Source organism: Telopea speciosissima, chromosome 1 (genome assembly GCF_018873765.1).
Source record: "Telopea speciosissima isolate NSW1024214 ecotype Mountain lineage chromosome 1, Tspe_v1, whole genome shotgun sequence".
Classification (NCBI taxonomy): domain Eukaryota; kingdom Viridiplantae; phylum Streptophyta; class Magnoliopsida; order Proteales; family Proteaceae; genus Telopea; species Telopea speciosissima.
The window spans coordinates 38,882,192-38,943,151 of NC_057916.1; the positions used below are offsets into that span (position 1 = coordinate 38,882,192).

General features: G+C 39.2%; 5 protein-coding genes across 6 annotated transcripts; 4 read left to right on the top strand and 1 right to left on the bottom strand.

The window, feature by feature from the left end:
• The first annotated feature begins 10,822 nt into the window (after nucleotides 1–10,822).
• LOC122649187 (scopoletin 8-hydroxylase-like) lies at nucleotides 10,823–11,506 on the top strand. Its single transcript, XM_043842567.1, has 2 exons — nucleotides 10,823–11,166; nucleotides 11,254–11,506. Exons 1-2 carry the CDS (start codon nucleotides 10,823–10,825, stop codon nucleotides 11,504–11,506), a joined length of 597 nt encoding a protein of 198 aa, XP_043698502.1.
• A 493-nt stretch (nucleotides 11,507–11,999) lies between these two features.
• On the bottom strand, nucleotides 12,000–14,194 carry LOC122649196 (aquaporin PIP1-1-like; the record flags this gene model as incomplete). Its single annotated transcript, XM_043842578.1, has 3 exons — nucleotides 14,110–14,194; nucleotides 12,746–13,135; nucleotides 12,000–12,286 (listed from the first exon to the last, which is right to left on the bottom strand). Coding segments are annotated over exons 1-3 (762 nt in total), but the record flags the coding sequence as incomplete, so codon positions are not given.
• LOC122661646 (cation/calcium exchanger 5) lies at nucleotides 14,182–40,664 on the top strand. The gene is made up of 2 exons (XM_043857115.1): nucleotides 14,182–15,187; nucleotides 39,896–40,664. The coding sequence occupies exons 1-2, from the start codon at nucleotides 14,273–14,275 to the stop codon at nucleotides 40,658–40,660; spliced, it is 1,680 nt and encodes a 559-aa protein (XP_043713050.1). The 5' UTR covers nucleotides 14,182–14,272; the 3' UTR covers nucleotides 40,661–40,664.
• Nucleotides 40,665–43,758: 3,094 nt separating this feature from the next.
• Nucleotides 43,759–47,893, top strand: LOC122649204 (putative disease resistance RPP13-like protein 1). Its single transcript, XM_043842589.1, has 2 exons — nucleotides 43,759–46,893; nucleotides 47,690–47,893. The coding sequence occupies exons 1-2, from the start codon at nucleotides 43,759–43,761 to the stop codon at nucleotides 47,891–47,893; spliced, it is 3,339 nt and encodes a 1,112-aa protein (XP_043698524.1).
• Nucleotides 47,894–57,794: 9,901 nt separating this feature from the next.
• On the top strand, nucleotides 57,795–59,194 carry LOC122661652 (stem-specific protein TSJT1-like). Of its 2 annotated transcripts, XM_043857136.1 has the most exons (6): nucleotides 57,795–58,026; nucleotides 58,225–58,465; nucleotides 58,592–58,712; nucleotides 58,799–58,908; nucleotides 59,000–59,036; nucleotides 59,099–59,194. In XM_043857136.1, exons 1-5 carry the CDS (start codon nucleotides 57,824–57,826, stop codon nucleotides 59,033–59,035), a joined length of 711 nt encoding a protein of 236 aa, XP_043713071.1. In that variant the 5' UTR covers nucleotides 57,795–57,823; the 3' UTR covers nucleotide 59,036; nucleotides 59,099–59,194. The 2 variants fall into 2 exon arrangements, with proteins under 2 accessions (XP_043713071.1, XP_043713063.1); XM_043857128.1 differs by having other exon boundaries at nucleotides 59,000–59,194.
• Nucleotides 59,195–60,960: the final 1,766 nt, after the last annotated feature.

The window sequence follows — 60,960 nt, forward strand, 5'->3', positions numbered from 1 at the left end:
AATATTTGCTTCACTTATAGGGAGAGTAATAGAGCAGCAGATTTCTTGGCAACTTTGGCATGCTCAAGGACTGAAAACTCTGTGTTTCGCTCAGGGGATGTTATTCCACAGGAACTCCAGAGGATCATGAGAGAGGATAGAACGGGTCTCCCTGTGTTGCGTATGTAGGGCTTTGCTGATTATTGTTTATTGTGGGAGGGGTTATAGTTTAATTGAGAATAGAGTGTTGAGAGAGTGTTCTCCTTTGGGCAGGGGTAAGGCGGGCTATGTCCCCCCCTTTTTTGTATTTCTTTTTATTGGTTTATCCTTAATAAAATCTTAGGGGCTGGCCCGGGTCCCATGTGAAGTTCGGGTTAAAAAAAAAAAAAAAAAAAAAGTAATCCATCACCTTTTAATTTTTTTCGAAATATCCACTTGGTTTTCAAAGTTTTGAATCCTAATGGTAAATCCATCAATTTTTAAGTGTTATTCGTCAAGATTGAATCTAGTTCACTCTGGATTACCTCTTTTCAAAAGACGGTATCTAGTGATGTAATAGCCTCTTTGTATGTAAGAGGGTCCTTGTCTACTAGATAAACAAGCTACTCATCATCTGTATATTTAGGTCTTTTGGGTCACTTACTCATCCTAGGTCGACTTTCGTCATCATTACTCAATTCTTGATTGGTAATCCTTTTATTTGACTCCATTTTTCAAGTAGTCAATTGACTATCCTTACTTGTAGGTAAGTTGGACTTAAAGGAAAATAAATTTTCAAAAAACTCAACGTCTCTTGATTCTATGATGCTATTTGGTTCAATAACATCATCCATGATTTTAATCACCATGAACCGGTATGCTGTACTATTTGTAGCATATCCCAAAAATACACAATCACATATTTTTTGTCCCAATTTTCTTTTCTTAGAATCCGATAACAACACCTTAGCCAAACAACCTCAAACCCGTAGATGTTTAAGACTTGGTTTTCTACTAAACCATTTCTCAAATGGAACCATACCAGTCTTATTATGTGGGATTCTATTTGATAGATAACATGCCGATAGCATGGTTTCCCCCTACATATCAAGTGGTACACCTGAACTCAATAGCAAAGAGTTTATCATGTCTTTAAGAGACCTATTTTTGCTTTCGGCAGCAACCCAATTGATTCTGGTTGATATAGAGCAGTTATTTCAAGGATAATTCCATTTTCTCACAAAATTTATCAAGGTTAAAATACTCAGTCCCTCTATCGGTTCTAAGTCTTTTAACCTTCTTGCTAAGTTGATTTTCAACTTCCATTTTGTAAGATATAAATGCCTTTTCGACCTCATCCTTTGATTTGAATAAATACACCATGGTATATCTAAAGTGGTCATCGATGAAGGTTATGGCATAATTGTTCCTCCCCTAGACTTATAAGACTTATAGTCACATAAGTCACTATGAATTAATTCCAAGAGATCATTCTTCCTATCCATAGTCTTATGAGATTTTTTGGTTAACTTTGCCTCTACATAAGTTATACACTTGTTCACGGGGGGTTCCACCTTATCGATGATCATGCCTAACTTGCATAATTTGGTGATATATTTCATACTACTATGACCCAACCTATCATGCCACAAATAAAAAAAGTTAGAAGAGACAACCATGTAAACGGAAGAAATACTAGTTTTCTCAATTACAATATTTTTAACGCTTAGTACAAACAACCCCTCACTAAAGTATCCATTCCCCATAAAAACATTGTTTCTAGTGATAATTGTCTTATCACTTTCGAAAGCTAATTTCATTCCTACTTTATTAAGCAAAGGAACTGAAATTAAATTACGCCTAATATCCGGCATATGGAGAACATTGGTGAGAACTATAGTCTTCTCCGAAGTGAGCTTTAAAGTCACTTTTTCTTTTTTCATAATAGGGGCACTTTGAAAATTTTTCATAAATACCTTTTCATCATCTATACTCATGAAATAGGAGGAGAACATCTTCAAATTACCACAAATATGTCTTGTAGCACCGGTATTCAATACCCAATCCTTTGGTTTTTCAACCAAATTTACTTTCGTGACTATAGCTATAAAGACGTTGTCTTCAACTAGGTTCACCTTTTCAGAATTTTTCTTTTTGAATTGACAATCTTTCTTGAAGTGCCTTAGTTTATCACACACAAAACAAGTAAGTTTCTTCTTCTTCTTGAAAGAAGGCTCATCATTGTCTTGACGATTCTTTCTTTTCTTATTTTGTTTGTTGTTTTCTACCAAGTTCCCTTTTAGGCGTCTTTCCCCAAGATCTTTTTCACCCTTGTCCTTGTGCCGGTTCTTCTCTTCAATTTTAATCCTTACAATCAATTGATCTAGAGTCAACTCCGTCTTCTTGTGTTTCATAGACGCCTTAAAGGCATCCCAAGAATATGAAAGCTTTTCAATCAAGGCACTGGTCATAAATTCTTCTGATAGAACCATCTTTTCATTTGTTAGCTTTTCAATCAAAATTTGAAATTGACCAATTTGGTTTGAGATGGTGTCACTATCTTTCATAGTAAAGTTTAGGAAGTTAGCCACCAAGTACTTCCTTGAACCAGCATCTTCAAAAGAGTATTTTTTTACTATGGCATTCCAAATCAAACACGCATATTCCAATGAACTATACACATGGCATAAATCATTTGATAATGCGTTCAAGATCCGATTCTTGCACTAGTAATCTGCTTGAATCCAAACCACCATTTTGCCCTCTTTTTTAGGATCATTGCTTTTTTCTGGCATGGGTTCAGTCAAGGCAAACACCACCCCAATTTGGGCTAAAGCAAACAACATCATTTGCCTCCATCATTTGAAGTTTTGACCTCCAAACTATTCGATCTTGTCAAATTCAGAGATAATCCTCATCTTACCCAAATTCGGGATAAGCTCCGTCACCGGCGGGATAATGTTGGTGGGAATTGAGTCAGCGATAGAAAAAAAAATGAATCTCCTGACTATTACGGTTAATAGGAACTCCGTCTTCTTGGTTGTTGATTGCTCCTTCAATACTGTTGTTTGAAGGAATTCCTTCGTTGGCAGCTCCATCAATGGCACTATTGTTTGATGCATCACCCTTGTTGCTTATAACTCCAAGATCAGCCATGAGATCTTATAACAATCAATTACCTTAAACTTGTTGGGTAATTGTACTACAATTCCTTACAAATAATTGAAATAACACAAATTGTAATACAATAGCTTAAGCAGTAGGAACTAGGCTGTTGTTATTTTGACCTTTAGCTGAAATGAGAAGACCAAAACTTGAATTTGATGTTGAGTCACACCCGCAATAACTTAAACAAACTTGAGGTTGAGTCACACTTGTGGTACTGCCTTTAATCGATGCCTTCTACTGCTAAGGATTGTTCTACACCACTACCCCAAGATAAAATAATTTCCAATTAAAAGCTAAAGCAGTTCTTCTATTCCCTTGAAGGAGCCAAGAGCTTCAGCACAGCAACCCTCTAACCTTACACAGACTTAAAAGAAAAGAGAGAAAGAAAAATAAACTTTATGTGATTGCAAAGTATGGACATGAATGTATATCAAGATGTGTGTTTTATAATGTATTTGGTTGGGTTTATATAGACCCAAAATCAACCCTTGCACACCCTTGGAATCCCCAAGAATAACCACCCACTAATGACCAATTTAATTAGCGAATGAGACTTATGGACATGATTTAAAAATTAATTCCTAATTCACGGCCATTCTCTACTAAAGACTATGAAAGACCTTAAAACCCATAAAGAAAATAACATAACCCATGACCATGAATTGATAATTAATTTTATACATGGAAGTAATCTCAATCAATATTCTTGACCCACCTTCCCAATTATAATAGTGACCATGAATGGACTTTAGGGTACCCATAGGATGTTATAAACCTTTTGAAATTCAGCCATAACTTTGATCAAATATTACCTTAATCCTATGGGTCCCACACCATAACAAAGCAATCAAAACCTTTTTGAAACTTAAAAAATAAAATATATTTTAAATCTAACAGAACCATGGTTTTTACTTACTTTGGCTTCAATTTACAAGAGATAAGAATGACACGACTTTGGCTTCATTTAAATGGAAAGTCTCTAGACCAATTCCAAGAGATCATCTCCAAGGAGCAAGAGAGAGATTGAGTGCAATCTCCGCGAAAGACAAGGAGCAAGAGAGAGAGAGATTTAAATTGAAATTATACAATATCTTAGATATGTACCTATTTGAGTGCAATCTCCGTGAAAGGCAAAGAGCGAGAGAGAGAGAGAGAGAAAGATTGAGATTGAGTAAGATTCAGATTTAGTGAGATTATATAACGTCTTAGAGAGAAATTGATAAGGGTGAATTGCAATTCGGTAACTTCCTTTTTTTTATTTTAGTTAAATTAAACTACTCGGATTCATATGTCTTTGATATTGGCATATCAGTTTGTTTCCTAAAATAAGTCATGTTGATCCATACTAAAATTTTAAATAACTATTCTATTATTTTATTATTTTTTGGTAAACGTAATTTCTCAAATTTCTCTTGGCGCCAAAATTGACGGTAAAATATTTTATATATAGTCGATTCATCACCATGATATGATATTCTCTATCATTCTTTCACCGAACTAAGATATAGAATTTTTGACAAAGATAGGATGAAGCATTCGGTTACCAATCTTGCACCATTCATGCAGAAATCTCGCCCTCCACATTTAGTCCCTCAAAAAAATGAAGAACAAACATGGAAGAAAGAAGAACTATTGCCACCGTTGCAAGCTGTTTAAGTGGGATATGCAGAAGAACCATTGCAGTTACAAGCTGTTTAAGTGGGATATGCCATCCCAATCACCACCGCCATCGGAACCACCAGTGTTGGGTTCTCAAAACAACCCGATTCTCGTTGTGAATGACTCATATGTGGGTGATCGAAGAAAACATCACACATTTGACAACCACAAATCTAAGAAACCAGCAAATTACTTGGAGGTGATTCAAATTCCAGAGAGTGAAGATGATGCAAAGTCAGAACATTCATACATAGGTGACGAAATCTATCACCTATACGGGACTGATGTGGTAAGAGAACTTGGTCTTCTAGATTCACATGGTACTGATGATAAAGAGTCGGTCTCTTTAACTTCAAAGAAGAGACGTAGAAATGGAAAAAAAATAAAAGGGAAGACATTCACACCACTTACTCCACCTACAAATGGAAAGGGAAAGAAGGTTGCTCGCACTCCTCCAACCTACTGACGGAGGAATAAATTTAGTTTCTTCTCTTTCTTCCTAATGAAAGAGGAATAAGTTTAATTTCTTGTTTTTCTTTATTTCCTTTTCATCCTTCATTTGGTTAAGCAATGAGAGATATTGGAGTATAATCAATTTTCATGAGTAATGATTTTATTTATTAGTATCCTATTGAATCTGCTCAGTCAATTAATTTTGATAAATTTGCTGTTATTTTTAGCAGTTCAGTTCTCCTAGTTTGAAAAAGATGATTACTTATTGTTTGGGTGTTAAGAGCTATATCATAAGATACACTTAACAGTAATAAGATTCTAAGAGTAACTGAAGTCAGCTGGATATAGCCTCCAACCCTGCTGGTGCTGGATAGGCCAGAAGCCTTGTTAAATTTTATATGCCTTGAGTCAACAGTTATTACGGACTTTGATGGTGTCCGAATTATTCCAAAGATCTTCTATTTAATATCAATTCTTTAATGCTTACTTACATACTTTAACCTTCAATGTTACTTATTATTTCTCAACAAAGAAAAAAGAATTCTATCAAGCAATACATGCAAAAAGTCAGACCTTGAATTTCATCTCATCCGAAAACATATATTATAGATATTCAAATTAATTGTTGTCTTTGATGTATTGTGCACTATGCAGGTCTAGGCTTCATGTATACACATACCATTGCAACGATCCTCTATTTCTGCTTGAGTATCCTTGCTTTCTAGAGAGTGTTTTACTGGTTTCATTGTTGCAGCTTATCAGTATGTGATGGCATCTGTTTAATCCAGTATAGACAAAACTTCAGGAAGGAGTTGTCTGTTGTAACTCAGAATGGAGTGGAGATAGCTTGATAAATTATATAGAACCATCCAACCCAATTTCACCGCAATTAGTACCATGGGTTAAGTTATTGGATGATGAAGATAACATAAAGAAATACAGTTACAATCTGGAAGTTGTTGGGAATGGCCGTAAGAATGGCTTGAATGTCTTTGGAAATAACTAGAGTGGTTTGTTCGACAGGATATTGTGATTCCAAAACCTAGTCCTCACAGAGTTTCTTATGCTGAATATTTAAGTTCTTTTGATGTCAGACACCTCATACAGTGGTGGTGAGATTTTGTCATCTTCTTGAATAAAGCCTAGTAAGATACCAAACGTGATCCAAGGGCTCAGTATACATAACCTAATTCTGTTCATAGATATGAGTTTCTTTGGGTGAAATATTTGAAGTAGGGTAGTGAGACTTAAGTATTCTTCAGGACACTCAGTTCTCTAAGATTAACTTTCATCACTCAATTTCGTTTTGGTGTTTATTTTTGTTTTCTTTAAGGTCCCTATTTGGTGTTCTGTGCGTAAACATATTCTCATGCTATCCTTGATGTTGACCAAAATGGAACCATTTAATGCTGACAAGAACAATAAACATATTCTCATGCTGTCCTTGATGCTGACCAGACTTCAAACCTAACAATCATACCATTAACTAGTGCATTCTAATTCTAGGAAACCAAAATGAAATGGTTTCTTTCAAGTTCCAACCAAACATAGACTAAAAAAGAAGCAACTCTACAATTCTTCAACATGAGTAGTGTAATGGATTTCCCAATTTGTCTTCAAACTTGAATCCTTGAAAAAATTAAACACAAGCCTACAAAATATTATATAAACTAGTGTCTTTTCCAAAAATGCAGTGGAAGATATCAATTGTGATTAATCGTTTAACTTATTATTACTGTCATCGGTACAAACATTAACAAGAAGTAGATGCTACAAGCAAGATCAAATTATAAATACATAACTTTTTTTTTTGCTAACGAGAGTGTCCAGACCTTTGCCCAACTAGTCTCCCCCGGCACAAGCATATGCTCTCCCCCCACACCAGGTCAGTACTGGATCCTATGAGAACCATAGAAACCGTGGGGCTGACCCCAATGGGGCTAAGGGGAGTTGAACTTAGGATGTATATTGATTTAGGTATGCTCCCTCACCGATTGAGCTACACCCTTGGGGTTTAGATCATATATTATAAATGCATAAAGCAAATGGAATTATGGAAGTGGCCCATCATATAGGAGGGGTAAGATGACACTCCAAAGCAGGCATTGCACATAGATACAAGCCTCATATGATGTTAGCTAAAATACGTGCAACTGTGCACTGAAAAAATGCCAATCCTCGAAACTTCCTAGACATGAAATTAGACGAGGATGGATCACAGTTAAATAAAGAACCCAAATGAGGTAAAGAATTGAAGTTTCTGACAACAAATTGAACAAGAAAAGTTGTTGCTACCTATTCCCATCCCCCCTTACAAAAAGAGGCGGGGGAGGGGGGGAATGGCAGTTGTTCCCGAATAATCATTCACATCTCTCAAAGATATAAAAATATTCAGAAAATTTTATGTTTCCTGTTGGCTACCAAAATTTAGCAAATTTACTTGGTTTCTTTTTCTTCCCCCCCCCCCCCCCCTTTCTCCTTTATAAGAGACAACCTATTGTCCCCAGTTCTATTCACTGCCCTTCATGAGATCAAGCTGAAATTGAGATTGAGTGAACTTGTTGTCCCCTTCCATTCCCAGTTTTATTCAGTGACCTGCGAGGCTATAGCTCTTTGGTATGATGTCAGTCTCCAAATAAGTACCCACTGTATGATGGTACCCTAACGATTACAATCTGTTGTTGGGTGTACAAAAAAATGCTTCTCGATTGGTGTTTCACAGCCTTACTCCTCACAAAGTGCATTCTTCTTCAAAGCTAGTTACTGCTATATTCTTGATTCCTTTTTTTTTGGGTGGGGGGGTGGGTGGGGGTGGGGGTATTGCTAGTGGGATTTTCAATCATGTAAATAATCTTAAAGTACATACACTGGAGTTATTTCTACACTATTTTACATCTTCCACACCTTATGTACCTTGCATTGGACAACAAAACTAGCCTTCCATTCATCAGAAATGTGACATATTTCACCATGGAAGGCAAAACTGTCCTAAGCAGAAGCCAAACCTTTGATGGTGCTCAGAGGACACAAAAGGAATGCGGAATATACACGAATACAAGTAATACATACCAAGAAATGCATGCATGAACACATGTATGTATCTGTCTTGCCTAAGAATAAGTAAATTAAACTGCAAACTTTTTCATTCCGTAGCATACATTACAAGTCTTAAAGAAGAGAAAGCAGCTTCTCAAGTGCATAACACTCATTCAAATAGAAGGCATGAGCTATATAGGTAATTCTTTAAAGCCTTTTAAAACAACCTAGGTTCCTGTTGTTGCAGCCTGGTAGGACAGTTCGGATTTCAAATTTGAAATGCAGGGTTGCCGCTAAAGATTCGATGGCCACTAGTACCACACCATCTTGCACACTTTGTAAAAGCTCTGGGCCCTCTCCATCATTAGCCTTGGCCTAGAACAGTATAGCAGGTGTGTGATCATTGGTTACTTCTTCAAAGATAATAAACAAACATAACGCAGCTATTGCACACAGGAAATAGAGCTTTTCAAGTGTCAATATATTAGAGTGATCAGATGGGTCAAGAGTAATTAATGCATGTGTGCTGAAAAAGAGATAAATTAATTAGTCCAACTCTATCAAAAATAAATTAGTTCAAGTCCAACACTTAGTTAAGTAAGTTTCAAAAGTAATATTGACTGAAAAAGAAAAGCATTAATTAGTTAGGGAGAAACAGTTTAGGGAGTGTCCTATGTGAGGTGAGAAACCTTGAGGTGAGAGGCCTAGGTGTGAGTGAGAGACTCTACCATCTATCCCATCTTCTTCTCCTATTCTCCCAATCGATACCCTTGTTTTATATACTGCTCTCATTTCCTATGATCTTATCTCATAAGGTTTCTGATTTTGTCTGTAGGACCAAACCAGCAGTGTTTTGTTCTCTTAAAGCTAGCTGAATATGAAGAAAGTATATGGTGTGACGTGATTCCAATGACCTTGACTGATGTATTACATGGGAGACCTTGGATGTATGATAATGATGTCTTAGTTTTGGGGGGGGTATCAAGAACCAATGTTATTTTGTCTTCAAAGGTAAATCCATGATGCTAAAACCTTTGAACATACCAGCTGAAAAGAAAAGGTTGCATTCTACCCAAGTACAAAGGAAACAAATTCTGTAGCCCTTGGAGAAAGAACAGCAAGGGAGTTCAACTGCCAAATTGCAATGAAAATCAGGTTACATCAATGCAGATAAATTATAACAAGAATAATGAAGTACAAACATGAGCAGTGAATTCTTGTCTGTAACAGATACAAAGCTATCAAAAACCCTAGATAGAGCTTAATTCTTATCTCTGAATTCCATATTCACCAGAGACAAAATGGACATAGAAAGATTGGGAGCAAAAGGTAAATATGGTAGTTGCAAAGAGAGGGAGTAAAACCTGATTTTTTTCTCCCAAGAAAACCCCCAAACTGACTAAGCACTTTAAAAGCAGAGGTAATGCAGAGGAACTCTAAGAAATTTCTTACTGAAACATTAAATGTAACAATGGCAATGGAGGTTTACCTAAATTAGAACCTTGGGAATGCGGATCGCATCCTCTGATTCTTCAATGTGAGCAGGTCAAAGAGAGATTGAGAGTGTAGGGCAATCGTAGCACCAGAGAGAGGAAAGAGAGGTGGCAGAGAAAAGACCTTGGGCTTTTCTACTGATTTTTTTTTTATTTGAGCAAATAAAAAACTTGGACTAACTTACAATATTTGCATTTTGACCGCTAGCCCAAGGTCTTCGCTCTACGCTGTGTTTAGATCTAGGAAGTTCAAAGTCCCATTCATTTAGGCTAACTTACAATAGTTGCAGATAAGATTTAGTATGAAATATCAAATTAGACTCCATCCACCCCCCCCTCCAAAAAAAAAAAAAAGGATTTGGGTTTTGGATCCTCGGGAAATCCCTTTTCTTAATACCCCTATTCCCCCTTCATCCAGAGTTGTCGTAACTTGGGTTCATCATGCTATACTCACGGGGAAGGAAAAACGAGCAGTTTACGCTTTAGTAGCTACCATTTCACTGGCTCTAGTATCCACTGGCTATCAAGGAATGGAATGAAAAGAAAAAGAAAAACATTAACAAACTTTTGTGTTTCTTTTAGAATTCAAATTATGCAGTTTTAGTTGGAGGTTTGAATTTCCACTGATCATGGGAATTAGATCAACAAGGTGGTACAATTTTCTGTTATGATGTAAATCATTACTGAATGGGTGGTTTGGGTTCTCAAGGTCTATATTCCAATCTGTCAAGAGAAATAAATAAAGATAACAAAACTAACCAATCTCATAGATAGTCATTTACCCTGCCTCAGTCACACAGCAATTTTCTATTCCATCCCTGCTACCAGAAGTGAATTTTATAAATTAAAAGCATCAGGTAATTGTGTAGTTTAAAATCCAAAGGAAGGGGGGGGGTTAGAACATAGGAAAGAATGGAACTGTGGAGTTCATATTTTACATATTAAAAGCATCAGGTAATTGCAACCCCGCATTCATGAAAAAACAACATACAAAAGAATGGCAAGACTGTAAAGATCTACTGTGCTAAGCAGAATGATGACATGAGTAAATAATTATGCCCCATATACCCATAGACCTGAACAAGCTTGATGGACCTAACCATGATCAAATTGTTGAGCTTCTCACAAAGGCTTTAGAGACTGTTGGGTTCTTTCAAGTGGTAAACCATGGCGTACCAACTCAACTGCTCGAGCGTGTCAAGGAAAAGGCACATCAGTTCTTTAATCAACCATTAGAGAAGAAATCAATTTATCTCCATGAGGTGAACAAAAACCCTTTTGCCAAGTATGAGAGCAGCTACGCACCAGAGGAGGAGGAAGTGATGGAATGGGGTGATCATTTGGACTTATTTTATAAAACCGATGATGAAGCTCACAAGTATTGGTCTGAAGAATGCAAGTAAGAAAGCTTAAAAAATTCCTAACATAAATTTTTTTTTTTTTCTTCTGATAATCTTTCTCATGAAATTAATAACAAATTTTGCAGGGAAGTCACACTAGAATACATGAAGGGTTCAACTAAGATGGCGAGAAGGATATTTGAAGTGTTGATCAAGAAGCTTGGAGTGACAGTAGTGGATAATGAAGCAATTGATGCTTATATTGCTTCAAAGATGGTGGTTGCCATGAATTTTTTCCCAAAATGTCCAAATCCAGAGTTGACACTTGGTGTTGGTCGTCACTCAGATGTTGGAACCTTAACTGTGTTGTTACAAGATGAAGTTGGTGGGTATATATGAAAGTCGAAGATAAAAAAGAAGGCAATGCTCAAAAAACAACATATAAAACAATGGCAAGACCGTAAAGATCTACTGTGCTAAGCAGAATGATGACATGAGTAAATAATTATGCCCCATATATAACAGGTTGCAGCTTGTGAATTTCAAATAAACGAAACAATCAAAAGAGGAATGGAAAACACCTGATGAGAACGAGAGAGGAGGAAAAGCAAAAATAAAAGGAAAAGGGGTTTTTTATAATTACCACCCCAAAAACTTTGATATTTACTATTACCCTCTTAAAAACTTTCAAACAACTACTACCCTCCCCTGTTGCATACTAATAACTAACTGGCCCCCACCGTTACATTCCCGTAACGGAGAGGGTTAGTCGTGAGAGTGTGCCGTTGTCATGGATTTTTTAGGACCAAAATGCCCTTTTGGGGTGGTAATTGTAAAAAAACCCCCACCCCATCACAGTCCCTTCTCCTCCTCCTCCTTCTTCTCCTTCTTCTTCTCCTTCTTCTTCTTCCATGTCGTCGGTTGCAGAGAAGACGGTGTAGACTAGGATGAAGGTACCAACGATCTCAGCACCAAGACCATCACCCTTTGTGTAGCCATGGCTGACTTCGTTGGCTCCACCACCCAACATCTGGTATTGAGTCTTTTGGAAGCCTTTCACAACACCGACACCACAGATGGCTCCAAGGCATTGCATCACCATGTAGAACAGTGCCCTGGTCAAAGATAGGTTCCTTGCAAGGAACAAACCGAAGGTCACAGCTAGGTTGATGTGTCCTCCTGCACCCACCACATCCATCAAACTCTAATATTTCAGGAACAATTCAAGAACAAAACAAACCCTAAAAGAAATTGTATAAATTAAGAACACAACAAACCCATAAAAGAAATGAACCGAAACTGGGAAATTAATGAGTACAACAGCAAACGCTTACACCGGATTGCATAAACAAACAGTAACATGATGTGAATGAAAGAAAATCATGAGAGCGAAAACAGAAATTTTCTTATTCAAATGTTTCATAATCTTGCAAAACATAAAAATCTGAAAAAATAGCAGATCTAACAATGAAAGTAGTAGAACAAGTGTAAGGGAAAAAAAAATCCAAAAGAGATAAACATCGAAGCACATCATCAAATAATTGCACAGTAAAAGGCAAAACAGAATCGCAGTTTGATAAGAAACAAACTGAGAAGAAAACCCAAGAACTGAAAGAGTTCATGAATAGTTTTACTAACCTGAGATACCAGCAGTGTAGTAGACAAGGGCAAAGATCATACCCCCAAAGGCCCAAGTGATCCCTTGAATACCCACAGAGGCACACATGTTGGGAGCTCTTTTAACACCCATGACAATCAAAATAGTGATGTAAAGGAAGAGGAAAGTAGCCATGACCTCTGCAATTCCTGCTCTCCAGAAGGACCACGATTGCAGCTCTCCAGTCTCAAACAAAGGAGCTGGGGGTGGCTCCTTGTAGTCCTTATCAGACTGTGCAGCAGTCCCTATGGGCTGCCTCTTAGAGAACTTGTTAGCTCCAAGCTTAACATCTTCTTCCTTGCCCTCTTGCTCTAGATCTTCTCTTCCTCTGGAACTCTGAACACAACAACAAAAGGCATTGAAGCAGTAGACTGTAGGAGTTTAGGACCTCAAGTGGAGAAAACAAGGTTTGGGGTTGCAGAGGAGGAAGAAGAAGAAGGAGAAGAAGGAGGAGGAGGAGAAGGGACGGTGATGGGGTGGGGGGGATTTTACAATTACCACCCCAAAAGGGCATTTTGGTCCTAGAAAATCCGTGACAACGACACACTCGCACGACTAACCCTCTCCGTTACGGGAATGTAACGATGGGGGCCAGTTAGTTATTAGTATGCAACAGGGGAGGGTAGTAGTTGTTTGAAAGTTTTAAGGAGGGTAATAGTAGATATCAAAGTTTTTTGGGGGTGGTAATTGTAAAAAACCCAAGGAAAAAAAAAACAGGGGAAATATCTTAGCACCAACAACCACGCCAGGAGAGGTGAGGGTGCGCCGGATTGTTGAGAAAGGAGACCGTGAGAGAGGCAGGCGGCAATCAAGTTAGGGCTTTTATTCTGCCTTCTCACTTGAATTCTTCCACAGCGGGGTGACGCTAGGTTCTCCGACGGCTTCTCCGGCAAGCAATCGAGTGAGGGACAAGCACCTGCGTGAGAGAGAAGAGAGATTTGCAGGAAAGAGGCAAAAAGAAGAGAAAAATTGCAATCGTGTATTAGGGATGTAGTGTATATTGTTAAATGATAGAAATATCCTTTTAAAATGTCATTTTACATTATAAATACAAGATTTTAATAAAATAACAAAATGTCCAAATTGTCCTACTTAATGATACTTATTTGTATTTTTTTTTCTTATATAATAGTCTTTTTGCTTTTTTGTTACATTCGGAAAAGTAACCCACCCTTGATACTCTGATAACAACCCAAAAAAACACATAACATTGTTCAGAAATGTTTTCTGAAAATTTTAGATTTTTTTTTTAAATTTTAAATTTTAAATTTTATATTATTTTTGTGGCCGATTCCGATTGAAGGCTAAAATAGACCGATTCAAGCCAGAACAGTCCGATTCAGACCGATCCTCCAATCCCACAGGCTCATCACCTCTGAGTCTCCGACCTCACAGCAGGAGTACAAGGAACTTGGGAAGGAGGAAGCCATGATCGATCTATTCTACCCTAAGTAGTCACTGATACACTCCACGCAACCAACTGCACATAGGTCCATTGTTGGGATGGCATGGCCTTCTCCTCTTCCATCAAAACCTTTGTAACCTCACTAGCCCTTCTCTCCACTCTGCTCTTCTTCCTCGTCTTCTCTCCTTCTTCCCCACCGAAACCCAATCATTCCCTCTCTACCTCCATTCTCTCCCGGAGGTTCCTCCTCAATGACACTTCGTTTCCTCCTCCTTGCTCATCCATCCTTCAAATCCCATCTCAGCAGCGCTGCTCCTTCTCCGCCTCACGCTGTGGTGGGGACTCCAATGGCCTCTTCAATTACTCATCTCTCCACTTCTGCTTCTTCCGCGAAAATCTCTTCCTCTCAATCCCTTCGCTCTCTCTTATTCTCATCCTGCAGTTCTATATCCTGGTCAAGACGGCGCAGGATCGATTCTCCGTCGTCGTTACAAAGCTATCGACCCATCTCAATCTTTCACCTAGTATGGGCGCCGTGACCCTCCTTGCCCTCGGCAACGGTGCTCCAGATGTGTTCGCATCCGTAGCTGCGGTGCGCGGTGGCCATCCGAGGACCGGTCTAGGCGCAATTCTTTCGGCCGGTACTTTTGTATCGGCCTTCGTTGTTGGTTTTGTAGCGATTTACGCTGCACCTTTCTCCGTCGACCCGGCATCCTTCGTGAGGGACGTCTTCTTTTATTTGATCGCGGCGCTGTCCTTGTTCTATGTTTATCTCAGTGCGGAAATATTCCTTTGGCAGGCAATTGGGTTCGTTGGGTTTTATGTGTTTTTTGTTGCTTTCGTGTTTTGGATGGATGTGCGAGTGGAACCAAGGGGGAAGGATGATGAGCCTGCGATGGTGTTTGGTGAAGTCCGGAACGGTTCGAACTCGAAGGTGACGGATTGCGAGAACGGTGAAGGGTTGGGAATTGTGGAGGAACGAAAGACGGGGTCCGGATGTTCTGTAACTCTTGGGAGGGTATGTTTGAGATCAAATTTTTATTTTTCCTCCTAGTGTCTTATTATTGTGAATCAAGTCTAGTGTTATATCGATTTATGTGCTCTTGATTTTCTCCACTGTTAATGCTATATTGTTGTTATTATGTTCTTGTGGGGTGGGCGTTCAGATGATTTGGATTTTCCATCCTTGTCTACTCATTCCTGCTATTTCTTTGTTGTTTGCGAATAGTGATTTGTAGTGTTTTGTCTAACTCAGTCATATATGAGAAATGCTGAATTTGTTAGAGAATTCATTTGTATGGCTTACTTGTTTTCGTAGTTTCTGCTGAAAGAGCTTGTTTGTGTAATGTTTAAATGGTAATCTTATAGTTTGATTGTTCCATCTGGACATTGGTTGGAGATTTATGTTTTTGGTAATCTTAATGGAAGCGTGCTCTACACTCTTTGAAGTTTTAGTGTATTATTCCCATTCTGAGAATGCATATTCCCATTCTTTGATTGCAGAATGCATTCTTGACTAAGACTAAGAACACCGTTTGGACACATGTTGGCTAAAGTGCATTCTGATTTTAGAATGATCACATCCCTTTTCAGCATTTCATCGAACAACTCATTGGCAATGATTTGTTCTCTTCAAGCTGCTTGTGTCCAAAAAATGGCTAATCACTCCTGAGCAGAAATGAATGACTCAAATGGAAACCAGGAAGTCCAAATCCGTCAAATAGAAATGAAGAACTCAAATAAAAATGGCTAATCTCTCATGGCTGTTCTGAAAAACGTCTTCAACGGTAAGTTCTCTGCACTCAGTAAGTCCAAATCCATCATCCAAAAACAACCTGCAACCATCGTAATCAAAACAGCGAAGAGTCCTGTAGTTCAGATCTAGTACCAAATCCACAGCTTCCAGAAATTCAGTTTTATCGGCCATGTCTACTTCTATGTGTGTTATATCTCTTTCTCAAGTCTAACCCCTCCATCTATCTTCCTTCACTCTTGACAAAACAAAGCTGGGATCAGAAATAAAGAACTCAAATAGAAATCATCAAAATCCACCTGCAAACGAACGCGACAAGAGAAACCTAAACAACAAGACCAAATGATGAACCAGTCACCGCTGATATATCAGGTTTACAGAGGATTCGTTGGCCAACCACTTCGAAATTAGAGGAAAAAGAAAGAGGGGGAGAAGCAAAGAAACAGTAACAGTGGAGACTCTCACTGCCGAAAGTATCGGTTTCCTCACCTCTTCTAAACGGGAAGAGAGGGTTAAAAATCGGTTTACTGCTGCCGTCGTGTGAGACTGGAAGGAGTGAAAATGAGAATGCAGAATGGGTTAAAAGACGCATTCCAGAATGTGGAGCATTTTCTGACGCATTCTGGGATTTGAGATCGAGAATGCATACAAAACGATACTTCTGTCATGTCAAAACGTGTTATTAATCTGGAATGCATACCAAACACTGCCTTAGTCTAATCAAAGTTTGGATGTATGAAACTGTATGACATCATTAATTTTGTCCTGTAATGCTCATGGCTATGGATTCTGCATGCTACTGCCTGTAGTATTATTAAAGATCTCTCTCTCTCTCTCTCTCTTATACACATTTCAGAACTTCACACAATCCACATGATATTTAGGATTTTGCATTTTTAACCACTCTAATAACAAACTTATCTAGAGATAGGAGGGGGATTATAAGACAGTGGCTTTCTGTTTCCATTGACTGTATTAAAATAGTTGATTGTCCCCAAAATGTTTTGAGCTTCTGTCACCTCCATTAACTTGTCATTTTATTCCGTAATTTGTATACATCACAACTTCCTCTGCTGGTGCTTCAGGAAATAGAACTAACGCAAACTAAACAACAGCTTTCCGCCATGATAGTTTCACTACTGTGGGGGATAAAATTTCAGGATGGCCTCCTTTTAAATTTTAATTTTGTTGTGTTTAATACGTACACTATTGAAAAAAAAATTCAGTAAGGGCACAGTTTTGAAACCTCATAAACTATTTGAACTTTCCTGCACCATTTTTTTTGATAGGATGGTGCAGAGTATTCATAATTTAGAGGGCATCCAAGGATCTGATAGTCTCATTCTGCAATGCCCCAACACTTTGGGGATAGCTTTCTCCTTGATGGCCCATGTATTCTAGTTAGTGCCCAAACAAGGTTATAACCTGTATTTTCTACAGTAGTGTAGATTTCCCCGACTCAATGAGCTTGAATGGTACAACTCTTATAGAACTAAGATACGTCAGAGCAGATGATGGAAGCCATTTGTAATCTTTCGCTCGATATCAGTGAAAGATTTATTGTCTATTGCCTAGACCTATGCGTCCTACAAAAGTGCAATGTCTGTCTTCAACTTGCTAGAAAGGATCACCAACTGTGTTGCCACAGTCTTGACATGAAATCACTCACATTTTATGACAATATCTTGATCTTCCCCTGTTAGTTCCTATCGTCCACCTTTTCTGCAGCTTCCATGCTTGTCTGTCAAAGACTCAAAGATTGCTTATCATGAACACTGTCCGTTCAAGTTTTCTCCTCTTCCTTTGAATCTTGCTTTTCTGTTTTTATGAATAGGCAATTTGCTTCTTCTTTTTCAAAACCTTTTAAATGGCTATGGGTTGGCTTGAGTTGATCCTATGTGATTGATGCAGGTGTTAGAAGTCATGTAATAGGGGTAGTTTAGGAACTAGTTATATTACTAGTTGCCTTATTATGTAATTTTGTTTTTTCTTCTTTATTTCCCTTTTACCTCCCTAGGGAGGTGGATGTAATTCTCTCTTAGTTATGATTGAATGAATATGGGGTGTATGGAGAAGTCTCTCCATCACAATCCATTACAACCAAAACCTGTTCTATTCTTCTCTTCTCTCTTCTCTTGTCTTCCTCTTCTTCCTCTAACTTCTTCTCCTCTTCTACTTACTTCCTTAACCTAAATCTAACTTGGTATCAAAGCCTTACGGTTTGAGAGTCGAGTCCAGTTTCTTGTCTCCATTTTTTCCTTCTCTTTGAAATCCTAGGGCATAAAGGGTTTCAAGGAGAAGCCTCCTATGTAAAGAATCTGTGAGAGCACTATGGAATAGGTTCAGAATGATCTATTCTAGTTATTACTGCTATTGTTTGAGCCTTGATGCGGCCCATTTGATGATTTGAAGCTTTGCTAGCCTGTGCTAGGATTACCGCCAGCCTTCCATTGCATTCTCTGTATCTTCTTCTTCTAGCATGGGTTTGAGGATTGGAATAGCTCACTAGAATCGCCAAAGAGTGTTATTTAAGTGACTTGTGCTTCCTCTTGCTGCTTGAAGACCCAATCTGAGCACAGCCCCTTTTCGCAGGATCAAGTTTCTGCCTAGATTTCCGTTGTTGCAGGTTGCAGACCTTGGTTCCTCCTTATTTGGGGATGGACTTGGTGGTTGGAGTAGCCCATTAGAATCGTAAAAGGATCCTCTCTCTGCCTCTGGTGTCTTTTATTGATGGATGAATCTCTTTGTTGAGCACAACTCAGTTTTGTGGTGTTCTTTTTCTGCCCAGGTAAACCCGATAATGTTGTTCTTGCATTTAGGATACTTTGGACTTCTTGTTTGGTTGAGAGATGATTATGCATATCTGTATTTGCAATCTTGAAGCTTGTGTAAGCTATTTTACTCTGGAGAGAGTGTTAGGGTGAAGCTTCATCCTAGCTAGAATTTCTGTTTTTTGTATTGGGAATCCCTATTTGGGTTGAGTTTATACTCCCCACTTGCTGTTTTTTATCTGGTTTATGGTCAAGTACCATTTCCCTTACATGATGGCTGGTACAGAGTCTTCTGAGCTTGGTTCGGCTAATTCACAGCCTCCTTCAACAGCTCCTCAGTTGGTTTATGAGAATACTCACTAATACGGTTTAATATTTTGCGATATCTCGGTATCTCGGGCCTACCGAGATATCTGAGATACCCGAAATATCGCGAAATATGATCGAAATATTGCATTTTTTCTGCAATATTTTGGGGGTCCATCTCGGAGGGTATTTGGCCATAACTAGGCCTGAAACTTCATGGACAGCCTTATTTAAGCTTAATAAACACATTTAAACCATAAGATTTGCAAAATTATGAATTCAAATTGGTGTTTTGGGCTTGCACCCTTGATTGACATACGGTCGCCGACCCTAATGTTTAAATAGTTAAATACACATAGAGTCATAGATTAGGCAGTTAATATTTAATAATAGTATTTAACTTCATCACATATCAAGTTAAAGCCAATTCACATTGATGAGTACCATGATTCTCATAAACTCCATAATATTCAATAACTCAAAACTCAATAGCTCAAATGCTTAAAGCCTTAAAGGTAATACACTAAGTGTCAAAGTCATAAGACTCGCAAGTTATAACTCACAAGTTTATAGATCAATGAAATCACAACTTAAGTTACAAATTACAAGTGCTAAACTACTAATAGTAGTTGCTGTGCCTCTTTGGATCAATCCCACTCATGCCTCGCTGGAGTCGACGTCCATTGCTCTCTGTTTGAAGGACATATGTGGACCACGGTATAGAATCGGAGAAGAAACGAGTGTAGTCATCTACAAGTGTCATGTAAATGGAATCATCAACATACTGTAGGTAATCTATCCTAGGATATAAGCTAGGGTTACCAATCGATCCAGTCCGTAAAGAAGATGATCCACTGTGATATGATGTTGGCGTCGGCGCAAGAGGCGATGGCATTGGCTGCATGTATGGCTGGTGAGGTTGGTAGCTAGGTCTGCTAGGGTATGCAAAGATGTTATCTACAAAAAATGATCCAGTATGTCCCTGGGACTGGGACTGGTAGTCATAGTCCCCTACCCCACTAAATTGCCCATATGATGATGATCCATATCCATATCCACCGTAAGGTTGTGATGCACCATAATCCGATGCCAATGGAGTGGTATGTGCGTCAAAAGATGGGGCACGCCAATGTCCGGTCGGTCCTCCCTCCCTATCACCCATACTCAAACCACCAACAGAGCTAGATAGGTTATCAATGTCCATGTGATCAGTTCAGAATCGTGTTTGTCAACCCCTACGCTTCTGTTGTATGTATGTAGGGGGCCTCTTGAGGGGGGGTGCGGGGCACGTGCTCCGTGGTCCGTATCTTGTGTGGCTTGATCAAACTGTCTCTCCAGTGAATCGGAGTGGCTCTACAGGTGCCGTATCCTGGGTATCCTAGCCTACCACATAACGCTCTCGCATGCCGTCAAATTCTTCACCAGCATCACCACCACCAACATTACCACCACCAGCACCAGCATTACCACCACCAGCACCAGCATTACCACCACCAGCATCACCATCACCACCACCAGCATCACCATCATCACCATCATCATCATTTGAGGACTTAGACCAGTCTTCATCATCAAGCAACATTGCCACCAATGGGCCGAATGGTATGGGTGAGGCTTCCTCGCATGTATCGACCCTCGTCACCATATACTCGCCCACATCGCACCAATCTCGAAGCTATCATGGGGTCGGGCCTACCTCCCTCCTCATCCAACACTGGCTCACCTCTATCCTCACCCAATCCACAATAGGGTCCTCATCGTCCGAGTCAACTTGAAAGATGTCGGCTAGATCAATGGTGCCCTCTCGTCCCTCATGTCCCATGCGTATGTGTTGCGATTTCAGCCTCAAGTCAGTAGTGCACATACACCATATCGGATAAACGTTGAGACCCCAATCTGCTGCGCCTCTTGGAGTGGATGAGTGCAAAGGTACTCAGTTCCTCTCACAACCGGATGCGAACATGTTTGGGCAAGGACTTTAATTGCTATTCTTCTTAAGTTTTCAGCCGATTCCCCATACAACACCCACCATTTAGCGCATTACAAGTTTACAACAAAAAGACATGTGTCAAATGTTGTTTCAACTTTCAAATTTCAATACATATGTAATTTAAAACTTAAAAGAATTACCAAGATCACTACGTGCTCGCCTTGATCGTGCCTCGTTCCAATACTTCCCAATGCATCCCTAAATACCTGATCTACACCCATGTGGAAAATTAGTAAGTACTTCTTCACTACTTATTTGAAAGCATCAATAAGTTGAGTTTCCAAATGAACTCACCTCATTGTTGCAAATTGCTTGTAGTGCACCATCTGGCTCCAACTTCTTCACTACTTGTTTCACAGCATCAATAAGTTGAGGTTCCAACCCAAGCCTATTGTTATATTGATACTTAGGGTTCAAGTAGTATGTTGAAATATGACATATAAAATAGATGTATTGTCAAATGCATAGGTAATTAGTAAATAATAATACTATGAATTAGTAAACATAAAACAAATTTACTCACCAGCCTTATGCAGTGGATGCATAAGTTGATTCTCCCAGCGAGCATTTATGATATCTAAGAAGTGTTTGCTATTGCGAGGAGCCACACTATAGACACTATCTTTCATCAAGTCTATTGTAGCATATAGGACTGGCATGGTTGGGTCCTTCAGAGCGGAGTCAGCAACATGTAGAACTTTAACTACTGGCTCCAAAACTTTCACCACTTTTCTTAGTCTGGTCCAGAAGTCCTCAAATGACATCGTTGCTTGTGCTTCCCTCCCATTTGCAGTCTTGGAACCCTTCCATTCAAACCACTCCTCAGAAGCAAACATGCTTCTCGGCCCGGCCTTCTTTGTCTCAATGCTTTTGAGGGCAATGTAGTTGGCGGCAAATCTTGTGATGCCAGGCCTAACCAAGTCACCCCCATATTTTTCCCTCAATAGATTGAGTGCATAGGAGTGGTTGTATACAAAGTTGGTGACTTGTCTTGCACTTTCAACCACAGTCTTCACTAACTTTAACTTTCTCATATCTTTTAGCATTAAGTCAATGCAATGGGCTGCACAAGGAGTCCAGAAGAGCCGGTACTTACTATTGTTCATCATCTTCTCACCGGCCAGCTTGAAGTTACTTCCATTGTCCGTTACAATCTGGACAACATTCTCAATACCCACATCTTTTTCCACTACTTCCTTTAACAATCTGTAAATATATTTTGCATCCTTTATCTTTTTGAATCCATCCACAGATTTGAGGAACACTGTCCTCCCATCACAATAAACCATGAAATTGATGATGGATTTTCTTATAGGCCCAGTCCATCCATCTGCCATTATAGTCACCCCATATGTCTCCCACATATTCCTCATCTCACTAATGTACTCATCAATCTCACTCTTTTGTTGAGGTAGATAAACATTCATTACCTCATATGGGATGGGGCCCTTGAATCCTGGGCCAGCCTCTGCAATGGTATTTATCATGGTATCATAATGGGGGCCTTGTGCAGTGTTTGCTGGGATGGTATGGTATAGCATCCACTTAGCTATTGATTCTTTAACCAATCCCTTCATCCCCTTCCATGCTCCTTTGATCTGGGTCGATCGCTTCCTTTCTTCTTATGCAATTTAGGATCGATGTTGATGGTGGTACTGCATCTGGTAGAGGTGTTGGGGCTGTCCTCACACTTTGTGATCTTTTAAAAGGATTTAAAGTTCTAAGACCTCCAGAACTGCCAGCTCCTCCACTACCCCCTACTCTTTGTCTCTGCTGATCTTCTTGAAAACTTACTCTACTCCTTGAAACAGTCCGCCTAAAATCCCTAGCTTCCTCTGCTGTTTGTATGTCATCAGGTACTGCAATGTCATCATCATCATCATCATCATCATCATCATCATCATCATCATTGTATCGTCTTCCTCCTCCCATCGAACTCCTCACTGTATCCTCAAGTTGTTCTCTTATCCTTTGCTTGTCAGCCTTCCTCTTCTTCTTTTTCCTCAAACTATCACCAATCTCCCTGGTTACTTCAGTAGGGACCATATGACAACCTACAACATCTTTAGATCCTCCAGTCAGATATTGTTTAAGTCTACTGGACCCACCTCCCATAAATTGCATGTGACAATAGTTACATATAGATTTTCTCTTATCCCCATCAATGGGAGTACCATGTAACTATGCAATGTCACCCCTATGCTGGCTGGCTGGTATCTCTTGTTCCCTCTGTTCTCTTTGTTCCCTCCGCCCCCTTTGTTGACTACTTTCCCCCACCTTTTGCTTGCCCTTCGCACGTTGTCTATCACGATCCGCCATAATGATACTTGTTTACTGCAATGTAAGTAACACAAATAATTAAAAAACTTAATGTAGATGCACTTCAATTGACACTTTTAGATTACTAATACACTTGTATAGTTATTTAATATTTTTCCCTTAACCCTTATATTTTTCACATAATTAAAACCAATTTTTTATATATAATGTTAATATAAGTATTGACCTAACACAACAAAACGAAAAATTAGTAAACATAATATACATGTAATGCATTTCAAAACATATAGAAATAACTTTCATATTTTTTCATTATTTTTTAAACTTAAAACTCATATTTTTCCTTATTTATTTCTATTTTTTAAATTTTTTATATATTTTTCTTAATTTCCAAAAATTAAAATAATTATTTAAGAGCAAAAAAATAAATCCGACACTGTGAAGCCGTAGATCGGCCATTGGTGTCTAACATATATTTAATTCATTACCATCTAAGTCATATTACCCCTAATTATTTCCTATTTTAGTTGTAGGAAAATGAATTTTTAAAACCAGAAAAAAAAAAAAAATACATATGGGAAAAAAATTTCGACACCATGAGGCTGTAGATCGGCCTCCGGTGTCTAACATATATTAATATCATCAACATCCAACGACATTTGTACAAAATATTTTTAAAAAAAATAGTTTTAGAGAAATAGAGTTTACCTTAAATAATGAAAATAGGCTTGGATGATGAGCTTAGATGACCCTTTGACGTCTTCCCGGCAACAAGGAGCTTCAACAATGCTTGGATGAGGCTTGGAAGGGAGGAAGAAGAGCAAAAAATGAGGAAGAAGAGAGAAAAATAGAGTTTCAGTAGCTCTCGGTCGAAATATCGACCAAGAGCTGCAAAATATGGTATAAAATGCTCCCTAGTGTCACACTATTTGTCACTTTTTCAATATCTCGCGATATATCGTGAGATCCACGATATTTCATCGATATCTCACGATATATCGATGAAATATTGTATTTTTTGGTTTCGGATTGGTTTCGTATCTCGGACATGTCGAGATATACGAAATTTGGCGATATAGCGCCGAAATTTTGCGAGATTTTAAACCATGCTCACCAACAAATTTCCTTTGTGAAACTCGATGGTACCAATTACTTGGATTGGTCACACTCTGTGAGACTTTCCCTTAGGAGTAGGGGAAAACTTGGATATATCACAAGCACTATCAAGGCTCTAGAGGCTAGTTCTCCCACTTTTGATAAATGGGAGACCGAAAATTCCACCGTTATGACATGGTTGATCTTCTCCATGAAGCCTGAGATTGGGAGAAAGTTTATAAGGAAGGAAACTGCGCAAGCTATCTGGGATAGTGTCTCTGTAGCCTTTGACAGAGTAGGTGACACTGCCAAAGTCTATCAGCTCCATAAAAAAATTCACTCGTTGAAGCAAGGTGACAGCACTATTTCTGAGTACTACAGTGTATTCCTTAGTCTTGTGGAGGAGTATGATCACTACAGAGACCTTCATTTGACCAACCCAGAGGATGAGGTTAAGGTGTATCAGACTCTTGAAAAGGAGCGTGTCTTCTCTTTACTTGGTGGTCTGAATCCTGACTATGAGCCAGTTAGACTCCAACTGTTAGGCCGGTCTCCTCTCCCTTCTCGTAATGAGGTTTGCAGTTACCTACAGAATGAGGAGACTCGGTGGCTTACTATGGCACCAGCACCTGCATCATCTCATGAGAGGTCTACCCTCAATTCTAGTTCTGTTCGAGACACCCGTGGAGGTGGTAGAGGCCTAGGGCCTAACCGTGAGGAAGCTACTACTGTGGAGATAGTTGGTGCCAGTGGAGTTGGGCGAGACAGATTTAAATGTGATCATTGTGGACGCACTGGACACACCAAGGATAGGTGTTGGTCTCTCCATGGTCGTCCTGCTGGTATGTGTGGTCGTGGTGGCCGTAGAGGGGGAGCTCGAGCTCATTCCGTGACAACTGAGGCTGATGCCCCACAGGATGACTCCACCTTTATGGATGCAGTGGTTTGCAGGGTTGTGTCACAGTTGAGCACATCTTCTACATCTAGTATGGCTGGATCCTCATCATCCTCAGCTTTGCAGGTCTCCACCTCAGCTTCCACTGCTGCCCAATCTTGGGTCATTGACTCGGGTGCCACGGACCACATGACTGGTACGTCTCATTATTATGATTCCTATACCATTTGCTCTGGTAAGGACAAGGTTAGGGTAGCTGATGGCTCCCTTTCCTCTATATTTGGTAAGGGTAATATCCCTGTGACATCATCTATTTCCCTCTCTTCTGTTCTTCATGTCCCTAACCTTAGACTGAATCTTTTATCTGTGAGTCATTTGACCAAATCTCTCAACTGTTGTGTCACTTTTTTTCTTTCTCACTATCTTTTTTAGGATTTGGTGACGAAGAGGATTATTGGTAGTGGACGTGAGGAACAAGGCCTCTACTTTTTTGATCCGCTTTTGCCCACAGCTCATTCCTATGTGTGTGGTCGTAATGATTGTAGTTCTGTGGATTCTGTTATGTTATGGCATCGCCGTCTTAGCCATCCATCTTTTGTAGTAATGAGGAAACAATTGCCTCACTTATTTTCATCCATTGCCTCTTCTCATGTTTTTTAATGTGAACCATGTATATTTGCCAAACATTGTAGGTCTTCATATCCTTATCATGGTAATAGAACTGTTGCTCCTTTTCATATTGTGCATACTGATGTTTGGGGTCCTTCCCCTACTACTTCTTTATTTGGCTTTCGTTACTTTGTGTCATTTGTTGATGATTTTTCCCGTGCCACATGGACTGTACTTTTGAAAGAGTGATGTTTGTGATGCCTTTCAGAATTTTTACCAAATGATCCTTACTCAATTTGAGACCCGCATCAAAATTGTGCTATTTGATAAAGGGGGAGAGTACATGTTTGGTAGTCTTCAAACCTTCTTTACTACTCATGGCATTATCCATCAGCTAGCGTGCGTTGACACGCCCCAACAAAATGGGGTTGCTGAGAGGAAAAATCACCATCTTCTGGAGGTCACCCGTAGTCTATTGTTCGGCATGCATGTTCCCAAGAACTGCTGGTCCGCTGCTCTTCTCACTGCCTCCTTTCTCATCAATCGTATGCCTACCAAGCTTCTTAATTTCAAATCTCCCTTGGACATCTTATCTCCTAAGGCCTCTGCTTTTTCTCTTCCTCCTCGAGTCTTTGGCTGTGTTTGTTATGTGCATGTTAACAAATCTGCTCGCACTAAACTTGACCCCAAAGCTCTCAAGTGTCTCTTCCTTGGGTACTCTTCTACTACTAAGGGGTACAAGTGTTATCATCCTTCTTCCCGCCAATGTATCATTTCCAAGGATGTTACTTTTCTTGAATCAGTCCCCTTCTTTGTCCCTTCTCAGCATCCTCGTCAGGGGGAGAATTGTGGGAGTGAACAGGCTATTGAGGATTTTTTCCTTTCTCCTCTACCTACATCTCCTTTTATGCTTGACATCGGAAAACACAGGACTGTGGATGTGGTTGAAGTTGACGATCAACCATGGGGGAATACAGATTTGGTTGTTGAAAGTGGTTCTGATAAGGAGAAGGATTACCACATTACATACAAAAAAGGTGAAGGCTTGCATAATACAAGAAAAAGGACCTACCAAGAGTCCTCTTCAGATCCATATCCACATCCTGAGATTCATCCTTCTCAATCAGGTGACATTTCTTCTCCTCCATCTGATTTGGACCTTCCTATTGCTATTAGGAAAGGGAATAGAACTTGTACTAATCCTATATCCCAGTTTGTTTCCTATGATGCAATTTCTCCTACGGGCCATGCCTTTATTACTGCTCTCTCTACTGCTTCCATTCCCAAGAATGTCATTGATGCTATGTTTGACCCAAAGTGGAGACAAGCAATGTCTGAGGAGATGATGGCACTTGAGAAGAATGGTACTTGGCAACTTGTTGACCTTCCCAAGGGACGTGTCCCAGTTGGATGCAGATGGGTCTACACAATCAAGTATAAATCTGATGGCAGTATTGAGAGATACAAAGCAAGGTTGGTGGCCAAGGGGTACAGTCAAGTCTATGGAATTGACTACCAGGAGACATTTGCCCCTGTGGCCAAGCATAACTCAATAAGAGTTCTTTTATCTTTGGCTGCCAATAAAGATTGGCCTTTATATCAGCTGGATGTGAAGAATGCTTTCCTTCATGGTGACTTGGAAGAGGAAGTGTAGATGCAAACTTCACCAGGCTTCAAGATGCCTTCAGCTGAAGGGAAAGTGTGCCCCCTTAAAAAGGCTCTATATGGTCTCAAACAGTCACCAAAGGTATGGTTTGAGCGCTTCCGACAGGCTATTCTGAAGAATGGATACTCCCAGAGCCAAGCTGATCATACTCTCTTTACCAAGCTGAGTAATGGTACTATCACAGCTCTCATTGTTTATGTTGATGATATTGTGGTCACAGGAGATTATACAGCTGAGATAGGTAAATTGAAGAGCTACTTGGCACAACAGTTTGAGATCAAAGATCTGGGTCCCTTGAAGTACTTCTTAGGAATAGAAGTATCAAGGACCAAGAGAGGAATCAACATATGTCAGAGGAGGTTTATTCTTAACCTATTAACAGAGACAGGGATGTTAGGCTGTAAACCAGCAAACTCTCCTATTGAGCAGAACCACAAACTAAGAGAGGATTGTGGTCCTTCTCTTGTTGATGCGGGGAAGTATCAAAGGCTAGTGGGGAAGCTTATCTATCTCTCTATGACTCGGTCAGATATCTCTTATGCAGTGGGAGTTGTCAGCCAATTCATGCATGCTCCTAAGAGTGGCCATTTGGATGCTGTGTATCGCATTCTAAGGTATTTGAAGTCCTCTCCAGGGAAAGGACTGTTGTATGCAAGGCACAACCACTTGAGAGTGGAAGGCTTTGGGTTGGTTCCATTACAGACAGGAGATCTACCTCCGGCTATTGTACCTTTGTGGGAGGTAACTTAGTCACATGGAGGAGCAAGAAACAGCATGTTGTGGCCAGATCTAGTGCCGAGGCAGAATTTAGAGCTATGGCACACGGAGTGTGTGAGCTCATTTGGCTGAAGAGACTTGTTCAAGAACTGGGATTTGACACTGAAGGACCCATGAGACTGTACTGTGACAAGAAGGCTGCCATCAGTATTGCCCACAACCCAGTGCAACATGACCGGACTAAGCACATTGAGGTTGATAGGCATTTCATCAAGGAGAAGATAGACTCTGGCTGTATTTGTACTCCTTTTGTGAAGACTGGTGATCAGTTGGCAGATATCTTCACCAAAGCTCTTGGCTCTCCTCAGTTTAGCTCTTTCCTAAGCAAGCTGGGAATACATGATATATATTCTCCAGCTTGAGGGGGAGTGTTAGAAGTCATGTAATAGTGGTAGTTTAGGAACTAGTTATATTACTAGTTGCCTTATTATGTAATTCTGTTTTTTCTTCTTTATTTCCCTTTTACCTCCCTAGGGAGGTGGATGTAATTCTCTCTTAGTTATGATTGAATGAATATAGGGTGTATGGAGAAGTCTCTCCATCACAATCGATTACAACCAAAACCTGTTCTATTCTTCTCTTCTCTCTTCTCTTGTCTTCCTCTTCTTCCTCTAACTTCTTCTCCTCTTCTACTTACTTCCTTAACCTAAATCTAACTGCAGGAGGGTCTGATAAGCCTAATCCTACAAGAAATGGGCCCCTCCTTCTTCAAGTAATGAACTCAGATGCTAACAACGAGGAAATATTAATTAAAGATTACAAACATTCAAGTTGAAGCCCAGATTCAGCTCAACACAGCACCATCTTGTTGGAATTAAACAGAAATCGTAAGATCCTTCAAAATCATGATATTTGAAATAATAGTAGACTGAGATAAACACTCTCCTAAAATTTTCACTCAATCAAACTGTGAAAAAGGGGTTAATGGTAGAGTTGAAATACCAGAACACACCAAGTCTGCAAACCAGTAAACTGCAAATATTTGTATATTGTGATAAGCCAACTGTTAATTCCAAAAATTTCTAAAATTTGAGATTATGAAAGTAGACTTGTAGACCAACACCCAAGGTTTCTGGGTCACACCAACATCCAATTTCTCCTGGGGGTGCTCTTTGGTGGTTCCTTGCTATGTCTTCACTTTAACTAAAATAACTGAGTAAAATCTTCAGAAATCCAGGTCCTGCGAATCTACATATTTTCTTTCAAGTCTCAACCATGATGAAACAGAATTGATAGACTTCTATCAACTTCCTTTAGGATCCGTTTGTTTTGGCGAAAAATTTTCCAGGTAAAATACTTCGTAAATGTAAATTTTATATGTTGAAAAAATTTTCAACGTTTTTCCCATAAAAAAACAAACATTGGAACACTTTTCAACATGTAAAATTTTACTCGTCAATTTTTTTGAAGTGAATTTTCAAGTACAATTTTCCATGTAAAATTTTACGCCAAAACAAACTGAGCCTAGAAATTTCTGGTCTGGACAGTGGTATTATTCACAGTGCTTCTAGCTGATGCGGGGCATTCAGATTCAGCCAGTCCGCCAGGCCTAGCCTACCAGGCCCAGCCCAAGGCCAGATTTGTGCCCGCAGGACCAGCAGGACAAGGCCTAAAAGGCCCAGCCCATAGGTCGACACTTTTGCTGGCCTGGGTAAATTAAACCCAGCGGTTCTGCCTTTTCATTTTCCTAGGCTAGTAATTACTCTTACTATGTGTCTTTTCAGTTTTTTAGGTGGAGTTATGAGGTTGTTCATGCTTCTGGGTATTAATTATTAGTCATTATGAGTCTTTTAGTTTTTCTCTGTTACTTTCTTGGTTGTGGTTCCCTATGTCTTGGTTTTAGTTTCTAGGTGTTGAAAATCCGAAAGTATTTAATGTAAGTTGATGTATCCCAGAGGTTTTTAATGCCTCCCCTCTATAGAATGATACCATGTGCTGTTCTTTGGAACACCAGATTTTGACGATAAAGAACTCTCTTGTGAGATTTAGCTTGTGGACTCAAGTGGGCTGTGAAGGCAGCAATCATATCCAAGGTGGATCTCCTTGGTGGGGCTCTAGTGGACTCTAGCAGCCAAAACTATCTATCTCTATCAATTATCATCATCATCAACCACCATCATCCATATCCATCTTCATCATCAAACTAAAAGGTCCTCATCTAGTGGCTTATAACTTGCTGGTTCTCAACCAGTTCATCGATCCTTCTTATTTTTGCATCACTAGCTTGCTATGACTGATAGGGTTCTCCACAGCAGCAACAGTAGGAGCACCAAGGAGAGCTAAAGTCTACACTTCAAGAAGAAAATTATATTCCATTATACCATGGATATATTGATGCAGTTGCACTTCCAAGGTTGGATCGGTTTGAGTGTTTGACCCAGTCTGAAAACCCAAACCCCGAAGAACAGGGTTCAAACTTAGTTTTACGGTTCAATAGGGGTGTCTAGTATAGTTTTTCTTTTATTTGGGTTATTTATGTCATTTGATGTTATTAATTTTTTATTTATGGCTAGTAATCATTGTTAGCAAGTAGGAGATAGAGTTTGAATTTGTGACAGTATTAGAACTTATAATCAGTAACTGCACATGAAAGGAAGAAGAAAAGTAGAAGTTGAAGAGGAGAGAAGAGATAGTAGAGAGAATAGCGCCCCACGATTAGAGAGAACTGGAATACATTCTAATCATGGGTGAGGGGAATCTTTTATAGCATTAATATAATGTAGAAATTACCATAAAGGACGAGACATAAACTTATGTGTAAATTAAACATAATGACAGAAACATAAACTTAATGACAAAAACACCCTTGCAACACCAATAAACGTCTTAATACTCCCCCTCAAGCTGGAGCAATGATATCACTCATACCCAACTTAGAACACCCTTGGAGAAATATACTTCGAAACAAGGCCTTGGTAAATAAGTCTCTAAGTTGATCACCAGAGCTCACAAACGGAGTAGAAATCAATTTCTTTGTCACTGCATCCCGGACAAAACGACAATCCACTTCAATATGTTTGGTTCTCTTGTGGAAGGCAGGATTACTTGCTATATAAATGGCTGCCAAATTATCACAAAACATTTCCATAGGTTTACTGTTTAGAAAACCAAGCTCTTGAAGAGAGGATTTTAGATACATTAATTCAGCTGCAGTATGAGCCATGATTCTATACTCAGCATTAGATCGAGCTACTGTAGTTTGTTTTTTACTCCATGTAACAGGATTACCTACAACAAAGGTATAGTAGCCTGTGTCACCCCAATCAGCAACAAGCTCCAAGAATGTCACTTGAGGTGGTTCGGCCATGTACAATGGAGGCCTGGGGATGCTCCAGTAAGGAGAAGTGATCTGATGCCAATTGAGGGAGCTAAAAGAGCTAGGGGCAGGCCTAAAATGACCATAGGTGAGGTTGTGAGGAATGACATGCATAGTCTGGGCCTTGTACTAAGTATGACCTCAGATAGAGCCTATTGGAGGGCAAGAATCCACGTTATCGACACCATGTAGCTGACATTTTCCTGAATTATTGGGCTATCCTCGTTCCTCTTACTTACATCTTTCACTTTCCATTACTTACTTTGCTTATCCATTTCTTTTAAGTTTCTCTTACTTTCCTTTCCCTTTGTGAGGACCTCAGTTTTTCCTGCTTTGTTTTTGAAAGGATCCATGTAGCCGACCCCATTTAGTTGGGATAGGGCTGGGTTGTTGTTGTTGTTGAAAGGTATAGTCACCTGTAGTAGATCTTCGATCATCTCAGTGTACATCAGAATAACCAATGATATTGGTGTGACCATAACGACGATAAATTAGTCCTTCTCCTAGAGCACCCTTAAAAAACCTCTGGATACGACATACTTCCTCCTAATGAACCTGCTTAGGCTTCTCCATAAATGGACTAATCACACAAACAACAAAGGATATATCAGGTCTGGTAACAGTAATATACATGAGTATGTTGACTAGCCTCCTATACTGATGTTTGCCTACAAACTCGTCATCTGAGACTTCAAGTTTTACAAGAAGATCCATAGGATTATCTATAGACTTATAGCCTAACATCCCTGTTTCATTTAGACGATCATGAACATATTTTCTCTGAGACAAATTAAGACCTCTCTTGTTGTGAATCACCTCAATTCCAAGAAAATATCTAATAACTCTAAAATCTTTCATTTGGAAGTGTTGTTGTAATGAGACTTAATCTGTTCAATTCCAGGTAAGTCATTACCAAAGACAATAATATCATCAAGATAAACAACCAGCCCAACTGCTTTAGAGTCTTGATGATGAACAAACACTGAATGGTCAGAGTAACATTGGGAGAAACCATAGCCTGCAACAACCTTGCTAAATTTGTTAAACCTGACTCTTGGGGACTGTTTTTCAGCCTACAAATTTTTTGTGCATTCTCCTCCTGAGCAATGTACCCAGGAGATTGCTCCATATAGACCTCATGCGAATCGCCATACAGAAAAGCATTCTTGATGTCTAATTGAAAAAGAGGCCAATCATTATCAACAGCCAAAGATCAAAACTCTCACAGAATTCAGGCAAGCAATAGGAGAGAAGATTTCTGTTAGTCGATCAATAGATCTGTCAGGATTATACATAATGGTATACACCCAACGACACTGGACAAGGTCCTTACCTGGAGGTAGGTCTACCAAATTCTAAGTCTGGCAAGAAAGCAAGGCATCCATTTCCATATCCATAGCTGACTTCCATCCAGGGTGAAATAAAACATCTTGATATTTGGTAGGGACATAGAGTGGGAAGTTGAAGAGAAGGAAAAATTATGAAGGGTAACAGGAAGATGGGAAATAGAAACATAAGTAGCAATAGAATGGGTAACCAAGGAATTTTGAGTATAGGGACGATTACCTTCCTGTAGAGCAATAGGCAAGTCATCAGTAGAAGAAGAACCTCCAGGCTAAGTGGGAGAGGTGAGGTGGGAATGTGGGATTGCAACTAGCTACGACGGCTTGGGACGGCGCATTTATACCTGTAATAGTACTCCCTTGGACTTGGAAGTAGAATCTTCGAAGGCATTGATTTAAGAATAGGTGAAGGACTAGGAGATGCAGGTCCTAAATCAGGAACAACAATACCAAAATAGGGACTGGGGGATTATTTTTATTTTTATTATTTTTTTAAATTAAATAACATCACCATTAACAAACTGCTAATGAGTGACATGACCATAGCAATGTTATCCTTTTTGGCTACAAGAATACCCAAGGAAAACACACTTTGTAGCACAAGGAGACAATTTATCAATGCAAGGACCGATTTAAAAGTTTAATAAACAAAGACTATAATACCCCTAACATAAGGAACCAACACCTACACTAAACCCATAAAGTCGACACTACGCAACTTAAGACTCCCCTTCAAGATGGAGATAGATATCGCACATGCCTAGCTTAGAGCACCCTTGGAGAAATACATTTCAAAACAAGGTTTTTGTAAACAAGTCTCTAATTGATTATTAGAGCTAACAAATGGAGTGGAAATCAAGCATCCCGCACAAAATGAAAATTCACTTCAATATGCTTAGTCCTCTCATGAAAAAATTGGATTACTGGCAATGTAAGTGGTTGCCTCATTATCACAGATCATGTCCATTGGTTTGCTGCTGAGAAAACCAAGCTCCTGAACAAAGGCTCTAAGCCACATCAATCCAGCTGCAGTGTGAGCCATTCCTCTTTACTTCAACACTCAAACGGGCTACTGTAGTTTGCTTCTTACTCCTCCATGTAACAAGATTACCCCTGACAAAGATACAATAGCCTATAGTATATTTCCAATCACCATCAACACTAGTCCAATCAGCATTAGAATAACCAATAATATTGGTGTGACCGTTAAGCCGACAAATAAGACCTTTCCCTGGAGCACTCTTAAGGTATCTCAGTATACGACATGCTGTCTCCCAACGAACTTGCTTAGGTGTCTCCATAAAATGATTGACTACACCAACAACAAAGGATATATCAGGTTGGCTAATAGTAAGATATATGAGTTTGCCGACCAACCTCAGATACTGATGTTTGTCTACATATTCCTCGTCATCTGACACTCCTAGTTTGACATGAGGATCCATAGGAGTATCTATAGGCTTACAGTCTAACATTCCTGTCTCACTCAGAATGTCAAGAACACACTTCCCTTAAGACAAACTAAGGCCTTTCTTGCTACGAACAACCTAAATGCCAAGAAAGTATCTAAGAGCAGAGCGCCCAAATCTTTTATTTGTGAGTGTTGCTGTAAGTAATACGTAACCTGTTCAATCCCAGACAAGGTATTTCCAGAAACAATAATACCATCAGCATAAACAATCAGCTCAATAACTTTAGAGTTTTGACGTCGAACAAATACTGAGTGGTCAGAGTAACATTGAGAAAAGTCACAACCATCAATTCTACTAAATTTATCAAACCATGCTCTCGGGGACTGTTTTAACCTATAAATAACATTCTTCAGCTTATTCAGCTTACAAACTTTCTTAGCATTCTCCCCTTGAGCAACATACCCAGGAGGCAGGAGTAGGGGTGTCAATTCCGGACCCGGCCTGAGCAGACTTGACCAAGCCCGCTTGGCTAAATCCCGGCTTGGCCCTGTCCATTTAGTAATCAGGTGGTCCCGGTGTGGGGTCCTAGCCCGTTGAGCGCCTGACTGGATCGACCGATTCCAGGCCCTATCTGGCCCGCCCAATTACAGTCCGACCCTTTAACTTGTAAACTAAAATTTTATGGTTTACCTGATCCCTAGAAACATTTTGGGAATTAGCAGCTCCGGAATGACGAGAGTTAAAAGTTTTAAAATACCTATTGAATCAGAATCAGAATCATAATCTAAATAATAATCCGGGAGATCCTTTCACAGTTCGCACTGCACAATATTGAACCCTGTAGGCTGTTGCCCTCTTATCATATGCACAAGTTGAGAACCCAGTTAACCCCTTTCTTTCTTTTCTTTTTTTTTCAATGTTTCTCTTTCTTCTTAGTTGCCACTTGCTAGTAGAACCACAACAAATATGAATATCTAATCCTCTGTATCATCATCAAGTTACAGTGGCTTATGCTGGAAGAATTTTCTTTTAAATTTTCCGAACGTTACTGAATTATTATTTTAAGTACTAGTGATTCTCTCTTCCCTTCCACCAAAAGAAAAAAAAAAAAGAATTCTCTCTTCCCTTCTGTCTTTTTTGAATCTTTGCTTGCATAGCTTTGGCATCACCATGATCTTAGCGTTTTATGCGTACATGAAACGTACGTATTAGCAGCCACATCACCATCCTCTTCACCCTCGTTCTCTCTCACCAGAGTGAGGCCAGATTCTCATTTTGAAAATTAGAACCTTACTTGGGTGGAATCACGAATCCCAGATTTGGAAAGGAACGAAATTGTGCGTCACACTACTCGGAAATGGCTGCACCGTTTAAAGCCCATTTAGATTTAAACGGGCCCATAACCCGGTTCTACACTGTGTAAGGCCCGATTATATTACCCTTTTCGCATGTTCTCCATATAAACCTCATTCAAATCACTATATAGAAAGGCATTCTTGATGTCTAACTGAAGAAGAGGCCAATCAAGGTTAACAGGAAAAGAGATCAAAACTCTCGCAGAGTTAAGGCGAGTAACATGAGAGAAGTTTCAAAATAATCAATTCCATAGGTCTGAGTAAAGCCTTTAGCAACCAACTGAGGTTTCAGTTGTTCAACCGAATCGTCAAGGTTATACTTGATGGTATACACCTAACAACACCACACATGTGAGAAAGAAATGCATCCATTTCCACATCCATGGCCGACATCCGATCAGGTTGAGCTCAAGCATCTTGGTATTTGGTAGGAAAACAGTGAGAGGTCAAGGAAAGAGCAAATGTCCGGAGGAAAATAGGAAGATGGGAAATAGAAACATAATTATCAATTGGATATGCAACTAAAGAATTCCGAGTGTAGGAATGAGCACCTTTCTAAAGAGCAATAGGCAAATCATCAAGAGAAGCTCCAAGCAAAGACTCGGATTGAGAGAGGTGAGGGATGACAACAACTGGCGGTGACTGCTTGCGACAGCACTTGTATACCTGTAATGGTACCCCAGTGGATATGGGGTTTGAATCTTCAAGACGAATTACTTGAGGAATAGGTGGGAGAGTGGGAGAGACAGGACCCAAGTCGGAAACAACGCCAAAATAGAGCGTATTTTCAAAAAAAGTAACATCAGCACCAACAAGTCTTTTTGGGTGTAGGATTACCCAAGAAAGACACATTTTATAGTACAAGGTGACAGTTTATCAATGTTAGGACAAAAATTATTAACAAAACATTTGCATCCAAAATTTTTGGTGGTAAACCAAATAAGGGGTTGTTAGAGAAAACAACAGAGGAAGGAGATTTATGTTGAAGAACATAATAAGGCATCAGATTAATCAAATAACAGGAAGTTAAAAAAGCATCTCCCTGGTGAAGTTTGGGGACAATCATATGAAACATTAAGGATCGACCAATTTCTAACAAGTGTCTGTTTTTTCCTTTCTGCCACACCATTTTGTTGGTGGTGTATAAGAGCAACTAGATAGATTGGTAATGCCATTAAAAAGAAAAGAAGAAATTCACGTTGAGTAATCTCAAGAGCATTGTCAGTAATAAATTTTCAAACAGACACCAAACTGAACTCTAATTTCATTATAAAACTGTTTAAAAATAGACAGAAAGTCAGAGCGATCCTTTAAAATATACAACCATGTCATGCGAGAGCGATCGTCAACAAAGGTGACAAAATAATGAAATTACCCAGAAATTTGGGTCGGCCACTCATCTGGAGTATGTCACCTGGTCTGATCTGGCCTGGCTGATGAAAGATCTCGTTTTTATGAGTTCATTATTAGAGCTCTGATACCATGTGACAATAACAGAACCTGAAGCAATACCTGGACAAGAGGAAGAGGGAAGAGATGAGAAGAGATGAGAAGAGAGAACACAGCCCACGGTTGAAAAAAATGAGCAGAATACAAAAACCGTGGGGGGTGGGGGAGTCTATTTGTACTAAATCAAAGAGAAATTACAATGTAAAGACTGGGTCCACAGCCATAACCAACTTTAAAGTATAATAAACAAAGACTATGACAACTATGACAGTAATAATCATAACATAAGGAACTGAAAAGAGGTCGTACCTGTTCTGAAATTTACGAAATAGCGACTATTCCTTTATATTTGGATTTGTCACTTCAGTGGGCCCAGAGGGGCCTACATCAGGGTTTTGAAACCCTGGGTTCATTACATATGTTACGTTGTGTTTAATTAGAAAATTAGTTTCTTGTTCCAAGAAAGAAAAAATATTTTAAAAAATCAAGACTTTAATTCGACTCCTAAGAAATAAGTTTCTCTAAATAATGAAGACACTTCTTTCCCCCCCCCCCCCCCCGGTTGGTCGTAAACTGTATCCTAAGGTACCTATGAAGTATGATATCAAGTACTTGAGTGCAGAAGTACTGGAGAGGGGAGGGGAGACACGCATATTGCGCAAAGCGGAGGCACATTTTGTGCAAGGTGAAGGCAGTGAGGTTTGATCCCAGGTCCTCTTGACAACATGCCAAAGACTACTAGCTGAGCTAGCTGGCACCTTCAATGAGGATGTCTTGTTAACTCTTTCATTCCTAAGCTAACTCAGCCCAATTGTATGAAAATTACAAAAAATGAATCTTATAAAGAGAAAAGGCCATAAATTATATGAACTTGATTCAAATACCCAAATTTCTTTACAGAATAAGACATCAGACTCTCCTAATGAATTCAAGATCCTCCACATATGTCATGACCTCAAGTCCTGAAGTTCTCTGATCATGACTCTCAAATTCTCTTAAATGGAGGTGTGGGCATGTATATCCTCCTTTGGATGAGGATGGAAAACTCAATGACATTGATACACATGTATCACTGTTGCAACAGAAGTCACAAGTCAAACAGAACTAGTTGTTGCAATCTTGGGCACTCGAAGTTCATGATGATCATTTTAACGAAAGGGAAAGGCTGATACAGAAGTCCAAAGCAATGGTTAAGGGTGGTTAGGAGGAAAACGAAACAACGGGAACTCTTACGGTACTGCAAGAAGTACCCGTAAACAGTAATCTAAGCGAAGAAGGCAAGAAGAAAGAATGAGAGGGATGGATTTTCCTTGGTAGCTCCGAAGATTTGACAACTGATAACTCCGAGTTAAACTAACATCATTCTTTGAATCATTCAATCAAGTTTTAGTACAAAATGGGTGACATTTCATATAAAGTCTTTTCAAAACTATCCTATTAATGGCATGTATTGAATTACTCTATAGACCAAGACCTAAATTTTTTTATAAGGTTATAGAAAGCTCTTTGTCAAAGTAATGCTTTGCAGATTTTTCTTTTTAAGGGATAAAATCTTTTATTTATTTATTTCATTTTTTTTGGGGGAGGGAAGGGAGGGCCAACACTTGAATTTAGCTGGCAACAAAATAACCACTCAAATGGCTCGTGTTCTGAAAGAAAAAAAAGAAAGGTTCCCCAACTCTTAGATGCACACAATAATGAAACTTGGAAAACTAAAGACTGGCACTTAAAGAGACTAAAAAGGCGGACTTGGAACTTATAGCTTATTATGAAGAAACAGTAGGAGAGGTACAGCCAGTCCGTGAACAGCCAACCATCACACTTTAAAAATTGGATAGGTTCTATCTATGGTCTAACTAATACTTTCTAATTATTGATGAGGATTTCTGACTTGCGCTTGGTGAGCTCAAGAGAAAATGCCTAAATACTCCTTGGTCAGAGATTCAGAATATACAATAACTGTTCCTGTCAATCCTTGGTTGCATTGGTACAGATAAGAAGTGACCACTCGATCTGAAACCGAATGGTTAGTGATTGGGTTTGATGAAGGTTCTAATGGGTTGGTTTCAAATTACATAGCCATTGTTCTTTGGTGAAGTGTTGGTCAGTCATGCCGTGGATTACCACCCCTATGCTTGACCTTTCTTCAAGATTCTATTGGGAACGCACTTTGAACACCCCTGGTCTTACTGGTGCTGTCGGGCCTTGACAATCACAACTTATTTTGCGCTGATGAACTTAGAATTAAATTCCTGATCATGGGGAGGCTTCTCATTACTACCACGATTATAGTCATGGCTGTTGGGCTGAAACTGAACATTAGGACATGGTGGTGATGGAATCAGATCCTCTGGACTCTCCTGAGGATGAGACTGCTTGGACATGCTTGGGTTCTGGGTCACCAAAGCATGAGGATGTTTGTTTTCAAATCAGATCCTCTGTATGTGGGATGAATTTACTCAACTTTGTTCAAATCAGATCATCTATATGTTGGATGAATTACTCAACTTTGTTCATCACAATGCTCATTACTAATAATGATCTCATGGTGAAATGTTAGTTATTAATATTTACTAGCAGAAATAACAATCTCAGGATTATGTTATTGACTAGTAACCTAATTGTGCCACTGTCTTGAACTGTCTTTGGTATATGTTATGCCTGACCTGGTAAAGATGGACTTACTGTGTGTTGTTGTTCCTTGTGCAGATACCAAGTGTGTGGGAAATTCCAGTCTCACTTCTTCTAAAACTCACAATCCCACAGACACAACCTTCAGAGTGGAGTAGGTTCTACATTTCAGCGAACATGGCCCTGTGCCCCTTAGCCATCTTATATACGTGTAGTTCATTCATCCCACTTAACCACAAAATTGTATTTCTCCTGCCAAACACCCATTTTCCTCTCTGGTCTGTTGTACTCTTCTCTAGCTCTTCTCTCGCGCTACTGCATTATGCAGTGGAAAAGGAACCCCCAAAAACTGAGCAGATACCAGTGGTAATAATATCTTTTGTGATGAGCGTATTTTGGATATCCAGTGTAGCAGGGGAACTCATCGATTGTCTGGCAGCGGTGGGAGTCATTCTTGAATTGCCTCCAATACTTCTTGGGCTGACGGTACTGGCTTGGGGAAATTCAGTGGGAGACCTTGTTGCAGATGTGGCGGTTGCTAAGGCAGGCCAACCTGCGATGGCAATGGCCGGTTGCTTTGCAGGGCCCATGTTCAACATGCTTGTTGGATTGGGTACAGCACTGGTGATGCAAACAATGGATATCTATCCAACAGCATATGAGCTCCGGTTCCATGTGAGTATTGTGATCGCCTTCGTGTTTTTGCTGCTGAGCCTAATGGGGTCCCTATTGGTGGTGACTTTCTTCAGGTTTCGGGTGCCAAGGTTCTGGGGATTCTTCCTTGTTGGACTCTACTGTCTTTTCATTATGGTTAGCTTGATAATTGCTAAGGTTACAGGATGAGTTCCCTAAACGCATTTGACACTGACCAAGACAGTGAAACTAGAAATGATGCTGCACACAAATTGAGTCGGCATTAATAACATAGCCTCAAGAAACTAGGGGTAAGATAAGGATGCTGGCTTAAGAGCTATCACTATTGTCAATTAGAGATTTGAGTTGCCATAAACCCACAGCCTAAAGAAAACCAAGTTATAAATTCTGGCAAGAGAGCAAGTGAACATTGTTGCATCTGTGAACTGAAGATATTTTATCTACGATATGTGGATGTGAAATTGAAGGGAAAATCTCTGCAGATCATGGAATTGTATGTGGGTTGCCTCTCCCTGGGTCAGTGTTATTACTCTTCTGTCAACCATTTCTTAGATTTTTTTTTTGGTTGAATAGTCAAGCAAGAATAGTTTGATTCTTTATAATATGTAGTACAAAAACACTATATAGATATATTTTTTGATGGAAGTGTAATCACTATATTGGTTCTCAACATATAATGAAAATTTAGTATTGACTTTATTATTTGAATGGAAGAATGTATTAAACGTTCATGCATGTCTGTGCAGGTGAATTATGGGGTAAAATCTATTCTTGGTCCATTGAGGTTCATTGAAAATCATTGCCTGCAAAATTTGTTCTGAATCCATTGCCAGTTTAACTTGTGGAGTTAAAATGATTGATGAACTATCAGAAACTTGGATCTCCAGGTGAATCATCCACAAAGTCTAACTAGGATTTCACTGCCCCGGCAGATGAATAAAATTGGAAGAATTCTCCTTGCCCTGCCATTTAACATATGAGTGTTTATTCGGTTTATCAATCACATCGTGTCTTTTTCACTAGAAGCAACTAATTCTAAATTTTCATTAGCCTTTGGATCTCCACGATGCTGGAGTGGGGGTTTGTTCTTCGGGAAAAAATGTGGGTCTCCTATTGAATCGAAATTTGTCTTCCACCTACATAGTTAAAACACGTTTTAAATCGCCTATTTTGGACCTAGATCCTCTACAGCGAGCATTTGCCAATTGGATGCATCTGACATGTCAACGGATGTAGGAGAGGCTGGCCTGCTGAAGAGGATTTTTTTTTTCTCGTTGATTTATGTGTTCAACCTAATGAATAATACAGCAGAAAATGCTTTATAAATGTGGTTTACATTTTCTTTTTTGGTCTTGTATTTTCAAATATAAAATTTAAAACTCGTATTATGTATTTTTTGTTTTATGTCATTCTCAATGTTGTCCATATGTTTCAATGTCCGTTCAAATTCTGATCCGTTTTAAGCACAGTGAGGAACAAAGTGTTTTTCTATTAACTAACTATGCTTCTGTTTCTCACATTGGTGTGATTTCTCCTCTGGCATCTGGGAAGGAAACCTCTACCCATATCATTATTATTGGGTGGGGTTGACAGTACAGTGAAACCCATCATCCTTTGTGGCCCGGAGATCCATTCACTTAGATCTGATTGGCGAGCTGAGCTACTTCGTGGGTATGGATTGTAGAACGGCCAAAGAGAATAGACATGTGTCCTGTGTCCTCTCCCACTCAAGTGTCTAGACCAAGTGGGTGACCCTTATATTATTATAGTTCATAGATCTCCCATTCCTCCCATTTCCACAATTTATAAGAAAAGCTCACCATCCTCTGGCCTCTCTCTCTCTCTTTCTCTCCAAAAATAGTCCAATCTCTAACCTAAACCCTTCCTGAAGTTCTGGACCTTCGGAAAATCTACGAGGCCCATAGAATGTGGATTAGGGTTGGTTTCCTGATGATAAGGGAAAAAAAATCAGTGAATCTTATACGTGACAGTTTAGTTGGTTTGTGTAACATGCTCTCTTTTGTTTTTTTCTTCTCTCATATTTACATATTTTTGGCTTGTAGAAGGGGGTTTTATATTTCATGTATTTTTGGTTTAAGTGGACCTTAGATTTAAGTGATCTACTCGATTCCTAACTGTTTTTTTGCAAAAAAATTGTCATTCTCTATCTTAGTAGCACACCTACCAGTCTTTCTCCTGCAGCTTTCCTAGCTATGGAAACCAACCCCACACCATACTTGTCACTGTAAATTTGACCCGCCAAATCATCTATACTGAGTCCTGACCTTCCAACATGCCAGTTTCCAAACCGATACATATCTGCCGGTATCGGTTGAATCGGAGTAAAAAAAAAATGTTTATTTTTGAATTTTGTGCTGATACAAAGGATATGTATCAGAATGGTTAAACGATCATTAGGCACCACACATCAATCGGACCATCTTTCCAATCAGAGGGTTTGGAGTCTGGAGTGACCCCAACCTCCAATATACATTCAAATGCCATGGCGGGATCCATACAGGAAAAAAATCGTCTGCGGTGCACTGATCTTGTGGGGCACTGCAGTTAGGACTTTAGAGTTCAACACGTGGAAGATATGACATCCAACGGTGCCAAGCTCAAGAAGAAAAAAAAAAAAAAAAAAAAAAAAGTGGATCAATCGGGCTCTCCCGGTTAGATGAAGCATCTTCCAACGTGTCGAGTTCTCAAGCCCGAACTGTAGTGCACCACAAGATCGATACACTGCAGAGGATTTTATTCCATCGATTCTTTTCTTCTTTTTTTCCCCCTCTTTATTGATTGGAAACTTGGACCCGTTTTTTCTTTGACTCCTTAGTAAAACCCTAATATCCACCTCGGATTTTTATCACCTCCAGTTCCCTGCCCGGCCCAGTTCCCCAGTTCCTCTAACAAGGAGGGGCTGGAATGACCACCCTACCTCTGTCCAAACACACCACCCCGCTATTACAGGAACTGGAACTGGCCGGACAAGAAATTGGAGGAGATAATTTTCCTATCCACCTCACCTGGGCTTAGTAAACTTTAGAATAAAGAACCATATGATGGAAAAAGTGCAAACAAACATATAAAGACAGATCTAATGTCTTTTTCTAGTTTTTCTTCTGTTTTTATCCGTTGACCTGTTGCGTCCAACTTGGCTGGCTGGCCCTATATTGCTTTAAGTTCAGCAAAAATGATCCAGCTAGTTCATCACTTCATTACACAATTAGTCCTCCATTTTGTGAGTTTCTTGTTGAGCATTCTGATTCATCTAGAAACAATCATATATGGCTCTTGTGGAAGGGGCAGTTCTATCTGCTTCTTTTCAAGTTTTATTTGAGAAGTTGGCTTCTCCAATCTTCAAGGAGATAGGAAGCAGATGGGGAGTCACTAAAGAGCTCAAAAAATTGATGAGAAAGATGCTTCTGATCAATGATGTTCTCAATGATGCAGAGGAGAGACAAATAAGTAACTCAGCTGTGAAGCTTTGGCTGAACGATCTCCAACAACTCGCTTATGATGCCGAAGACATTGTGGACGAGTATGAAACTGTAAACCAACTATCAAAATTGGCCGCGGAAGCTCAAACCGACACAAATCAGGTGCTGATGAACCTTCTCTCTTCCTCTTTTAATTCAACCGTTTCTGCATTGAATTACAGTCAAGGCATGACATCTAAGATGAAGGATATCACTGAAGGATTAGATGACCTTGTAGAACAAATGGATGTTCTTGACTTAAGAAAGAGACTTGAGGGGAAAGGGAAAGAGAACAACATAATTGTAAATAGACCTGCAACAAGTTCCTTAGTTGATGAATCACATGTTCATGGTCGGGAGAGTGACAAAAACAAGATTATTGAGTTGCTAGTAAGAAATGGACCTCTAACAAATAAGGTAGGTATACTTCCTATTGTAGGAATGGGAGGTATGGGGAAGACAACACTTGCTCAATTTATTTACAATGACCAGAGGGTGCTGAATCATTTTGAGCTAAAAGCATGGGTGTGGGTGTCAGAGGAATTTGTTTTGGAGAGGCTTACGAAATCGATTCTCGAATCGATAACTCAAATGTCCTCAGATCTCAAAGATCTAGATCCACTCCAATGTAAGTTGAAAGAAACTTTGAGAGGTAAAAGATTTTTACTCGTTTTAGATGATGTATGGAACGAAAATGCTGATTATTGGGATGTGCTGAAAATTCCCTTTCTGGCTGGGAAACAAGGAAGCAGAGTACTAGTAACCACAAGGAGTAAATTTGTTTCTTCCCTAATGCGCACAGATGCAGATTACGAACTAGACATTCTAGAAGATGAAGATTGCTGGTCATTGTTCAGCCAAAGGGCTTTTGCAGGTAGAGACGATCCCTATGGATATCATCAAAATTTGCAAGCAATTGGTAAGGAAATTGTTAAAAAATGCAAAGGATTACCCCTTGCAGCAAAGGCACTTGGAGGACTCTTGCACTCTAAAGTTGATGAGCACTATTGGAGGTATATGTTAAGAAGTGAAATATGGGATTTACCAGAGGAGAAAAGCAACATTATGCCAGCTCTAAGACTGAGCTACACTCATCTCCCTGCGAATGTGAAGCGTTGTTTTGCTTATTGTTCCATCTTTCCAAAGGGTTACAGATTTGAAAAGGAAGAATTAGTCTTATTATGGATGGCTGAAGGTTTCTTACCTTGTAGAGGAAGTATTCGAGCTGAGGACAGAGGTTATCAATATTTCGATGATTTAGTCTTCAGATCTCTTTTTCAGCACTCTGGAAATGATGGATCAAAGTATGTAATGCATGACCTAATTCATGATCTAGCAGTATCTATTTCAGGAGAGATTTCTTTTAGACTTGGAGGCAGCTACAATATTGATCAATCTTGCCAGCAAATATCCAAGAGTACTCGTCATTCATCACTCTTCACCAAATATAATGAGGAACTAAATTTTGAGGATCTTTATGAAGCTAAGAATCTTCACACGCTTCTGTTACGTTCTGAATTTGGACATGGACTTGAATATAGTACACATGTCCCTCATATACCTTCAAAATGGAAGTTCTTGCGTGTGTTGTGTTTGCCTGGTCTTCACAATCTCGTGTTGCCAGATTCCATTGGGATGCTAATACACCTACGATACCTTGACTTCCAACATACTTGCATTGAAAATTTTCCAGCATCGATTGGTAAGCTCTACAACTTACAAACTTTAATTCTTGGTGCATGTAGGACCTGTTGTAGACTCGGTGCTCCTGAGGACATAGCCAACCTAGTTAACCTCCGACATATTCGGGTCATCATCCAAAGTAATTTTATTGATATCCCAGACGGAATGCCTCATGGTATTGAAAGATTAACTAGCCTCCAAACATTGACTCACTTCGGGGTGGGAAAGAACAAGGGTGCAAGGTTAGGAGATCTAAAGAACCTCATGCACATTCAGGGAGGATTAAGCATTTTACAACTGGAGAATGTGGATGGTCTTAATGAGGCCATAGAGGCCAATTTGAAGAACAAGCAAAAACTTAACAGATTGTGGCTATGTTGGGGTGCTGGAAAACGAAGAGATGATGAAGAGGAAACAATTGAATGCCTTGAACCACCTATGGGAATCGAAGAGCTCAACATCGAATACTATTTTGGAGCAAGAATGCCTAGGTGGATAGTGATCCTCCCAAATCTTGTGAAGTTGGAACTCATATGCTGTGAAACAATCGAGGTCCTCCCTCCTCTTGGACAACTACCTTCTCTCAAACATCTCAAAATATTTGGGATGCAAGGTATTAGGCATATCGGAAGTGAATTTTACAGGGATGGCAATGTTAAAGGTTTCCCACTGTTAGAGACTTTAGAATTCGATGGTATGACTCAGTGGGAGGAATGGTCTGGAGGAGATGGACTGGCATTCCCTCAACTTCACAAACTTGAAATCACCGGGTGCTGCAAATGGAGAGGATTTTCATCATCCATCAGGTTTCCTGCTCTAGAATTATTGAACATTACTGATTGTGGAGGACTAACATCTCTTGAAATTCCAAGAAATCCCTCACTCAATGATGATAATGGTGGTGGTGGTGGTGGTGGTGGTGACTTTGAAGACATGTTTCCTTTCCTTCTTAAGCTTGGGATAGTGGAATGTCCCAGTTTGCAAGAAATTATGCCAGACATTCAGACCAAACTATCTTGTCTTGTTAGTTTGAAGATCTCAGGTGGACTAGCACGCACTCCTGGCCATTTTTCTTATCCAGCTGGGGGTTTGCCCATAACAATAAGATCACTTGATATATCTGGTTGGAACTCACTTGAGAACTTCCATCCAATGGGTTGCTTGCAGAGACTTACTTCTATGGAAGAATTGACGGTCGGTGTAAATGAGGGTCTCATTTCATTTCCAGATGAAGTGGATTGGTTGCTCCTCACAACCTTAGTTAGTAAGTTCGGGAACGGCAATTGAACGGGAACGGATACGACGGCAATTAAGCGGACTAGACGGTAATAATACTTTTTAAAAATTCGGCTTCATAAAATGCATACGGTAATAATACGATACGCGTTTAATACGTGTATAATACGGCATAGATGGCAATAATACTTTTAAAAAAACGGGCATATATTCATTATATAACATGCATTCACCACCTAATAAACAAAATAATATCATGATTTTATAAACTAAAATAAACACAATAATATAATATCTTATATTACATCTCTAAGATTAGCACTTAAAATATCAAAATATCAATAAAGTAGTCTCTAAACGAGAGAGACCCACACCCCATAGTGGAGAAGGTTTTTTTTTTTTTTTGGTTGAACCATAGTGGAAAATGTGAGAATTTTCAACCAAAAGTGAAGTTGAGGTTAGATTTCCACAAAATTCCAATTTCAGACAATGAGAATAAGAATAAAACAGAAATAAGGAGACCTGCAAGGCATCTTAAAACGAGAACACAACAACTGAAGCTAAAAAAAAAAAAAAGGAAAAATTATGTGATTAACTACAAATGAGAATAGGGGAAAAAATAGGGAAACTTGCTGTTTACCAAATTTATTAATCCTTGTAGATAAGAGTGAAACAGAGGATAGGTGAACGTGGATTGTGGTGAGAAACTGAAAATAAAAAGGTTTCCCGTTTCTATTTTCCATGGAGATGCAGTTGGAAATTGTGATTTTTCTTTTGATTAGCAAACAATACGAAATAGAGAAAGGGATACTAACCACAGTGGAAGAAGTTCTTCCGAAGAACAACAGTGGAAGAAGAAATAAACAAGGAGAAACGTCGCCGCTGCCGTGCTGCTGCCATCGCCTCTGCCGTCGCTGCTGCCGTCGCCGCTGCCGTCGCTGCTGCCGTCGCTGCTGCCGTAGCCTCTGCCGTCGCTGCTGCGTCGCCGCTGCCGTCGCCGATGTTGTTGCCGTCGAAGCTTTGACGATAGCAGGTGTTGAACGGAGATGGAGGGCTGCGCTGCTGTTGCCTTCTAGGGTTGGACTTTGGAGTGAAAACGCAAATCACAAAAGAAGAGAAAGTGAAATCGTGAAAAATTCTAATCTTTGGGGTTTTTTTTTTTTTTTTTTTAAAACATTAGAGTAAAATTTAAAAAGTATAAACGTATAATACCGAATTATACGAGTATAATACGCGATCGATTAAAAACGCATTTTTTATAAAAATACGGGAAAGTGCGGGACGGGAGTATTATGCGTTCAAAATCGCACGCGCGTATATACGCATATTATACGCGTACTTACTAACTAAGCTCACAACCCTTAGACGTCTTACCCTCTCTTGTTGTTGGGATCTGGTGACACTGCAATCCCAGGGTTTACCGATCACTCTGACTCACTTGGAAATTTTTTATTGTGACAAACTCCAACACTTGCCAGAAGAGGATCTTCCCCAGTCACTTACACACCTTGAGATCACATTCTGTCCTCGTCTAGAAGAATCATGTGAAAGGAATCAAGGGAGAGATTGGCCCAAGATATCCCACCTTCTTAACATAACAATCAATGGCACACACATCTCTTGAGGAAGTTGAAGTTAACCATCAATAAATTGGGAGCAGAAGAACAACTACAGACTTTGCTAGCCAATGGGGTCCCCTGCATCTTTGAGTAACTCTTCTATTTTGACTTCCATTTTCTTCCAACCAATCTATTATTTGTTGTAAATAAATAAGGATTTAATTGATTCTTTATTTTCTCTTTTTTGTTCTTTCTTTTCCCTTAAAAAACAGTTCCTCTAAATATGTTCTCCCTTAGAAGATCAAACAATACTAAAGAGCATACTCTATAATCTCCAAATGTGAAAGGTGGAACAATTATTTTTCCCTTCCTCAACCCCTTTTTCTTAATGTACATATAAGTCTTCTGTGGAAATGGCAGCTTATTTGATCTTATATTGCATATCTGTGAATTTGTGCCTTTTCTTTTTTGCAAATATTTGAATATATTGCCATTTATGTTGTGAAATCAGTTGCCATGCAAGTGATATATCATCCTTTGTGATATTCTTCAATTTTATTAAGCTATATCTGGAATAATATTTGATGATTCACTGTTGGAATGTATTGATATAAGAGCATGGTTCTGTTGCCATATCTATTAATGCTTCCACTGAGATAGCAGTCTAGTTCTATGGGTGACTTATGTTTGATTCATTGTTGGAATGTAATAATATAGCTCTGAATAAAGTTAGGGTTATCTTCATATATCAGTTTGTTATTCTATTCTGTAGGTGAACACTATGTTCGTGTGTATCGATAGGACCAAATTTATCTTCACCGACAGTGAAGAGATTCCATCACTTTATTGCGGTTAGATTGGAATGTAGGAGTAGTGTCGAATTTCGTACAAGTGGGAGATAATTAATTAATAATTAATTATGACCCTCGATTCTTTTCATCATGGGGTGAAGAAAAAATGTAATTTCTCCATATTAATAAATCTCTTAATCAAGTTTTCCTATACCTGTTGCCTTATTATTGCAAATATTTTTTTTTTCTTTCTTGATAAATCTTGTTGCATTAATTATATGTATAGTACTGATAAATCTATATTGAAATCTATACTGATTTATCTATATTGATGAATGCATATATATCATGAAAATGTTAAAAGCTTGGTAATAATTCGTTTGAAAGTATTGTGTTGCCTAATAATATTGCTGACCTGATAATTCATGATTTCATATCAATATATACATTATAGGTAAATGATTTTCAAGTTGATATAATTAAACTTATGTTCTGACTAGTCTTGATGTGCCACATAATATTGCAGACTACCTGATATTTCATTCTTGAAATCCATATTCTTGGTAATACTAATTAACATGAGATTTCAGACTTGATAACCAGTGACTTAATATTTCAAACTTGTGTGGATGTCCATGATATTGCAGTCTTGATATATGAGAGTTGTGTCAATACTTGATATTGCAAAGTTGATGTTTCCATGAAAATGCATGTGAATCCAAAACAATATTGCAGCATGTGATCCCTTGTGTCTAGAGACCTAATATTACAGATAATGTTCCATTATGTATTTCTGCTCTGTTTTATCACTATATTATGAGCATTCTGTTTTTAGGCATCATGTTCACAGGACGACATTTCATGTAGGACTAGCCATAAGTACAACATGGTTCAGTTCTAGAACTCAAGGCACATGCTCAAGCAACATTACAGAAATTTTAAGAAACTGTTGGAGTTGATGATGTTTGGGACTCTGTGAACAAGACTATTAACACAGATAGTCTACATGAAGGAAAATAAAGGAGGAGAAGACCTAAATCACCGCCTCGTTTGGCGGAGGTGCAATCAGAGTAGTGAGAAGAAAAGAAGTTTGGCGTAGATGCAATCGAATTCGACCTTCCCGCCCCCATCTCTATGCTCCTCTGTTTCAATCGACTTCAAAAACAACCCAATCGATGATTCTTCTAGCACGTGGATGGGATAGGATGAGAAGAAAAGAAGTTTTGAGAATGAACTGGCTTTGGGTGTTTTACAGATTAGAAGATGAGGAAAGAAAATAAGAGACTGGAGATGGCGGCAGGGGGAAATAAGGGTGGAAGGGAAGAATAGGTCAGTAATGTCAATTTCGTTTAACCCTAGGAGCTTCTTGAATCCCGTGGGTGCAGGGGAAGAAGAAGAAGACGACATTAATGTCATTTTACCCCAGCAAGGATATATTGGTCATAAAATGACTTCAACACTCCTACTGTTTGCAACTAACGGAAGAGTGGGTTTAGCTATTAATTAATTTGGAAAATTGGGGAGGTAAGTGTTATTTTTCAAACCTCATGGGTGAAAATATAATTAAAGCAAACCTTAGGAGAGGTATGTGTAAATTACCGTGATATGTTTTACCTGTCTTACTGTGTAAGTGAAACAATTGAGATTTGGGGATTTTCAAGCTAGGTTTTAGGTGAGAGTTCCTGTGCCATTTTGGGTGTTCTTAAGAGATTTCTAGTGCTATAATCTTCTTCTATTACATTATGAAATCATCTTCAGCTTCACCCGTGGACGTAGCACATAGTAGGGGAGTCAATCGGTCGGGCTCAGTCGGTCTCGGTTGGGCCTAGCAGGGCCTCACCAATGTTACAGGCTGCATCATGTCCGACTGTTTAGGCATTCGGGCTTGCCTTGGGCGGGCATGGTACGGTTTCATTTCGACCAGTCGGTGTTCGGTAGGGATGTAAACGGATTGAATTCGGCTCGAATAGTGCTATATCCGCATCCGAATCTGATTAGCTTTCGGATGGACTCGGATAGTATTAAACGGATACGGATCATATATTTTATCCATTTACATGTAAATATAGCTTTTTCGGATAGCTATAACCTATCCATATCTATATACGTTTAGCTTTCGGACGGATTCAGATAGTGCTAAATGGATACGGAAACGGATTTTGACTATTCATTTACATCCCTAGTGTTCGATCTTTAATCGGGGCAGCCTTATTCGGGCTAAACGGGCCTAAACCGAGTCTAAAATGGGCAAATGAGTTGTTTAACTCTAAACGGTCTCTAAACGATGTGGGCTTACTAATTGACATGCAACCAGAATTTTAAGTTCAAACCATCATACTATTGGGTAGTCACTATATAGTATACACCTCAAGTCAAAGTCAAATAAAGTTTATCCCAACTAAAATAGCAGTACAACACCGAATAGAAGCACATCTAACAAAGTAGAAAAATAATAGCAGCACAACACCAAATAGAAACAGATCTAAAAACTAAAACTAAGCCTCATCTCATCTACGTTAAGTGTATCTAAACAATAAATGTCAAAGACCAACAAAGAAACAAACAAAAAAAAAAAAGGAAATTTGGATGGAAGGGGAGGAGAAGTTTATAAGTTAAAGGATCGAGCTGGGTCGGGCTGTAACAGGATGGTATAAGTCGGGCCTGGAATCGGTCTGTCTGGTCGGGTGCCCGACGGGCTAGGACGGACCCCACACCGGGACAGCCCAAATACTAAACGTATCGGGCTTAAGCCCGACATGTTTAGTAATTGGGTCGGGCCGGGCTGGGCTTTTACCGGGCAGGCTCAATCGGGCCTGGCGGGCCGGGCCTGGAATTGACACCCTTAGCACATAGTATTGGTGTGTGAACCACCTTAAATCCGATGCCGCAAATTGCCCTGGGACCCCTATAAATAGCTAGGGGTTCCCTCCTCATTTGAATAGATCCAACTTTCTCGGGAAGTGTGCTCCCAAGTTCATTTTTCACTAGTTTCAGTGTCCATGGCCTTCTTTCGCTCGTTCTGGAGTCCTCCTCATCTCCCATCTTGAAACTCGCTGACCCTGTCCACAATTCGGGTCGCTCGAACCCATATCCTTAACCCATTTCTACTACCATATACTCATATTCTTCTTCCATATATCTCATGAATTCCATATGACGTTGTCCTTCTATTCGAAGATCGAGCATTTGGCTTTCCGATCTCTCATTACGATGTTACTCTACCTGAAAATTGAGTAGCCAAAGTCTCATTTGCAGTCGTTACTCTTCACAAAGTCCGAGTAGCAAAAAGATTCATTCACAATTTGTTACTATACTTGAAGCCGGAGTGATACAAAGACCATCCTAGCCGTTATTCTGGCCAATCAGAAGGGGGCAAGAAAATCATTTGTCTCCATCTGAGTCAGAGAGATACTTTATATCTCGTATTTTAGTGTTTGTTGGTTTTGCATGCAGGTATTTATACTCACTTTTCCTTTTATTTGAGTAAAATGTAGATCATTAAAGTAATTTGTTTGTGTAGATAACACTCCTTAGGATGACATGCTTACTTTTATTTCTTGACTATTGTATTACAAGTTAGCCTGGCATGTTAGGTATAAGATGTATTATCATGGTAGAATATTAAAAAAACTAGCATTCAGTAGAAAGACTGGTATAACCGGGCGGGATGGGATGCTCATTCTTTCTAGCTCACTCTTGTAATCTGATCATTTACTCAGATTCTCTGACCATACCAAATGGAATCAGGTAGCCCTTCCTTTCCCTATGGGTTGGGCTACCACTCTTCGAGTCCTAAGTCCAAACTCTAAGTGGCGACTCATTTTCAATTGTATGAAGCATGACCCCAATCCCCCACTCTTGGTAATGAATTTTAAAAGTGAACTCCATAACCAGGTCGTTGCGCCCACAGAAAAAGGAACCTTCTGCAAAAGAGGGTCGTATCGCGATACCCACAGTAGAGTACAAGATAACACATACAGTTACTCTCTTAAGTTTGTGCTCTTTCAGTTTCCAAGCTCATAGTATTGTTGATTGGATTTCTAATTTAAGCACCAGAGATTTTCCTCGGAGTTTGCTTTGACCCTCTCTCTTGCTGAGTTTTCAATTCTCAGTTCTTTGTGCATAGGTCTCCTCACAACACGACCATTCAGATTTCAATGGCAACACTACCGAATAAAATTCATCTCTCGAGTAAGAATCTAGCCATTTACATTAAAAGTGTGGGTTGTCAAAGTTTTGTGTCGATGTGCTATGAAATTTTATCATTTCTCAATGAGATATCTCAATTTGCATAAAAATCTTTGTTTTTTTTGACATCAAAGGACCACATATAATAACCGAAGTCGAGGGAACAAGGATTCTCCTCTCCCTCCCACCAAGTATTTGTGGATATGTTTCAGTTGAGATATTGCCCCAGCCCAGCATCCAAAGGAGAGGAGGTTGTGGACATGTGGTTATCAGTTAGCCAAAGGGGAAATATTCACAAGAAGTAAGTCCGTACAATATCGGTACAAGTTGTTGTGACTTGGAGCTTACTTGTGAGTTGTCACCCCCAAGAAATTGCAGTTCAGATATGCTACCCACATGAGGATGGGTGGGGACAGATCTGAATCCTCCATGAGATGTGGGACCCACCTCTAGGGTGTCGGATCCACACCCCATGGAGGGATGTTTTGTCTCCTCCCTTCGCCGTATGGGTAGCTGATCCGGATTCTAAGAGATTGATCCATCATAAATCATCATACGAGTACCATAAATTTCTGGGTTTAAACTTTAGAGGGAAAGTGGCGAACCCATCTTACATCTTTCCCCTCCATAACAATTAACAGCAAGTGAGTAACATTATCCATTTGGATTCTCTCAGAACAATTATCAAACACTCGTAAGGTGTTGGACCCACTAATCACCAACTACCATTCTCCATTCTTGTCAAAACTAATGCAACGCGTTTAGTCTTTTAATTTATTTCATACTAGACTGAGTCAATATAGCGTCCATACACTCGATCAAATCTCATAGACACATAATAGATAACCACCTAAAGTTCTGTATTTAGGATTCATTTTATATGGTTAATTCATGTGATCAATTCCAAAACTATGGGCGTGTATGGTTTAGATAGCTTATAATCAACTGGAAGAGTTCCCTAAACCGTGGGCCACTTCCAAAAACCTGGGCGTCACGGGTCATGGTGGTTGAGATGAGATGGAGCCCCACATCCTCTGTTTACATCTGTGAGACAGAGAGAGAGGGACAGAGATAGAGAGGTTGAGGCTATTTTAAGATGTCTATCCTTATCCATTACATCACCACACAGAGTCCTTTTTTCTTTGTGTTTTTTTTTTTTTTTTTGTTTCAGTGGAGTGGTGGTGGTGGTTCAATTCAATAACTGAATTAATAAAAGGATTATTTTATTAAAAAAATGGAAAATAGGAAAAATACCCCCACCCACCACCAGTCATTCAAACCAACCCCAAACCATGCTTGTCACTGTAAATTTGACCCGGCAACTCATCTATCCTGAATCCTAACCCTCCAATATGCCAGTTTCCAAACCGATAAATATCTGCCAATATCGGTTGACTCGGCCAAAAAAATGTTTATTTTTGAATTTTCAGCTGATACCAGTGATACCAGTGATATGTATTAATATTATATCGATATTGATCACAACTGATCCTAATACAAATCGACCGATATGACTGATAATGGCAGTTTTAATACTGATATCTAAAACAATGGATCCACATCCTTTCTATCAAGGATGACAGGAATCAGAATGGCCAAGTGATCATTATGCGCCACCCATCAATTGGACCATCTTTTTGAGCCGAGCATTTGGAGTGACCCGAACCTCCAATAGACATTCAAATTCCATGGTGGGATCAATTCTTTTTCTTTTTCACCCATTTTCCTTATGGGAGTGTATTGTCAAATTAAAAGAAAAATGTAGTCAATATACTTTCGGTTTCCATAAGTTTTAATAATTTTTTATGACCATTTATATCAATTTGACTGCATTTTATGTCGATTATGTATATACACGAGCGTGTATAAAAACTTTTATCTGTTTTGAGAGCACAGAGTACTTAGAGGTATCAACAATGAGACCGAATCGGATTGATTGATTAAAATCAATCAATCAAATTCTTTATTCATTTGATATTGGTTTTGGTTTTAAGATCTGTTAAAAGATCAAAATTGATGAGAAAAAAATCCGATCGAATCAAACCAAACTAACCGTTTGACACCCTCGATCGACACCAATTCATATTATTTAAATGTAATTTTCATAAAAAAGGAATCATCTTTAGATTTATCAAATAAATTCGGGTACCATAAAAAAAATAAAGGCCAAGTTGCAAAGTTCGGAGATTCTTATGAATAGGAATGAATGGCACATCAGCACATGTGCATTGTCCCATTTAGGTATTATGTTATTATCAGTACACAGGAAACTATTGTCTCCCATCATCCGTAGTTTTGAAGATTGATTGGCTTCTTGGATCCTTCCCCCTCTCCCTCCACATAAATAAAATAAAATAAAATTAGAGGTCTATCAATTGTAGTAGACCTCTTCTGCCTCCCAATAGCTACATATAAATAAGATATTATTCATACAATCATATGTTGACTCAGCAAGCCAAGTGGTGTGATCTTATATGGTCATCCCATTAAGGTTGCTCTACGTGAGTTTAATTAACCCTCATCACTTAAGGGTTAATTTGTTTATATCCTATTAAAATTACACTGATGTACAAATAATGTTATTTACTAGATAAATAATACTAATTCATAAGTTGAATTAACCTCCTCTCCCCCCGGCCCCACTTTAACTATATCACAAAATTTAAGGTATGGAAAGTGATATCGTAAACAATCATAATCCGTCGTAATAGATTAAACTCAAATTATCACCTGGTTTTTGAAAATACTCAAATCACCCTCTGTAGTAGACCCCAATATGACAAATTACTCCCTACTGTTAGTTTTATGTTGTTAAGTGATGATGTCAGTCAGTTAATTAAATTTAAATTCCTAAACTACCCTTGACATCCAAACAAAGATTTTGAAGGATAGTTTATAAATTTAATTCTAATGTTTTAGTACAAGGGTAAAATAGCCCTTTCACACCAATAACTAACAGTAGACTAACACCGTTACTGTAGAAGGGAACAGATGAGTATTTTCAAAAATCAAGGGATGATTTGAGTTTCGTTTGAAAACCAAGGGATGATGTGTAATTTACCCTAAATTTAAAATTCATTGGTAAACAATTTACAAATTTGCTACTAACTTGGAATTTGGTCCAATCATAGCTAGAAAATTCTATCAATATATTCTCCTTGTCTAAAAGCGAATTGTATCATGTTGAGCATTTCCTCCTTTCATAGATGCACATTATGAATACAATATATTGATATATTGCTAATATAGGCATCAACCATTGATATACCAAAAAACATAAATTACAATTGCAAAGGTAAAGACCTCTTAAGTATGGAAGACCAAAATAACTATCAAAGACTTTTGTTACATAAACAACTAATGGTAATCCATACAAAACTCTTAGTATAATCATATTCAACAAACACACAATATAAATGCTAATATTTATATTTTCAAATCACATTCCAAAAATATACGGAATGACAACCCAATAATGCCTAATTTTATCCACAATTGTAAATACTTAAAGTTATAATCTTAGAATAATACATAACATATAAATGACAATACAATATTTCAACGTTCTACAAAATAAAGTACATCAAAGCCTATCTATAAGATTATCGTAGTTATTTTCTAAAAACCTTTGGCATGATTCATATCGTTAATTGAGAAGATAAAGACTGGCACATTTAGTCTGTATTACACCGATCGAAAACTGAAAATAATAAAGGGAAACTAAAGAAAACCTCTGGTCACATGTAACTTTGACGAGTTTAGCTCGTCTCCAGAGAGTCCAGTACGTCCAGGGTGCTGTCAACCATTGGACTATATCGCACACAATCCTAGATATGTATCAAAATATGTACGACATAGTTCAACTGCTGAATACCCCCTGACTGTCACCGAAGGTATTTTCGTGTCCACCTCGTACCTTAACCCTAGCATATTCCCAACAAATTTATTTCACTCGGTAGAGACTAGTAAAGATTCTAGGCACTACTCAACATGGGAAACTTTCTTCTTATTTGACATCGACCCACCAAATAAATTCGCAGGAAGGCCTCACCAACGCTCACGATTCACGCCTCTGTTCAGGGAGGTGGCAACTCAAAACCTTATTTTATCTCTGCTTCTCCACAAAAATGGAGGTGAGGATGGTTGAGAAATAAACTTTGGACACCACACAGGCCTGGAAAGGCAAGAGGGAATCATCGCCTCCGCTGATGGGTCCCGCTCCTCGCCACATGTTGATGTCGTATGTTTTAAGACGGTTAAATTGACGATAATACCCACGTCTTCCTTCCTTCCTATAAGTACAAGGGCTCACCTCCTTTGTTGGAATCCCATTCTCATATTCGATCTCTTGTGACACTGTCAGAAACAGAGAGAGAGTTGCAGAGGGTTAAATCCTATAAAATATATATATCAAGCATGTTGGGAATCTTCAGCAGGGCTATAGTGACGCCGCCGGACGAGCTGGTGGCTGCCGGCTGCCGGACACCATCGCCTAAGATAACTTCCACGGCCTTGGTGAACCGTTTCCTGGAAAACAATGCCTGTGGCGTGTCTGTACAGATCGGTGACCATGTCAAATTGGCTTACACTCACCACTGTGAGTCGGTTCTGCAGCCCAGGTATAATTTAATAACACCATACAATCCCATATGAAGAAGAAACTGATGGTCCAAGCCTGTACTGCAGCAACCCAATGTGTTCTTTTCCCCCTTTTTTTTTTTCTAAGTAAAATATCATTTTCGGTTACAGTATTTTGTTTATATATAAAATTTGAGAAGTGGGTTTGGTAATAATGGTGGTGGATGATGGGAGTGCAGATCGTTTGCGGTGAAGGATGACATATTTTGCTTGTTCGAGGGGGTGTTGGATAACCTGGGTAGCCTGAGGCAAGAATATGGACTGGCCAAGTCAGCGAACGAGGTGGTATTGATGATCGAGGCTTACAAGGCTCTTCGTGATCGAGCCCCTTACCCTCCCAGCCATGTCGTTGGTCACCTCGAAGGCAACTTCGCTTTCATCCTCTTCGACAAGTGCACTTCCACCTTGTTCGTCGCCTCTGTAAGTTATCACTGATAAATCCCAACTCTCTTTCTCCTATTTTGGCATTTTGACAAACACCTGTCTATCTCTTGTTTTATTGCTAATAAGTTATAAACAATATGGATTTGCTGTGTAAACAAACAGGATCAATTCGGGAAGGTTCCTCTGTTTTGGGGAATCACCGCCGACGGATACGTCGCCTTTGCCGACGATGCCGATTTGCTCAAAGGTGCTTGCGGAAAGTCTCTTGCATCTTTCCCTCAAGGTAATCATCATCTTCCTCATCCCACCTTTGATCTTTCCTTTCCTCTTGGTTTCCTTGATCTCATCAAATCATCGTTTGAATTACAGGATGCTTCTTCTCCACCGCAGCCGGGGGCCTGAGAAGCTACGAGCACCCTAAGAACACAATCACTGCCATTCCTGCCACTGACGAAGAGATTTGGGGAGCCAAGTTCATGGTACGATATAAAGATATTTAATTTGTAGATTTGGGATTATCTCTTTGACCCTGTTCTCATCCTCTGCATTGTGTGTATGTGTACATCTCAGGTGGAAGGCCCAACAGTTGTTGCAGCCATGAAGTAGAGACTCTTCCATTATCAATTGTTCTTCACAACTTTCTTCTTTTTCCATGAATTAGAGGGCGCTGATTGCTGTGTAGGATTATAAATATGGAGGAGCGAGGCTTGGCTAATGTTGCCTGCGGAGAACAACTCTATTCCATTACAACTTCACAAGTAGCAGCGACATTAGTATTGATTTGGTAGAGAATCAATAGAAGTTTGTGCCTTTCTTAGGCTAATTCCTTGTTGCTTTCATCCTCTGTAAATTTCTTGCTTTGCATTTAAAGTGTTTTAATAAAGAAATCCTTACACTACCAAATGAATGAACTTAATAGGGAAATTATTAACGGGTTTGTAACAAGGGTTTGTTATTTATCCAAATATAAACAATACATCAAATATCCTTTTAGAACTACAATTGGAGATGTGATTGGAAATAAATTTATGAGGATACTTGAGTAAAATCACATTCATTGCTGAAAATAAAATTAAAATTCAAAGAAAACCAATTACTTCAACTAGATTTACTAACAAAGGGCTAAAATATAACCCACCTTGTTACATGAATAACAACCCTTTTTTGGTCTTTTTCTGAGCAAAGCACAGGATTATTTCTTAAAGGGGCTGATTGTTGATACCAAACAAATGAGAATGGAATGGGGCTGTATCATCATGTATATGCCTAAGGAGCAGGGTTGAGTGTTATATGCCTTTCATGCTTGCACTACTATGTTTTTTTTTATGAAAAAGAAAATATATTATTTAAAGATTGGAATTTACAAAAGGGTTAGGGACTGACATAGTACAATGATTTTTTAGAGTTGAGGGCCGTATTCCTAATATTGCTATAGTATAGTTCGTTACTACAGCAGTTAAAACTAATACTAGTAAAGTTAGCAGTTTCATAAACTAGTTCAAAATAAAAATTAACTAAGTTTCATGGCAGACACAACTTGCACTACTATGTTATGTTAAAACAATGTCAGGATGAGGTCGAGAGGTTTTTTTTTTTTTTTTGGTAAAAAAAAAAAAGGTGCTCCTTGGTAGTGATCATAGCCCAGGCAAAGCCCCCATACGACGGCAGCATGGCCGTATGGACCAACGAGCGATAGTGGGGCTTGCCAAGAATCGAACCCACAACCAGCCGGCTGGAGCGAGGTCTAGAGTTTTTTTAGTATCCTCATTTTAGAGGTTTCCTACTGGACACCAATCATCGTTATCTGTCTTCTACGTTGAGAGAAAATCATTTTCTTTCCCATTGCGGTTTAAAGCCGTTTATTATGTCTGGCACGAGTGATTCCATAAATTCTGAAATTTAATATTAACGTGACTCCGACTCAACAGTGATACAGGAGAAGAAGTGTTAAGTAGGGACCTTTATCGCCCCCAACCCTGTCGGGTTCAGCCCAGCTCTGCCCGGCCCTAATTGACCTTGATCGAGTCGAATTGGACCTAATTGACCCTGATTTTTGTTAGGACCTGGTTGGCCCTGATTGATCAATTTCATGTGATTGGATATTGTTTTTTTTTTTGGGTATCTTGATTGGGTATTGGTTTGTGTCATACTCAATTGATTATTTAACTTTTCTTTGGGTTAAAAAACTTAATCCAATCTTAAAATTTTAGATACTTTAGTTCAATAGATAGTTAGCTCCTTTTTTTTTATTTTTGATAAACCATAGATAATTAGATATTAAATAAAAATTACAAAATGTAACCAATAAATTATAAAACATAACCTAACACAGAGTCGGGTCGGCTAGGCTTAGCCCAAGAGCTCAACCCTGGCCCAACCCGATCCTAACCCCATGCCTAAAAATTTCAACCCTAACCTGCCCTCAGGGTTGAAAAAACCAGCCCAGACCCTATTCGGGCTCAGGGCAGACTCGGGCTGACTGGGCCAAACTTACACCCCTAATGTTAAGTATTTAAAAAAAAAAGTTTAAT

Excerpts from the sequence above, each read along its gene's own strand:
- LOC122649187 (XM_043842567.1), top strand. The coding sequence starts at position 10,823 with ATGCCCCATATACCCATAGACCTGAACAAGCTTGATGGACCTAACCAT. Across the intron at positions 11,167-11,253 it reads TATTGGTCTGAAGAATGCAA|GGAAGTCACACTAGAATACA; the intron begins GTAAGAAAGCTT and ends CAAATTTTGCAG.
- LOC122661646 (XM_043857115.1), top strand. The coding sequence starts at position 14,273 with ATGGCCTTCTCCTCTTCCATCAAAACCTTTGTAACCTCACTAGCCCTT. Across the intron at positions 15,188-39,895 it reads GTTCTGTAACTCTTGGGAGG|ATACCAAGTGTGTGGGAAAT; the intron begins GTATGTTTGAGA and ends TTCCTTGTGCAG.
- LOC122649204 (XM_043842589.1), top strand. The coding sequence starts at position 43,759 with ATGGCTCTTGTGGAAGGGGCAGTTCTATCTGCTTCTTTTCAAGTTTTA. Across the intron at positions 46,894-47,689 it reads GGTTGCTCCTCACAACCTTA|TGGAAGAAGTTCTTCCGAAG; the intron begins GTTAGTAAGTTC and ends TACTAACCACAG.
- LOC122661652 (XM_043857128.1), top strand. The coding sequence starts at position 57,824 with ATGTTGGGAATCTTCAGCAGGGCTATAGTGACGCCGCCGGACGAGCTG. Across the intron at positions 58,027-58,224 it reads GAGTCGGTTCTGCAGCCCAG|ATCGTTTGCGGTGAAGGATG; the intron begins GTATAATTTAAT and ends ATGGGAGTGCAG. Across the intron at positions 58,466-58,591 it reads CCACCTTGTTCGTCGCCTCT|GATCAATTCGGGAAGGTTCC; the intron begins GTAAGTTATCAC and ends GTAAACAAACAG.